This window comes from Podarcis muralis, chromosome 8 (genome assembly GCF_964188315.1).
Source record: "Podarcis muralis chromosome 8, rPodMur119.hap1.1, whole genome shotgun sequence".
In the NCBI taxonomy this organism is placed as follows: Eukaryota; Metazoa; Chordata; class Lepidosauria; order Squamata; family Lacertidae; genus Podarcis; species Podarcis muralis.
Window position 1 is genome coordinate 53,596,964 of NC_135662.1, and position 72,089 is coordinate 53,669,052.

A 72,089-nucleotide genomic window follows, 5' to 3' on the forward strand; every position below is an offset into this window, starting at 1 on the left:
CTTGCCTGGTATCAATTGACAGGAAGTTCCAAAGTGTGAATGCTGGCAATTTCTTACAAATGCAGGAATAAGTGTTATATGGCACCTCTTACAGTTCTGCAAATCAAAGCAGCTGAGCTGGCATACATGGATAAAGTGATCTCACAAGTAAACCAGTTGAGCAAATGATCTTGGTCTGTGTGAAAGTGAAAAGCAGGATGCATTATTATCCCTTGTGAGTGGCAAGCAGTATGAAGTCTCTGGACTGGTCAGCCTTCATTTAAGTATTTAAAGATCAACAGGAGGAGTGGTCAGCAGTGAAGTGCAGCACAAGGACTTAGTCTCCTGTCAGTGGTGTCACTGTCACGTAGCAGAGTGGTGAGGCGACGCGGCAGGGGACAACGAGATCGGGGCAGTTTAGGCACACCAAGAGAGCCAATCTGGCACTCCCACCGGTCAGTGCAACTGAACTTTCCTGAGTTCTCTGCAGCCCTACCCCAGCCACATGCCACAGATGCCACTGCTAGGAGGCCAAGTGTTTGGCACCACCTCTCCCTCCATGCCATTCCTGATTAACAAGACAGGGACTTCCACCTGCTGCATTTCAAGTTTCAATTTCCCCAGGTCAGGTACAGTAAATGACCTCAGAATCCTGGGATAAAGAAACCGGCTCCAGGTCTAAAATCAAGTGTCGCTGCCCAGGGGTACACTCTGTGCCTGACACTAGGAAGGTACTGAAAGTGTCCACCAAAGCTGAAAGAGAACAGCTATTTGCTACAGCCATACATGTTCACCTGTGTATTATTGTTAACAGCATCAGAAGTGTTTGTTTTGCTGCATTCTTCCTATCAAGAAAGCAACATCATGATTACTTCCCACTCGAGAGATGCAAACTTAGACCAAATTCAATTAAAGGAAGGCCTGGGGAAATCATATTGATGCTCCGTTTCTTAATTCAACTCATGTGATAGGAACAATTTTTAAAAGAAAGCCAGTCATAAAAGATAGACACACTACCACACCTTTAGCAGCTCTCCATGCAGACTTTATCTGATAAGGAGCCAATAAAGTTTCGGAAAGATCTTTGCTTACCTCCTTCACCCACTGGAGCATTTTAATTAAATTGACCTCCACTACTTAATCAGACAATTTCCATTAGGACACATAAAAGACCTTATCTATTTCATCTAGGCACTTGACTAAGTCCCTCCAATCATTTTAACTTAATTACTAATAGATGAAAAATGACTTGTCTAACATAATTCCTGTCAAAACAATTCTAGATCAGAGAACTAATGTGAACTCCCAGGGAGATATCATTACATTCTGAACAACGTTCTTTATGTAGATTAGAAGGGGGGGGGGGAATGTTCTGAAGTTTTAAACTTGGCAGACAATTCCGGCACACTTTAACATGCTCGCAGATGAACAAGGATCAAAGTTTCTTACTTGGAAGCAACAATATTTTCACTCTCTATATTGTATCTCTTCAAATGGATTTTATATTCTGTTGGTATTTCCTCTTAATTTATACATGAATTTAAACATGCATGAGCTGCAGCCCACCTAGGGATCTTAGAAAGCAGCAATTTGCCTTCTAACCCAACTTTATCACCATCTGCACTGTTTCTATTCTGCTGCAGTTTGTTTTCTGACAAATGTTATTCATCTTGTGTATGCAATTTGAGATAATTTATATAAGTTGCATATTTAATGTAATTAATAACATAATTGTTTTCACACCATTAATTTCAGTGCAAATGTCACTCATTTCAAAGCAAAGGAAACACAATTAAAATGGGTCATTTGTGAACTGAAAGCAACCAAGAGCAACAGTGAATACTGATTGGTATTGGCTGAATTGATTTCAGTTCCAGATATTAGATGAATAAGCAAACATTGACATTTTCTTCTGTTTCTGTTTTCATCAGAATTCTTCAACACCCCTAAGCCCACCAAATATTACAGCCTGCAAGGTATGGATTGCTACCTTCTGGACATTTGCCAAGTTTCTGTTTTGTTTAGACCCAAATAGGGGTACACCAATATTTGCTGAACTTGCTAGTCAGGGTTCACTTCTGAGCTTCCTATTGGAGCTAGTCTGTGGCTTTTCACTCTCAGCTTCAGGTATGTGTCAAATGCTAACAAAATCTATCAGGACCAGGCATGGATTCAGGGGTTGTTGATGCTTGGAAAGAAGTGAAATGTGCCTTTTCCAGCCAAGAACTGTATCACAAAATTCAGAGAACTGATAAATGTGAAGAATAGTTATGTTCCAATCCGATGTATTAGTATAGAAGGTGTGAATCTTTGAACCAAGTGAAATTTGTTTCCATCCCTAGGGAATGTTGAAGTGAAAATGATGTCTGTCCAGCACGTAATCCAAAACTTTATGGAGTATTGACATATGAAGTTTCCCTCTGCCCAATTTTCTTCTTTGTCTCCATGTACTGTATAAAATTGGATTACCTCTATGGAATTGTGACGTTAACATATATGAGAGAGTGCTGGAGGTGAGATAGTTAAACAGGTTGCCCAGTCAGGACCCAGGGGGGTGGAGTCAGTGGGACTAGAAAACCAATTCTGGGAGGAGTTTGTGGGAGGAGTTCGTTGGGAGTTGTGGGTGGGTAGTTGGTTGGATTTAGTGGGTTGGCTGGTTGGGAAAGGCAGTTGGTAATAGAGAGACAGTTAGGGCAGTGGGTTCTTGAGGGTGGGGAGGTAGAACAAATAGAGAGAGGAAAATAAGACTAAGAAAGTAAAGAGCAACAACGTTTGGAATGCTGTAAAAGTTTTGTTTGTGTCTGAAATAAAATACACTCTTCTTTATTAATTGAGAAGCTGACTGAGACTGAAGTGATTTTACCAGGGAGGACCTGGTTGGTGGCAGCGGATTAGTGGTGTATGGGTCAATAGTCCGTGAGATGACCGGGGGCTCTGTACGAACACCACAGGAATATTTTGCAATACTGAAGAAAATGAGAGAGTGTTTGCTGGTTTGAAGCTCTGTGGTCGCACCTGGCTCCTTATGTGAGAACAAGAGCTGTGGGATTGGGACCACCCTATTTACATTGAAGGTTTCACCCAGCTAGTTTTGACACTTAATGGTTCTGAATGCTTGCAAGAGGGCAATGGAACACATGGACATGCAATTTCTGCTCCCATCAAGTGAATGAAAAACTCAAAACTCTATAGCACAAATTGAAGGTTTATTTCATGGGGAACTTTGTATACAGTTGACGCAAGTGTTACAGAGCTTAGCATAGCATAAAGTGTTCTGTTTTGGACTCTTTCCCATGAACTCAATAATAGGTTTCTAATAATTTCTTCCTGACCTATTTTTTAACAGCAGTTTCTTCTCCACTGAGTTAAAATTAAGCCATTCCTAAATTTAAATGCCCCACTGTATTGGTTCTTTGTGCATGTCACAGCTTTGTTGCACACACAGAGTAAGCGCAAGAGCTTGTCCACCCACTTCAACATAGGGACCCAATTCCATGTACATATTCCCTTCATTTCATGCAGCCATTACAGTTAATAGGGTAGTCTATTCATGTGGGGTTTTTATAGGCTACGGATTGGGACAAGTTGTCTTTGCCTTCACACCACAAAGAAGAGTCACAACACAAAGCACTGGGATAATGGTTATATCTATTAATATAAAAAGCGGAGGAATTTCAAAAAAACCTGAACAAATGGACTGGATTCAAAAGAGTATGGGCAGCTGAGGATTTTAGCAAACCCTGGTAGGGAAGTATACCCCAAACTCCTGGGCATGTAATGCACCATGGGCAGGATGCATGTGGCTCCCCAGCTAAGGATGGTAGGAAATGACTCCATCCTTCCTAGGTAAGTTTGCTCAGTTGGTAGAGCATGAGACTCTTAATCTCAGGGTCATGGGTTCAAGACTTATATTAAGGAAAGTGATTCCTGTATTTTAGGGGGTTGGACTAGATGGTGGTCCCTCCCAACTCTACAATTCTATGTTTCTGAAATATACTCGGAGTCGAGAGTGGATTTCATGCTCTTTATTCAGCTCATAATGGTGAGGAGGAATGGAAGTTCCCCCAGAATGTCTGCTTTATATACATTATTTACAAAATGGGCCCCACATGATTGGCTAATTCTGGGATTCTCCTGTAGGCCAATCGGGTCGCAGATTCACTTCCACCTGGAGCTGGATTGGGTGGCTCCTGTGGACCAATCAGACTGCTGCATTCTGGACCCTATTGTTCTAGGACCAATCAGGCTGCTGCATTCTGAATCCTGTTGTTCTAGGACCAATCAGACTGCCGCCTTTTGGATCCTATTCAACTCAGTACATAACAGTTTCTATGAGCCCAACACACAGAGAGAGACCCCACTGTCCAGGGTGCATCCAAAATGAACATTTCAAGCTAAAAGGGTTCCTGCCTGGCATTATGCACTGAAAGATTCCTGAAGGGTGTACTGTTTTTCTCCCCAACTTCCTCACCTGTCCAAACTCAATGTTCAAACAGGCAACTGAAACATACCACTCCCAAATGCCAATCAAACTGATCCCAGCAATGTGGAGTAGGTGAAAAAGCAGTGACACTAAAGCCCGTCGAGGAATCCCTGCTCCCCAAAGAAATTCTACTCAGCTACACCAAATTGGTGACTAGCAGAAGCCCACACTGCATATGGAGGAATATATTGGCAGGAAGGTTTTAGCTTGCAAGAAGGGGGGACTTGTAAAGTTAGGCTCTGACCTCCTCCCAAATTGCCAGAGCCCTCATGTGGTCATCCCTCAACTTACTCAAGATGAGCCCTTGTACCAATACCTATTCAATGCAGCAACATGGTATATTGCCTCGTCTGACAGAGGACTCTAGCTCAGAAGACTTAGTGGAGTCCCATTATCCCCCTTCCACTCTGTCAAAGGCAATGACCACAAAAGCAGGTGGGACCCCTTCAGATGAATAGACTTCATTCATTTAACACAGGCAGCTTTTTCCCAACTCTTGGGAACTGACTGTTTTGAAAGAAATGACTAGTGCTGTGATGTTTGTTTTGTAATGATCCATTTGTTTTAATGGATCTCATATACCAGAACCAGATTTAAGGCAGTTTGGGCAGTCCCCCCCCCCACAGGGTGCCAAGACAAGTGGGTGCAAAATTGAGAAGATCCATATGGGGATGCCAAATTTTGACCTCACATGGGGCATCATATTATGAAAGATTACCAAAGTCCTCCCCTGCATATATATATTCCATTAATGTTCAGTTTTAAAAAATAATTGCCCCCCATACATACACACCTATGTTTTTAACTGTTTCTCTCTTAGCTGTAAGCCACCTCGAGTCCCTGTCAGGGAAAGATGCAGGATATAAATATATATTATAGTAATAGAAAGGATCAATCTAAGACTGAAGCTAGCTGAAATCTTATAGACAGGTTAGCCCAAGCTCTGCATAGGGCTTCATAGAGCACTTGCAAAAAAAAGCACCACATAGGATTGCATCTTCCTCTGTTCAATGGGGTGCAGGGTGCTGCTTCACAGGTGACTTTTCCTGTGAGGAAGGCGTTTGCAAAGGGGCAAGCTACAGCCAACAGGATTGACTCCTGAGCTAAGCAGCTGATAAGCAGAGCATTCAATCCTTCAGAGTGCTTTTTTGCCAGCACTTCCCCTGCACAGTTGGCTCTTGTGAAAGACCCTAGATCCTTACCTTATGTGAAGTTCTCCTTGTTGTGTGACACTGAAGCAGACCAACATCTAGGCACCATTTATACTTTAGATCAGGTGGCAAAAAAAAAAACCAAGCTCTAATTCATTCCTGTTCCAGAGATATTAGTACTTGTCAGATCAAAGTCCAGAATTAAAAGTAGAAAAGAATCAAAATTCTTGTGAAGCATTGTTTCTCGAAGGAAACGTGTTTCCCTCTCTTCTGTTACAACTTTTTCTATCCAAATATCACTTACACGTGGTTGAGATTAAAAGACAAAATCTGCTTGATCAATATTTTCCACCAGGGGTACACACATTCCAGCTGCCTTTCTGCTAAGTTGTGTTCTATAAAGAAATTTAGCTCAACCCCTTCTCCCTAATGCCCGAGAACACTATTATAATGTATTTTAATTTCTCAGCTCTTCGGAAAAATTAATCTAATCTTAACTTAATCTATTTTAATGAACCCTACCTAGATGAATTAGATTTCAATTAGATTTTGATTAGAATGAGTAAGCGAGAGACTGCCGCAATGGAGAACAAAACAAGATAGTCACTGACACTGCCCAGGAAAAGGTGGAAACAAAACACAAAGATAAGGCCAGGGTTGGTTCCCTTGAAGCCCCTGCCCATGCTCTGATGACCACAGGCTTAACTGCATACTCTGTAGAATTACAACCTTGAGCTTCATCTCAACTTCATCTGGAAATACATTGTGAAAACTAACTTTATTGTATTAGCCTATCAGAGAGACCACATCTTTTATGACCCATTCATCTGAGATATGCAACCAGTTATCCTTCAAATACTGCCTGTTTGAGAAGTTTATCTGCTGTATGGAAGGCTTCTGCAGTTGCAGCTAGGGAAGGGCAGAACCTCTGCAATGAAAGTTTGTAACTTTTATATGTAGATATATATATATTTACTTGAAATGTGGAGGGCAGGGAGAGCCAGCATCTTAACATAAAGGTAAAGGGACCCCTGACCATTAGGTCCAGTCGTGACCGACTCTGGGGTTGCGGCGCTCATCTCACTTTATTGGCCGAGGGAGCCGGCGTACAGCTTCCGGGTCGTGTGGCCAGCATGACGAAGCCGCTTCTGGCGAACCAGAGCAGCACACGGAAACGCCGTTTACCTTCCCACCAGAGCAGTACCTATTTATCTACTTGCACTTTGATGTGCTTTCGAACTGCTAGGTTGGCAGGAGCAGGGACCGAGCAACGGGAGCTCACCTCGGTGCGGGGATTCGAACCGCCAACCTTCTGATCGGCAAGTCCTAGGCTCTGTGGTTTAACCCACAGTGCCACCCGTGTCCCTGCATCTTAACATAACTGCATGTAAATATGCAGCTTCTGATTCCACACATATCATAACGGTAGCACACATATTATTACATATTGCACCATGCCTGCCAGTTTTTCTTTGCTTGCATGTTTTGGGGGGAAAGAATAATCTGTTTTGACACTCTTTGAAGTCCTTTGGAGCAGGACAATTAGCACACTTTCTTCTTCCTATACCAATCAAAATAGAAGCTGCATGAATATAACTGTACAGTTATGAACTCTGAGTACAGAGTTGCCAGGGGAAGGCAAGAAAGCCAAGAGTGGAGACATGAGATGCAGAAGTGGCTTGCTTGATGGAGTGGAGCCGCAATGCTAGCTTCCTGCCAGGAGGAAGATGGGGATGTAGGAGCTGTGTGTGCACAAAAATAGAAGCAATCTGACACACAGTCCCAAGCTCTCCACCACCTTGTCCCTCCCCTTCTTGATAAATGGCAGGTACAGTGGTACCTCGCAAGATGAATGCCTCGCAAGACAAAAAACTCACTAGACGAAAGGGTTTTTTGTTTTTTGAGCTGCTTCGCAAGACGATTTTCCCTATGGGCTTGCTTCGCAAGACGGAAATGTCTTGCAAGTTTGTTTCCTTTTTCTTAACACCGTTAATACAGTTGCGACTTGACTTCGAGGAGCAACTCATAGAACGCGGTGTGGTAGCCTTTTTTGAGGTTTTTAAAGACTTTGGTGATTTTTGAAGCTTTTCCAAAACTTTCCCGACACCGTACTTCGCAAGACGAAAAAATCGCAAGACGACAAAACTCGCGGAACGAATTAATTTCGTCTTGCGAGGCACCACTGTACATCACTTCTAGAAAGCTGGTACTGAAGCTCCATCCCACCAGATGAACCACTTCTGATGCAATGCCACCAGCTAGTTCATAATGGATTCAAATAATGTTATTAAAAAACTAAAACACAGGCTACAAATCTGTTTATTATTATTTTTTACCTAGTATGTTTACCTAATTTTGAATATATATTTTTCTTATGAGATTTATAGGTTTATTTAGAAGGGTATGTTCAGTGTCAAATCAGCTCTAGTTAAGATATAAATGTTCCTGTATCTTTGCAGTCCTAGATGTCATGGACCAATCATTACTGGAGCCCATATGAGACATGATCAGGCCACCCTTCTCTATATTCAATAAGACAACAGAGCAGAATGTTCTAAATGTTATATTCGTAACTGGAGAGTTGCTTTAGGGTGGATTGCTTGCAGTAGAATAGTAACAAAACTTAATATCTTGAAAAATAATATGCACTGGGAAATTTCCAACTACATTCATCACACAACTGACATTTGAATAGGTCTGGTTTAATCAAACACCTAGACTTTTAGCTACCTTCCCACAACCACTACTGAACTATTTTCTTTCAGTTATATTTAAATGTATATTTTAAATTCCATATATCTGTGTTTCAACTCCTTCACTTTGAATTTACCTTTTCCAAGTCCCTTTTTAAGAATATGGCTGACCTGGCAGTTTCTGGCTGCTTGATCTTACTAAGCTGTAATTCTGGAAAAAAAAATCCACTTAAATTTTACTTGCTGCACAGACAAAATAAGGAGGGCTTCACTGGAGAATAAATAGGAAAGGGATCTCTTCTGACAATGGAATAGTTACAATAGATTTTGGGAAGGTGGAGGGATAGGTTCTGATTCAACAAATTCAAGAAAAAACAGGACATCTTTTCTGGTACCCAAAAGAAAAAGTTAAGAACCACAACTATATTTCACATTCCTTTCAAAAACTATCAAGGCTTCTAGGCTCTGATGCACAGTTGTGTCATTGACATATGCCAGCTCCTAAAGGCTTTTATAGAGACCTAAAGCATAATGTTAGAGCAGTTAACAAGAGCATAATGTAATGTAGTCCTAGAGCAAAATATAATGCAAGATAACCTGCACTGATTACTGATTTTTGTTGGATGATGTTCTGTATGTTATGTTGTGACTCACTTTGTTATTTCTTTCCTTTTGTTTTACTTTTTGTAAATGTAAAATGGCATGTAACACCTTTAAAGAAAGAAATAAAGCAATATAAACCTCTTGATGAGAACTGGTGATTTTTTATTTTTTTATTTTTTAAAAAAACGGAATTTAGAACTATAATGCACCAGAATCAAGGAAACCATGAACTTCAAAGGCAGATTTTGGCATGTGCTCTTCTTCATCCATTGCAGACTGGACTAGAATTTATCAGAAACCACTGAGGTTCAATGTAGATATAGGCTGACCCTACACCTACTTAGGGGTGCAAGGCCTTGATGTATGATGTTGGGACCATGAGAACAAGGGAACTAGAAATTACTGAACAGTCTACAATCTGATGGAAACTGAGCTTTCTTTGCAGAATAATTTGGGAGTCAAGATATAATGGGAACCTTCTTAACATCCACTATTCAGTGGACAAAATTACTTGAAATATTTCTTGGGAACTAATGATATCAATGAATTGTAATGCTGACCTTCTTTCTGAGATGAACCCCTGAATTCTTCTCATATTTTAATCTGAATTCAAGAAGAATTTTATTGCTCCCAGCCACTGATTTCTGCTCTGGCAATGTTCCCACTCCATATGTTCCTTGTGCATGGTTTCTAACCATGTTAAAAGATTTCTAATGTACAGTAGAAAGTATAGAGAAATTTAGACATGGGAGCAAGATCAGCTGAATTCAATGGGACTTTCTTCTGAGCAGCCATGCTTGTGAGAGGCTTTCATCCATAAAGATAAGGATTGTGCTGATGTGGAGATGAGAGTTTCAGTATTTCTGATGTCCTCCTTCAAGGGTCTTCTGCTGGTTCCCTCACTGCGAGAAGCGAAGTTACAGGGGACCAGGCAGAGGGCCTTCTCGGTAGTGGCGCCCTCTCTGTGGAACACTCTCCTGTCAGATGTCAAGGAAATATACAACTATCTGACTTTTAGAAGACATCTGAAGGCAGCAATGTTTAGGGAGGTTGTTATGTACTGATGTTTTTATTATGTTTTTAGATATGTTGTAAGCTGCCCAGAGTGGCTGGGCAAACCTAGTCGGATAGGAGTATAATAAATAAATAAATAAATAAATAAATAAATAAATAAATAAATAATAAAAAACAAAAACAAAAACTTGACAATCTTTTTTGATTAAACAAAAACTGGTTAAGGCAAAGGAAACATAAATATCAGTCCAGGCAAATTAAGGAAACAGATTTTTCCTCGACACATTTTGGGAAAATGTGTTTGCGTGTCGAGACCCCAAAGCCACCCCCTTGTTGATGAATAAGACACAAGGACATGGATATTAATTTAATGGTTATTGGACAAATTTAGACCACAACTTTATTTGTTACAGAATGTGAGCAGTATTGGCTTAGGCATTGGAACTGACCCCACTATATCTGACTCCTGCCCGTCATGCAGAGGGTCTAGTAAGGGTCAACCACCGGTAGGGGGAGCCCCGTCGATGCAAACCAACTCGAACTCCCCCTGGGTTCCAGGCGGGGTCATGGCATGGCCCTAGTCCCACCCCAGGTTTCAGACAAGATCCACACACACCCCGGAATCCTTTAACGGAATACCCTTAAGCTTGGAGGGGCAGGTGATGGCCACATCTCCCCTCCCCCATCGTCCATGGCAAGGCCAATGTCGAAACTTGAAAATAGGGAGGGAGGTCGAGGAAGCAAGCCAAAAGGAAGCTCTCCGGCTTGCGCCTCAGTTTAAATGGGGCCCGGCCATGCCCCCCCCCCCAGCCAGTGGCTTGGCTGTCTGGACAATGATGTGGACAGGAACCTCTGGGTGATGCAGGATTTCGTCCCCCACCCCCGGAGGGGAGTGGGTGGCCAGGCAGTCCACCGCAACGCCTCCCCACTGGGAAGTGGAGCGGATTTTAAGACAATCACTATAAGCAGTGTCCTTTCCTGAAAGCAGTTCCACATTTCTGTTTTTGTGATTGACTCTTGTCAGAAAACAACTATGCATCGAAGGGATTTTCAGCACAACTGTGTATTTACTTACTCGATACAGTAATTCAAACATAAGCAGAAGAACAAAAAGTATGCTTATTGATGTAGTATAATAAAGAACAAATTGCGCATGGGCAATGGCAAGTTCTCATAGGTGATTGCTCATCAGGCATAAGTCTGATTTATATAATACAGCGCAGCATGGGACTCACTTCCACATAGGAATTCCCTCTCCAAATACAGTACATGTCATTTCCTATTCAAAAAGGAAAAGGTATGCCAATAAGGTGTCTTTCATGATTTGGACCACAACATGCTCTCTTGACCCTCGTTCAGCATGGTTTATTCAAGCTGGGCAGGGGGTTTGGCTGGGTTGGCTCATATTTACATGAGGGGGTGGTGGCTGATGCCTCAGTTGGCAGTACTGCAAGCATGCCTTAAACTCTCCCCCCCCCCAAAGAAAACAGCAATTCCTCCCTGGAACCTGGAATATGACAGTTGCCATTCAGTGACAAATACCCACCTTTTTGTCAAGCTGTTTGAGAGGGTAGTGGTGGTCCAGCTGCAGACACTATTGGAAGAAACTGACTATCTTGATAAATTTCAGTCTGAGTGCACATATATGGGGTGCCCTTGGACCAGACACACACTCTCAGCCTCCCCTTCCCCAGAGGGTTGTTGTCAAGATAAAATGGGCAGTGAGAGAAACACGGAAACACAGAAACACCAACCCTGCTCTGAGCTCCCATGAGAAAGGGCAACACAGAAATGTAATTAGTAAATATCTGCAGGCCTCTAGCTGCTGGACCTTGAATGACAAGCAGAGCACAAAAGCACCAAGTCTGATACAGCTTTTATCTCCTTTTTGTCATTCAAACCCAGAGTTGAATTTTATGTTTCCGCCAAGTATGTCAGTCATTGCCGGTATGGCCTACTTTTAATGGTCTACGAGGCAGACAAGATGTCATTGATTGTTAAGGAAATACAAGCCGTATCATAACAGCCAACCGACAATGTGCAAACACACCTAACCCTTCAGGCAAGTGTTCAAGCTAGACATTACATAATGACTCACATTTATTACTTGAAAAATAGCAGAGATGCAAAATGATTTCTTTTCATCGGCCCTCAGAACAGAGGAAGCCGTGGGAAGGAGCTTGCAATGGCTCATCCTCCTTAATTGCTTCCTTTCTTCCCTGGTTCATGTACCTATTCCTTTATATGGTTCAACCTTCTCATATCCCCAAAGGCTTCCTTTTCAAATATTGTGTGGCTTTGCTCTCGTTGACGCCATGTGTTTTATCCACTGTGCTTAGGCAGTGCAGATTTGCAGATTTTGAACAATCTTAGCATAAAGCAAAACTGGGAACCCAGTATTTTAGACAGTGTGACACCTACGATTTCTGTGTAACTTGCTCTATAATTTAAATGTATAAGGGACAGATTTCCTTTTTCTCACTTTTACCTGCCACATTTTATGTCCTTAATAAAGATATTTCTTCATGCTTGGCATAATGCTAATTTGTCCCTGGGTGAGAATGATGAAAGATGAACTGCTGGATTTTTTTTTTTAACAAAGAATAAAGTAAAGTAAAAAAATAATAATCAAATTTCAAATGTTTCTGATAAATACCTTGAAGAATTTTAGCTTTCTATATAAAATATAATAAAGCCCGGGGCCAGATCAGGCCCAATCGCCTTATAAATCCAGCCTGTGAACGGTCCGGGAATCAGCATGTTTTTCCATGAGTAGAATGTGTCCTTTTATTTAAAATGCATCTCTGAGTTATTTATGGGGCCTGCCTGGTGTTTTTACATGAGTAGAATGTGTGTTTTTATTTAAAATGCATCTCTGGGTTATTTGTGGAGCATAGGAATTCATTCATTTACTTATTTTTCAAAATATAGTCTTGTCCCCCACAAAGTCTGAGGGACAGTGGACTGGCCTATGGCTGAAAAAGTTTGCTGATCCCTGATATAGTGTTTAGTCATCTTTTGCTAAGTTATAGGGCTATCAACACTGTTGAAGTACTTCCACAACAGAAATAAAGCTCAAAATTGAAGCATGTGTATTCTGAGGTAAAATCTTAACATGGACATTTCTTTCTTTCTTGCCAAATGCTCAGGGCTTGATGCATACCTTATAATAGTGACAGAAATTTCACCAGAAAAGTATACAACATTTTGTACTAAAGTTTAAGTATAGTTTTCTACCACTAACCCCCTCCCGCAATATAGTTTCCACAAGCCACCCATTATGTGACTGACATAAGTCAGAGAGCACTTTACTTTGCTTTGCCTACTGTGACAGTTTACAGGGAGTATATACATGGATTCCAACTACACTTCAATTCAGTTGCTCTAGGATGGCTGTTTTGGCTTTCATATTGTTTTCCAAAGTGTGACTCTGCTAGATTCAGCTTTAAATGCAAAGTGAATCTCATTTCACTCCATCTCTAATTCAAATATTCATTGCCCAGGTAGGCGCATTATGTGACCCATGAGAGCAGCAAAATAACCAGACTGTACAAAAGTGATGGGATAAAATCAGGCCAAAACTTTATTGACAGCAGCAGGCAGGGCAAGGATTGGCATGGCATTGGGTCCCAGGATCAGTTCATCATTCCACAAGTTGATGGAATGGATCTGGTGGGTGTGGATCACTCCAAACCTGTACGATGGGAGTTGGCCATTGTTGAATCGTGCCATTGCGCAAGCTAAGCAAACAAGGTTTCACTCAGGTTTCATCAGGGGGCAGATTCCAAGCAGGAAGATACAGAACCTCCCCTCAGGCCCCTTATAGGAGCCCCACTCCTATATTATGTAGATACCGACCAATTCCATTTCTGCTCTCATACAAACAATGTTCTTCCGCCTAACAAAGGAAAGCCATAAGTTCACCGAGGGAAAGGTGATAATAAAACCCAACCAAGTGCCAATCAGGTTGAAAGAGAAAAATTCCTTTCCATCCCTCTCAACCAATGACCCAAAATTGCTCAGTGAAGGGTGGGCAGGTGGGAAGCTCTCAAAGCAAAATGGCTGTGAGCTCCAGGGGAAGCAGCCTTATATAGGCTTCCCCTCCCCTCTTCAGCAAGGGCTCATGGGACTGCTTTTCCCCATGAGCCCATCACACAGAGAAGATACTGGGCAAAACCTTGCCCAGTATTTTCCTGCAATCTATGGGCCACAGCAGCACCGGGCAAAGGCATCCCGTGCTTATTGGGCAGGGAATGGGATTTCCCACAATAAATGGTTGAATATATATTTATTTATGTGCTCACTTTTTAAAATACTACACAGATACTAAATGATATGGTTGGCAGACGTTTACAGATAAATGGCATAATGAGGTGAAGAGTTGCATTTATTTATTTAAATTTCTATATATCACTATTCATAAAATATATCAGAGTGGTTGTAAAAGTTATACATAAAACAGTACAATAAAAGCTATCTATTTAATCCAAAATTAGCTAACTATATTGGAGATGTGCATTCTTAATTGCCTGCATAAGCCTGATGGAATAGAAAAGTTTTCAGCAGGTGTTTAAAAGTTGAAAGAAAAGGTGCCTGTTGAATTTCTGTTGGCAAAGTATTCCAAAAGACTAGGTTGATAACTCTAAGGACTCAGTTTCTTGTTACTCCCAAATGAGCCTTGCCAACTTGGTGCATGACCAACAGTGTTCCTACAAGTGATTTCAGTGGTTTAGCTGTGATATAAGGCTTCAGGTACCCTGGACCTAAGATGAGGCAGATATGTAAGAATGTTAAAGAAAGTTTCAACAATCAGGTCTGCAATGGGAATATAAGAACATATATATTTCTTCCCCTGCAATGTATTCCACCTCAAACTCTTCTATGTCAAAACAAAGTGCATTAAAACTCGCAATGAAAAGAGCAAGGAATTCAACAGAAACAAAGCAGATATATGGGTACTGTTTCAAGCAACTTCATTTCTTTTTTCCTTTTTGTTCCATCCTCCTTTCTTGGTTGAGATTTATCACTTTGGAGTTTTTCCTTATGAAACAACATACAGAACATCAAGCTTCGCTTTCCTTTCCCCATTATATGCCATATATTTCTTGACCTGGCATGTTCACTGCTCTGCTTGGTATCAAGCTAGATCAGTCATGCCAGGACGCATCTTATCAAATATCAGAAGATGCAATAGAGGATGACTGGTTTAAGCTGATGCAATGTGATGGGGCATATCAAGTGAAAACTGAACACAACTCTCTTAAACTTGTATTTTTGAACCAAGCTTCTTTAATAATGAAAGGGATGTTTGATTGTTTTGATGAAGTTTGAACAAAATGTATGCTTGCTGCTGCTTGTGGTCTCTACCAGCCCTAGAAGGCTGTTGCCACTAAGCCACAGACAAGACCTACCGTATTTTGGGTTGTTGGTTATTGAATAACTTGCATCATTTTATGGATGGGCAAAATCAGACAGGTGTCCAGAAGTGGATGCAGGTGCAGGATGTGTACTAGATATGCAAGTATAATTTAGCATTCAGCTGGACAACTTGAAGCATGTGCAATACTAATTTAAAAGCAGAACTACCTGACTATTTTATGATTGGAGCTTCGTAAGACGACTGCTCTAAGAAACAAAATGTCCTTGGCATTTCACCACTCAGTAGCTATGGAAGCAGTGATATTAGGAATGTTCTAGTTTGTATGAGAGAGGCTGGTGGTTATAGCAATGGATGGCATGGGCATTTTTCAGTTTTACTCTGAGATTTTTCTGAGAAATTAACAGAGCACAAAGGTCTCACCCACCTGCAGTTTATCCTGCACTTAGGCATTCTCTGTATATGTGCCGATTAAGATGTGAAGTTCTATGAAGATATAGGAGCCTATTAAAAATATTTTTAATAAGCTCATGTGATGCTAGTAAAAACAAAGTGAAATAAAAAGTCATTTTCAAAGGACAAATTAATTGTTTAAAAGACCCGAAATCACCCTGTGACTAATGTTACTGAAGATGCCTATTCAAAAATTCCTAAATGCTCCACGACTCAATGATGTTCATTCCAATTAAAACTGAAATTATGAGATTTAAATTGATTTCAAACATCCCACTCTTCTAACAAAGCAATGAATCATTGACAATGGCAAGCTGTTTCTACAGCTAAATGCAACTCAATGTGGATGTGAAGTAGATTTGTTCAAATATTTAATGAACAAAGCTGATACTTAGGGTTGTATTGTTAACTATTGTTGGTCTTTTGAAATAAATCTACACAAAGCAGGAGGTTTTTCAGCTATATTGGACTGGACCCACAAGCTGGAGGGTTGGTTTCAACACTGGAACAGCTCCTCCTATTGCCATATAGGTGAGAGGAAAAGTGTAAAATTCTTCAGCTATTATCTAGCCACTTTCTCAGAAACTTCCAATAAAAACTGCATTTTCCAGGCATTTTTCCACTCCATTTTTAAAAAACTTTAAGCTCTTTAAGTAACCAGGAGGGCAGAAGGAAGGAGATATACACTGACTACTTCCTCTTCTTCAGCCACTCTTCTTGACACCAGCCCCAGATCACTCTGGGTGGACCTGATCCAACTTGGAATGATCTGGGGTTACTTCCAGCTAATCAGTCCGAACCTCAGGTAACTCAAATCAGTCCAGGATCCAGGATTTGGCCAGATCTGGGGCATAGACCTAATGATCAGCTATGGCTACATGTACCGGTACTTTCCCCCCACCTGCAGTACTGCTGCCTAAGAATGGCTAAAGTCCAGTCCCTGCATAAAGACAGGATCATATAATGATTTGTCCTCCTACATGCACACATCTCCACATCATTCTACAGAATATGTGCAATGCACGTTGATCAGGTGCTGTACAGAATGATGGTTCATGACTCATAATTAGTTATGTATCTAAAACATTCTGACACTATATCTAGAGGAACTTTCAGGAGTGCTCCTGTGCCTTATAACATAGGCAGCTGTCCTGTGCAGCAATACTCAAATTATTGGGGGTACAGAGAGAAGTCAGTGGAATTGATTCCGAAGTCAGAGGCTGCAAAAACCCTTTTAGATGTAGATGAAATTTATTAATGTTTGGGCCATAGACCATTCACCTATAAGACAAATAAGTACAGTACAAAACCCAACAGTATAAAATACTGCATAAAATCATGTTGCTACCTAGAATCATACATAAAAGCTACATCTTTAGAGTACTACATAAATCGCATGTAACATATATAGAACTTGCATATTGAAAGGATAAAATTTAATACAGATAATAATTCTTGCCCGGATTTTCATTTCTGCTAGGTCAAATAGAGAGACCCCTTTTAGATCTTGTCAGAGCTGCCCCTGGTCCCAGCTCACAGAGGACCAACGCCAGTCCGTTGTTATATTAAATAGTTTTTATTTAAGTTCAGTTTCTCATTCACAGCCACGGCGCGCAGCTCTACGTCTTAACCCTAGACTGCCGAAGCTCCGTCTGAGTCTCCTCCCCCCAGACACCAGTTTAAGACCCTAGCCTTGCTCCACCTCTTCCTCTGCTCCCTCTTCCTCTGGGTCCGCTTGTCCGCCGAGGTCTTGCCCTTCCTAGACTCTTCTGAGGCTGACTCCCCTGAGTCTTCCCCCTCCCTCCGGCGAGCTTTAGGACCTGGTTCCCAATCCGTGCTTTCTGCTGTCCCGCGCGCCTGTACATTTGAACTTGGCGCGCGTGCCCAGCCTGCCACCTTCCTCCTGACCGTTACACTGCTCCTGTCGCTGCTTCCCTCTTCGGGGATGCCAGCTGGGCTTGACTCCTCCTCCCTGCTTGCCGGAGGAGACGCTGACTCTGACCCATGGGGCTCTACCCCCCCACTACGCTCTGGTGGGGAAGCTGGCCCTGATTTCCAGCTACTGCTTTGGGAGTCTCCGCTGGCCCCCTGCTTCTGGTGTGTCCCCCCTGGGACCCCCCTTGCCCTGGCCATCGGCGCCCCCTTCTGGGAATCTTCTGATTCACTGGAGAGGCTTATGGAATCTCTTGGGTCACTGTCATTCTGCCCTCCGCTGCCCTCAGATTCTTCCCCTTCGCTCTCCATTTCCTCTCTCCCCTGTGCCTCTGCTCCTGAGCCCCTGACAGATCTCATTGCCACTTATTTTACATTCCTAATCCGTGCTTTGAAAGCATCTGAACTTCCATATTTCCAAAGTTCTAAACATTATTAATCTTCACATATGATTTATAAAAGAACATCTAGCAGACTGAGATCTAGTGCTTTGCCAAGGTAACCCACTAGCCAGGGAGAAGAAATTGGCTCAGTCAGTGAACTAGCATCTGTCAGCAAGGAAGTGTGGCTAATTCTGTCAGATTTCCTTCTCCCTCAACAAAATAATCTGGCAAGGAAAACTCAAAGAGAAATGCAATGTAAATCATCTTCTCTTGTTGTTGTTTTTCAGGTAATAAGGTCACACTGATAACACGTTTTATAACTCGGTCACTATTTTACCGTTATCATTTACAATATATTAAACATACTTCTTGCATTTCAGGTACATTTGAAACTTCTTTCTACCTTCTAGAGTAGGGGTGACCAACACAATGCCCTCTCAGTGTTGGAAACTACAACTCCTAGCATTCCTCCTGAGCACTGAAGGTGCTAGCTGGGAGAAATGTAGTCCAAAGCAGCTGGAGAATGGAGAGAAAGCCTTGAATACTCTAGGCATGCCCACAACCAGAAGCATTTTCCATGGAATACCAAGTCAACCTGAATTAAGTCCAGTTTACAAAAATAAACAGCTTGCAAAGTGGTTATTTTCATGAGTGCTCGGAAGGCTGCTGCCCATGGCCTATTTGCATGCAGCTATTTATATGTGGGTCTACTGCCTGGCACACAGAATCAGTGTTGCCACCTCAACATTTCAAACAATGGTATACAGCTGTGTGGCAAAACGAGTGGCTCCATGTGGTGAGTGCCACCTGAAGCAGCTTTCAAGCGGTCACCATATGGCTGGCTGCTTGTGTGAACAAAGGGCTCAAATATCAGCATCTCTCCTGGGCACAGAAAAAAATTGAGATGATCTGTAGTCACATAAAATTTGTTGACTAATTCAGAGGTAGTTGTTTTTAAGCAATCTGGCATTTAAGTCTTTTAAACTCGATAAAAGTGTAATGAGAATCTTGTTATTTTACTTTACTCTTTAATAAAGTGGGGTGACTAGAGATATTGGATTTGTAGCAAAGGGAACAATCTTGTATGCACACATAGGCACACACAAGATAGAGATAGATAGATAGATGATAGATAGATAGATAGATAGATAGATAGATGATAGATAGATAGATAGATAGATAGATAGATAGATAGATGATCGATGATATAGATAGATAGATAGATAGATAGATAGATAGATAGATAGATAGATAGATAGATAGATAGACAGATGATAGATGGATAGATAGATGGCAAGTTTTCATTTCTTTATCTTAAAAAAACTTTCAAAATGTCATGTTTTTTATCTCCTAGTTTTCATAACGATCACTTTACTGTCTGGAGCTGTGGCTCCTTGTTAGCCTTTAGTCCTAAGATGCCCCACTGTGCACTGTTGCTTTCTAATTATTTTAAACCTATCAATTAAAGCTTCTCTCTAGTGTTTACTTCAGAGACTTGTACATAGAAGCACTGACAAAATGTCTCCAAATTAGTTGTAAAAAACAATGGAGAAAGTCAATGAAGAGAGATGACCAAAAGAAAAGACAAAAATGTCTCTTTCTACGTGCACACCAATCCATTTCTTGCAGTTTTAATTACATGAGAAAGACACAGAGATTCAACGTGGCTTTTCCTCAACACTGATTTGAACTTAGAAAGAGCCCTGCTGAATTTGCTGAATACCAGCAAACTACTTGTTACTCAAAGGTCTGAAATGATTTACTGTGCAATACTGTGTAAATCACAAATAAATACCAAGAAACAAACAAACAAAACCATAATGGACACAGGAAGCTTGAGCAGCACAGGGATAACAAATAATATCATCTTGGTTCATCAAAAGTTTGGGCAGGAAAAATAAGTGCTTACCTGTCACCAAATAGATGGCAATTCAAGTGAAATGTGTTTGACAATCTCTAAATAGTTGCTGGGTTTGCATTTGCGCAGTTTGTGTGAGATGCCAACTTGGCTTTATGTAGGCATTGCACATAGAGCCTTTTATACAGAGCTGGGGAACCTATTGCCCTCCAAATGTTGTTGCACAACAACTCCCATCATCCCTGACTACAGCTCCCATCATCCCTGACCACTGGCCATGCTGGCAGGGCAGGGCAGAGACCTTTTGCTGCCTGTGGCGGACAAGGTGGCACCCTTACCCTCACCTACTCTAAGAGTCACATCTGTTGCTCTCAGTGTTGTTGTTTTTTCCTGGGGGGATGCAGAGGTATGCATATCCCTAAACATTTTGTGAATCTAAGTTTGGCCTCATTGAGGGGCAATATTTCAACGTGAGTAGGAAAATGAGAGCACCCTTAAACTTTCTGTTTTTTTTAGAAAAAAGCATTTTTAGAAAAACAACAACACATCAACCCATGAAGTTGTTCAAAAGAATGTGACCCTCAAGCTATGCCCATCCTGCCTTAAGGTCATCCTTTCACAAGAAGTATTCCACTCTTTCTGCTTCCTTGTCCTAATTTTTCACTTCTTACCTCAGCAATGCCTGTAGTGCAGGCACGCCAAGTGGGGGGGGGGCTGAGAGGTCTTCAGCCCCCCAAAAAAATTTCAAGGAGGGGGCTGGGCTCTCCCAAAATCCTGTGGCCCCTCTCTACCTCCTCCTCTCTGCCTATGTGATGTGGGCAAGAGGAGGCAGAGTGCGGAGCCCGGCAGCCCTGCTCCTCCTCCTCCTTCCCACCTCACGATGTCACGCAGGGAGCAGGAGGCTGAGCCCAGAGCCCAGAGCCCAGATCCATGTTCCCCATTCCCACCCAGCATGCAAGCAGCTGTGGGATGCCCATGTGTCCTGGCCTGGTGCGCGAGCGTTCACACGCTGGGAGGGGGTGGGACACGCCACGTGGTGTGCCCCTGCAATGTGAGGGCAAGTCGGTGCCCCTGCTGTAGTGTGCTATTTGTTCTGCTCCCAGGTGAAATCCTGCATCTGCATGTTCCCCAAATCACCTGCAACCATGTCACATCCCTCACCTTGGTGCTGCTAAGTTTCCCAGCACAGAGATATCTTGTGCACCTCCTAGACAAGCAAAGAAGAAAAGAACAAGAAGGTGATGTTTTTACGTCCATATGAGTGACAATCAACATCATGCATTGCTGGAGACAGCACAAGCACAGTGTCTATAGTCAAGCCTACAGTTAATGCAAGATTTTATGGCAGCAGTGAAATAATGAGTGAATTTACATATTTCGCCTGTGGGCCCTCTACTAGGTGACTATTGAGCACTATGGAACAGTAACAAAAATTATCTGCTCCCTGCTGTACCTGGAGATCAAACAGGGATTTTAAACTTTGTTGAGACTAATAGAGGCAGCTGTGGGTAGCAAATGGAAGTGTTGTAATTGTTGAGAGGTCTCTGCAGCCCAGGCAGGAGGGCAAAGTTAAAGGCAAGCTGGACACCTAAAAGAAAAGAGCCTTCTAATCCAAACCTATTTTTAGTCTGCATTTCCATTTCCTATCAGTTCAATTGAGAACCAGCATTAAAGTTGGGTGGGTGGGGGAGAAACACTGAATTTGCAGTGATCTGTCAGACATCATCTCTGACAGAAAAAAGGGCTGCCAAATTTGCTCAGAGGCTGAGAGAGCTACTTTGTGATTTCCTTCGCTACACCTAGCAATTTACCAGAAGATGGGTGGGGGGAGCCAAAACAAGCTCCAAACTCCTGCCGGTGACAAAATCACACCCATTTCACTTTTCTTAGGCACAGTGTCTCCCAAGGGGTCATATTAAATTGAACCATCTTACACTTGTTTAGTTGGCTCAGAGGGAAACATTGGTGCTGTGTCAGACAGAAGAGTGTTTTCCTTGAAAGATTAATATCCACAGGATGACTATATGTTGCTCTCTAAGGCCACTGGCAAGTATCTGAATGTAAAAATCAAAGAAACAAATAGCCCAAAGCCTGAGAGGGACAAAAGTCTAACCTGCTTCCCAATGATTACTTCATTCTCATTGGTTGGTTGTTTGGAGACAATGGAAGAGTGCACCTTTGGAGGTGAAGTCAAACCATTTTGTTGCAGCTGGGGCTTTTTGTTGCAGCTGGGGTTGTGCTGATGCAGATATACCATGGTTTTTTCTTCTCTCTGCACTCCTCCCAGCAGTCATTCCTCCTATGGTCACTGCTGTGGATACACAACCTGACTGGTTGTCTCCAGGCACTGTGGTCATCTGTAAGGGTTACACATGGTGGTGTTAATGTCACATTTGCAGACATCTTTGTAATGGAGAGTTGCAGGGATGCCAACTTGAATAAAATATTGGGGGGGGGAGAGCAGGTAAGCCCTCTGTAACAGACTGAATGGAGCAATGTGGTGACAGGTGCCTCTCCTCAGCCTTCCCTATCTCTCTGGGCTATGACATGGGCTGAGTGTCCCAGAGGGAAAGAGAAAGCAAATTAGCAGTGGCAGAGGAAATCACCCATAGGAGCAGGGTGAACCACCCATAGGGGCAGGGCAGGGCGTGTGGCATCCGTAGGGACAGGGGGCGCAACACCCATAGGGACAGGGCACCACGGGGCCTCAGCCACCCTACAGCTAGGGGGGAGGCAGCGGGCAGACAGCATGGAGCCTGTGGGCGCCCAAGATGCATGGCTCAGGCGTGCTGCAGCCCCGCGGTTCGTGCCACCTACCATTTTGTCACCCCCCTCAGTGGGGACACCCGGGGCAAGCCATGCCTAATATAATGTATGTAGGCTACACCAGTAAAGAAGAACTAATGCTAGTTTTATTTATTTTTTTCTACACCATCCATCTTGGAACTACTCCCAAGAACACAAGTCTGGAGCATGTTCGGTTCCAACTTTTTCTGAAGAAATGCCTGTGCTTTCCGGCCACTACATGGCAACTGCATAAACATATCTTACAGCCTCCTCCCTTGAAAAACAACAAAAACAGCCCTGGAAACTGCACTGACTAATAATTTAACTTATTACACTGAATAACTTGAATTAGAATAAGCAGGCTGGTAACAGGCAGATGGGCACAAATGCAAAGTTTGAAACACTGTTCCCCTGAGGAGTTCACTATGTCACAGCTCCCTTTGTGGTGCTTGGCGGTTACCACGGCTCTGTGCTGTAGCAATCTGAGCACTATAGAGCTACTTATGGTTTAGGAAAACCTGGGGGCAAGCCTTTCCCCTCTATGCACTGTCTGGAAGCAAAGGGGTGTGAGGCTGGTGGTATAAGCTTTTATCTGCAATCAGCATGCATGGTAGGTGTTAAGCGCTCGGAGCTATAAGTCACATGAAAATAAAAGGGGGGTGAAATTTCTTCAGTGTGAGTGGGAATTTAGCCTGAGGCACTCTGCTTAACTGCAAACCAGAGGATTTCCTTTATTATTGTTCTCGTAACCACCATATCAAACAACCAACAACTCCTTATTAAAGTGGCTGAAGTTGCCAAAGCTAAGCATAGCACTATTTGATCCAGGAGGAGCAATTTAGAGCTCAGCTACTTTCAGCCTACGCATGCACCTGCAGTTTTGGGGGCTTTTTTTTTTTTTAAGCTGGCAGTCTGAAAGAAAGAAATACAACTAACTGTTGCCAATCTTGTTTATTGTCAAAAAAAGGTTTATTCGTTTTCAACAGGGAGCCCAGTTTCAAAATTCAAGAGTATGCAAAGATTATTCCAAAAATATGATCACTCCAAAGACACTGCAATTGAAGGGGGGGGGACATCCCCACACTGAAGAAGGGGTTGGGAGTGAGGAAATAACAACAACTAACAACACTGATCTTCCAGCTTGGTACATCTCCCCAGTGAACCTACTGTGATGTTTCATGAATAAAGATGTGCTAAGCCTCATTGGTAGCCAGATAAGGAAGGATAGTTAGTGTCATCTATTCACCACAGTTAAAATGTGACTAGAACAATTTGATTACTTCTATCACAGTTTTCAAGTTTGAGTAAAAAAAAATTGCTCTGTAATCCAGTTAAGTACCAAAGTGTGGAGAATATAAGTCAGTTTCCTGAAATGATTGATGACTGTGCTTTTCATGATAAGACGTGTGTGTGTGTGTGTGTGTGTGTGTGTGTGTGTTTTGAGGGGGTGGGATCCTGAAGTCATAATACAGACAGTGCATCTTTGGCTGTCAAGGAAATCTTTTCAGAAACAGTTTGAATCCTTCAGCAAGTAGAAAATATAAACATTACTGAATCCCACACAACTGGGAAGGGGAGTAAAAGTAGAAAAGGGAAGCCATTCCTAATATTAGAAATGTATTTTTAAAAAACAAACAAACTCAGCTCTGATACCTGATTGGTTTAAATTCTAATTCTTGTTACCCATGCATGTGGCTTTGGGGTGGAGGGCATAAAATCTCAATAATCAGCAGTTCAGTCTGTTTTGTAGCGAAACTTCAATCTCCCCATAAAGCTAGTTCAAAAAGTTTGTGAAAGGCCATAGTTCAGTTGTAGAGTACTGTATCTCTTTTTTCATGCAGAATGTCCTAGATTTAATCCCTGGCATCTCCTGGTAGGGCTGGGAATATTCCATGCCAGAAAAGTGTGGGATAAATCTCCCTCGTGTAACCAACATCCTTAATTCTAATTAATGCATGAAGGAGTTAAGATCATAGAGTAAGCTGTCCTGCCAGGCTTAGCTAAGTAACTTCCTCTGACCTTGAGAGGAAGGGTTGCCAAACTCTTTGTTCTTTCACTTGCATCATTGAACCCTACCAGTAAGGAGGTTCAAGACGGATGTTCCAAGCTTAGAGCATGTGGCTTAAGCAAGCCATCTCTATGTTTCTAACAGACTTTCTATACAAATAATTTAGAAACATTTACCATTTTAAATTGTATTGCCTGTCTTTCTTGCTGCTGTATGGAAAAGCACACGAATCTGACCTTTGAAGGATTTGTAAGTAAACCACTTAAAATTTACAGAACGTGTAGTCTCTTTCTATGCTAAGGGATGAGAGGAACTATGGAAGCAACTTAGAAGGGGATAGTTTAAAGGTCTTACAGCCAATATTTCCATGCTTTACATGGTTGCATGTGTTGCAATTTTAAATCTCTGCTTGGACTCTCTCACCAAAGAGCACTTGCCCCCAAACTGGATTTAGGCACCTAGGGAATTCTCCTTTTTATTTTTCCATATCTATTATTTTTCCCTTTTAACCAGTTTAAACCAACAAAAAGCTGGATAGCCACTACAAGTCAGAATAGACAGTATTGTTGGTCTGACATTTTGTTCCTGTCATTCATCATTCCCAGGTTGCATTTCTTGACTTCTTATTCCTATCCCAGGAGAGCTTATCATAGGATTGCCCTCTAAAATAAAAGACTCAGAGCCGGCCACTGGGCTTTGCCAAATATGAACTTAAAGTTGAATTATATAGTTTGATTAAACTGTGGACCAGGCTAATAAATAGCTTTATATAACTGCTTTATGATTGGCTATTTGCCAATTATTTTTCAGAATATTTTAAATTATTTATCATTGCATTGCTGTTGTATTGAAAATTCCCATGAGAGACCACAGATGAGCCAGAAAGCAGGACAAAATGTAAAATACATAAGTAAATAAAAATAGAATTAAACATTCAGTAAAGGGTAAAATCAGTTTCTTCAGCCATGTCCGGAGCTTAGCATTACATTTTTTCGTTTTGCTTCCAGAAAAGACGCTTGTTTAAATATTTACCACTGCTATTATTACGGCAGCATTACCCAAGTTATTTTACAGTCTATACATCCTGAAAAACAAGACCTACATAGTGAGATAAATGTGAAAAGGTTGTGTGTTTGTTTCCCCCTGAGAATGTAACTCTCTATATTACATCCCAACATGAAGAATCACACTGTTTGTGTATGGTTATTGTTTTTTTAACACACACTTACATGCAAATATTGCGGTACTCTGTCATTTTTCTCTTATGATACAACTGTATATGGAAGAATACAAATTATACATCTTTATGAAATATTTAAAAATGCTTGGGGATTGCTCTGCTTGTGATGGATAGTTGACTTTTATGACTTTCCCCCTTCATTTTATTAAAGTTGTATAATACAAAAAAGTGGGCTTTTTATGCATTTTACTCAGTTACATTTTTAGAAATCTCTCTCCCCCTCCCTCCCTCTCTCCATCTCGCATTGTCTTACCTGCCTTCAACCATGAGGTCCCAGGACAGGCGACAACAATTTAGAAACACAATATTAAAATCTTTTAAAACAAATTAGAGTTAAGAGAAAAATGTAGGCCCTAAAATCTCTCTATCAAGTCTCAAAGGCTAGGGTAAATATGTCATAAACAGTGGGTGATATCCAATGTCATGTAAGCAGACTTTCTGCTGCATGCAGCCCTTGTTCACCCCAATCCACTGAAGGACATTTTTGGGGGAGTATAGGAAGGGGAAGGCATATCATGCTTGCTGACCTCCATTCCACAGCTGGATGTCAAAATGTATGGTTAAAGATGACTTGAAACATGTGTTATTCTATTGCAGGCTTCCTCAAACTCAGCCCTCCAGATGTTTTGAGACTACAGTTCCTATCATCCCTGACCACTGGTCCTGCTAGCTAGGGATCATAGGAGTTGTAGGCCAAAAACATCTGGAGGGGCCAAGTTTGAGGAAGCCTGTTCTATTGCTTGTCACCAGCACACAGCTGTAAACCGACACACATTAACGGTGATGAACTTTCAGAGGCGGATTCACACCACCGCTTTTCCCAAGACAAGGGGACTTATTTGTCTTCTGAATAATTCATTGCAAAATTATCCCATTGCCATTGCCTGCATGTCAAACATGAGGTCTGGGTATCGGAGAATTCGGCTACCAATTTCCCACATGTCCCTGCAAAAGTCAGTGTAGCGGAATCTTTTCTTTCCCACATTAGATTTTCCCATTCATTTTAAACACTCATTGGAGAAATGAACAGGCCTTTAAAGCTGAATTAATATTTAAAATACTCTGGAGCACAAAGGCATTCATTGCTCTCATAATTTTAAGGTATCGTTAATGCAGAAGGCAAGAAAGAGTCAATTTGCATAATATAAGGGAACATATCATGTGCTTCAGAAAGAAGCAAAAATTATAAAGGAATAGTAATGTGTTTTATTTGGGGGGTGGGGGAATCAAATCAACAGCACTTGACGTGCTTCCTCCACTATTCAGCTGACTTTTCTTTCTTTTCTAAAAAAGCAGAGTGGAAAATACTTTGAGCACGTCTCTTTTGGTAATTTGTCAGTGTGTGAAAGCTAAGCCTATCAAAGGCTGTTAATAGTGGTCAGTTGAATGGGACAAAGCCAATGAGCCGCCTTCCCAACACCGGCATCATCTTACCTGGATGATACACAAGGATAGCAGTAGAAAGGTCAGGACCCCTTGCTGTACTAGCAGATTGACTCCACCAATGCATCCACACAGCTCTCACATCACCACTGTCCTGCCCACCCCCATTGTCATCCAAATAAGCTGGATTGAGTGGCACAGGGTCCAAGAGGGTAGTTCCACAGGCTGTTACTAGTAGCTAGTAGCCAAGAGAGCTTAAGGGAACAATCCTTTGGCAAGATCTGCCAGGATGAGCAGCTTAAGATGCAGCAGATGCCCAGCCCAGCCGGTTGATTCCCAGCTCAGCTAGTGTTAAGTCCCCAACCTCTGCTCACCTGAAAATATGCCAATGAAACTTGGCTAAGCTGAAGCCAATTTAGTCCCCCTTAAAGGGGAGCGCTCTCTCTCTCTCTCTCTCTCTCTCTCTCTCTGTGTGTGTGTGTGTGTGTGTGTGTGTGGTGGCAGTGGGACCAGAGAGGCTGGATCCTAAGCTTACTTAGCTTGGTTAGGTGTCCTGGAAACTCAGCACAGAATCCTGTTTAAAAGGCTTGTTTTCCCTCTGTCAGGCTTAGGCAGAGCAGGACTTGGGTTCTGATGACACTTTATGCCAGCCTAATTTACACTTTATACCAGACTCTTGTGCAGGGGTAGGCAACCTAAGGCCCGGGGGCTGGATGCAGCCCAATTGCCTTCTCAATCCGGCCCGTGGACAGTCCGGGAATCAATGTGTTTTTACATGAGTAGAATGTGTGCTTTTATTTAAAATGCATCTCTGGGTTATTTGTGGGGCATAGGAATTCATTCATTTCCCCCCAAAAAAATATAGTCCAGCCCACCACATGGTCTGAGGAATGGTGGACCAACCCACAGCTGAAAATGGTTTCTGACCCTTGCTCTTGTGCATAGGATGGCTTCCTTAATGAAATATTTCAATTGCTAGGTAATATACCTCTGATTAATGGATGCAAGAGACAAGCACGACTGGCAGCTGATTTGGGGTGTCATGAAAGGACATGCAAATTCTTATATTTTTAATTCTTCTTCATCATCATCATCATCATCATTTTACTCCCATTGAGAAATGCTTGTGAGGTTTCTGCTTCAGGCGCCAAAATAACTTGGCCAGACTTGAATATTATTAATCACCTTGACTGGAGGGGTCTGTGTGCTAATTTGCTGTTCTGTCTCAGCAGCAAAATTATCTTTGGCCACCCCTGGACAAACAACAGGAAAATGCTTCTATCTTGCACCATTTGTGACCTTCCCATCAGCTGGCCACTGCTGGAGACATACTGCAGTATTTGATAGTGTAAGACAGTCAACATCTTATAGGTAGCTAGGCTGTAAAATGTTTTGAGAAAGACTCCGAAACTGCTTAGTCAATTCCCATTAACAAGTTGGCTTTATATTGCTATTTGATTCGCAGAAGTGGCCTTTGGTTCTTGGAATATAAACACAAATTTATTTGCATTCACCCAAAATACTCATTTGTCATATTGGGCCTGCTGAACACTGCTTAATTTCTAGAAATCGGTGCAAGAGTGAGGCATTTCCCTGTTGTTTGTCCAGGGATGGCCAAATAAATTTTGCTGCTGTTTAGCTCAATTTTTTAGTCATTTTGTTAATAGTGTTTTATGGATTGTAATTGTTTTACTGATGATTTGTTAATTATTCTACATGGTTCTATATTAGTGCTAGTCTATTATGTTCTATTATGTTATTGTTATTTATTGTTTGTAAGCCACTTTGTGATTAATTTAATGAAAAGTGGCATAGAAATATAAAAAGTCAAAGAAAAATGCATTTGAATTACTTTTATGAATTTGAGTAGTTATTAATTCTTTTGAGAATAGTCCAGGGAAATTATCTTCTTTTTTTAAACAAAAATATCTTATTGGATCCAGACTAAGGCAGCAACCCTAAACACTTTGTTTTCTGGGAGTAAGCCTCAATAAACTCAATGGGATTTACAGTGGTGCCTCGCAAGACGAAATTAATTCGTTCCGCAAGTTTTTTCTTCTTGCGAGTTTTTCGTCTTGCGATGCACGGTTTCCCATAGGAATGCATTGAAAATCAATTAATGCGTTCCTAGGGAAACCACCTTCAGACCAGGTCCGGGGACAGTCTGTTCCCCGACCTCTTCTGAAGGCTGGGGGGGGGGGGGGAACAAGGGCTTTTTTCCCACTGCCAGCCTTCAGAAGGCTGTTCTGAAGGCTGGCGGTGGGAAAAAAAGCCCTTCTTCCCACCTCCCGCCCCGCAAGCTCCGGGGACAGGAGGGCTTTGCTGCCGACCGCCAGCATTTTAAAAGCCCCTGCTGTCCCGGGGCGATTTTAAAATGCTGGCGGGCGGGAGCGAAGTCTCTGCTGTCCCGGGGAGATTTTAAAATGCTGGGGGGCGGGAGCGAACGCTTCGCTCCCGCCCGCCAACATTTTAAGATCGCCCGGGGCAGCAGAGACTTCTCGCCCAAAGCAAGGGGAGCTCTCCGAAGGGCTCCCCGTGCTTCGGGTGACAGGCTGCCGCCCCAAGCCTCGCGCACCCGGCGGGACCTCCTGCCGGGTGCGCGAGGCTTGCAGACACTCGCCCGAAGCAGGGGAAGCCCTCCGAAGGGCTCCCCGTGCTTCGGGTGACAGGCTGCCGCCCCAAGCCTCGCGCACCCGGCGGGACCTCCTGCCGGGTGCGCGAGGCTTGCAGACACTCGCCCAAAGCAAGGGGAGCTCTCCGAAGGGCTCCCCGTGCTTCGGGTGACAGGCTGCCGCCCCAAGCCTCGCGCACCCGGCGGGACCTCCTGCCGGATGCGCGAGGCTTGCAGGCACTCGCCCAAAGCAAGGGGAGCTCTCCGGAGGGCTCCCCGTGCTTCGGGTGACAGGCTGCCGCCCCAAGCCTCGCGCACCCGGCGGGACCTCCTGCCGGGTGCGCGAGGCTTGCAGACACTCGCCCGAAGCAGGGGAAGCCCTCCGAAGGGCTCCCCGTGCTTCGGGTGACAGGCTGCCGCCCCAAGCCTCGCGCACCCGGCGGGACCTCCTGCCGGGCGCGCGAGGCTTGCAGACACTCGCCCAAAGCAAGGGGAGCTCTCCGAAGGGCTCCCCGTGCTTCGGGTGACAGGCTGCCGCCCCAAGCCTCGCGCACCCGGCGGGACCTCCTGCCGGGCGCGCGAGGCTTGCAGACACTCGCCCAAAGCAAGGGGAGCTCTCCGAAGGGCTCCCCGTGCTTCGGGTGACAGGCTGCCGCCCCAAGCCTCGCGCACCCGGCGGGACCTCCTGCCGGGCGCGCGAGGCTTGCAGGCACTCGCCCAAAGCAAGGGGAGCTCTCCGAAGGGCTCCCCGTGCTTCGGGTGACAGGCTGCCGCCCCAAGCCTCGCGCACCCGGCGGGACCTCCTGCCGGGCGCGCGAGGCTTGCAGACACTCGCCCAAAGCAAGGGGAGCTCTCCGAAGGGCTCCCCGTGCTTCGGGTGACAGGCTGCCGCCCCAAGCCTCGCGCACCCGGCGGGACCTCCTGCCGGGCGCGCGAGGCTTGCAGGCACTCGCCCAAAGCAAGGGGAGCTCTCCGAAGGGCTCCCCGTGCTTCGGGTGACAGGCTGCCGCCCCAAGCCTCGCGCACCCGGCGGGACCTCCTGCCGGGCGCGCGAGGCTTGCAGACACTCGCCCAAAGATTTTAAAATGCTGGGGGTCGGGAGCGAAGCGTTCGCTCCCGCCCGCCAGCATTTTAAGATCGCCCGGGGCAGCGGAGAAGTCTCCGCTGTCCCGGGAAGGCAGGCGGGGGGAGCAAAGACTTTTGCCCCCCGCCAGCCTTCAGAAGAGGTCCAGGACCTCTTCTGAAGGCCGGCTGTGGGCGAAAGTCTTTGCTCCCGACCGCCAGCAATTTAAAACAGGTCCCCGGAGATTTCCCTATGGGCTTTCGTCTTGCGAAGCAAGCCCATAGGGAAATTCGTCTTGCGAAGCGCCTCCAAAACAGAAAACCCTTTCGTCTTGCGGGTTTTCCGTCTTGCGAGGCATTCGTCTTGCGGGGTACCACTGTATAGAGATAGATGCATACATAAAGCTTGAAGACATACTTCAGAATCCCTAATGAAATGAAGAAATGTGGCTATCTATATTGAGATACCAACATTTTTCAAGTGGCAATGGTCAAAGGGGACAGTTCTGCAGTTGCAAAAATAAAATAAATGAGTACAATATTTTATTTACTCTTTTTTCCTTGGATAGAATTGCAGTCTGTGCTTAAATGTGTGAATTGATGCAGCATTTTGGGAGTTAAATTGTAAAATGTCGTTAAATAGGGAAAATACTAATGACAGCTTAGGTCCTAATCCTGCAAATCTAAGTTACTTCTCTCAAAAGTGACTCCATTGTTTGTTTGTTTTAAATGCAGAGTGCCAAAGTAATTGATTCCAATGGGACTGCTCATTGAGCAAAGGACAGCTCTGTCTGACTAATAGTGACAGTTTCTGTTGCTGTACTAAGTTTCCAGGATACAATTAGGGTTGCTAGATGACCCTTATTTAAGGGATATCCCTTTCTTTCAAATCACCCTCAACCAAGAGAATAAAATGGATGTCCTCCTTATTTCACCTTCGTCAAATAAAGCACTATAGCTCTGCTATCCCCTTTACTTGAAAAAAAGGAAGGAAATATATAGATAACCTTAGATCTAAACTGATTAGAAGGTTTGATTCCACTTGGAATCTTATCTTTGCAACTGAGAACGAGGAGGCAATTTAGTACAGTATATGTTTGTAAGAAAGCACGTCAAAGTGCAAGTAGATAAATAGGTGCCTCTCCGGCGGGAAGGTAAACGGCGTTTCCGTGCGCTGCTCTGGTTCGCCAGAAGTGGCTTAGTCATGCTGGCCACATGACCCGCAAGCTGTACGCCAGCTCCCTTGGCCAATAAAGTGAGATGAGCGCCGCAACCCCAGAGTCGGTCACGACTGGACCTAATGGTCAGGGGTCCCTTTACCTTTACCTTTATGTTTGTAAGAGCCAAAGTAGATATGATACCATTCATGCAATAAGCAAATGTACAAATGTTGCTGTTGGTATTTTTGAAATTACTATTTAAAATGCCATATTTTTCCGTCTATAAGACGCCCCCATGTATAAGACGAGCCCAGATTTTGAACATTATTTCAAAATAATAAAATAAAATAATAACGAGCCTCCAGGGCAAGGAACCTATGTTGTTGTAGCACAGGTAAAGTTAAATCCTAATATATGCAAATGAACCCTAGAAGCTGAGGTTTAGAGGGAGTTTGAATCATCGCAAGATGCAGTGCTGGATTATCCACCCACCTGGGGCTCTGGGGGAGTGGTGCTGATCACACAGTGTGACCATGGGTAGTCCTGGAGGACCACCATCTTCCTGTGTGTCTGAGGGAGATAATGCTCACTTGCCACCACCCTCCACAGGTGCCCCAGACTTTCCATCTGATGCAGGCCTCACCTGCACAACCAATTGGGGCAGGGGCATGGTGGCTGGGATCTGTCTGCTCCTGCCGAATTTAAGAGAGTAGCCAGGTGCAGGTTCATCTCTTTGCTGACTGTTGTGAGATTTTTCCACTCACCCACTCAGTCTGTTGGGGGATCACTCAGTGGGGGAGTGGGCAAATTGGCCCAAGGACCTCAGACTGTCCAAGTGTCCCTATTTTCCTGGGACAGTCCATGATTTACAGAAGCTGTCCTGGTTTCTGATTTGATCCCAGAATGTTCCAATTTTCCTTAAGAGGGCCCTACTGTATTTTCATTGGAGAAATGTTGGATGGTATGGACCCCAGAGCCGTCTGAAGGCAACCCTGTATAGGGAGCGGTTTTTTATGTTTAACGTTTTACTATGTTTTTATATATGTTGGAAGCCACCCAGAGTGGCTTAGGCAACCCAGTCAGATAGGTGAATATAAAAAATTTAAATTATTTTTATGGAATGGGACATCCCTATTTTCATCAAAGAAATGTTGGAGAGTATGGGACCTTGCTATAGCTTACATGGTCATTGTATTTGGGGTCAGGGAGGAATTTACTCCAGCAAGCAAATTGTCCTACTTCATCTCAACTGTCACAACTTTAGAGGATGCGGCATTGGCCTAGATTTGCTTAATGTACTGGTGCTTGAAGTATTGACTTGGTAGATTCATATTAATATAATTTCACCAAGATAATTTCTCCCCCATCCCTACATTCTTTATTATTTATTTCAAAATTTATATACCACTAGATTGCAAATCAAACCTCTGACTTCCAAAAACAAAATAAACATTAAAACACTTTAGTACTTGTATAGTGCTTTAAACGCTTGCAGGTGTCCAAAGTGCTTCACACTCTTTAGCTACTGGCAATCCTTACAGCTAAGGTGAGTCATTCCCAGCTGAAGCAGCTTTTGCCTTTTCCTGTTCTGGAAATGGCTATTGACTAATACTTATCCATAATAGTCTACGGCAATCCGTGTTATTCAGTGGAATTTGCTGCCGTCAATGTGCACAAAATTATAGTGGAGGTCTCAAGTTTTAATGGTTTGATAAATGGCCCAAACACGAATTGTCATGGGCAGATTGGCAGCAGAATAAAAGTACTCTAAACAAGCTTTGAAACTAATATTTCCCCCCTAACATCAAGAGTTCTATTAAGAAAATGCAGCTTTAAATCAAAAAGCATAACATCAATTTAGTTTTTCTTCTGTTTTTATGATATTCATTCATTTTGATCTTTCATGCTGCAGAATTATAAAATACTTGTGAAGTGTAACACTTTTGTTCTTCATTTGATCTGATCACATCAGTGCATTGCTTTCATATCCCTAATACTAGAAAAATAATATCCTGCCAGTTAACTTGGGAGGGCTACTTTGTATACGGAAAGGAAGGAAGGAAGGAAGAGGGAGACCCTTATCTGGAAGAATGACTTCTTTCGAAAATAAATGGGATACATTTCATATGGCAGATTTTAATCATATGAATTTAATAACTTACAAATTGGAACACAAAAAGTAAAGTAATAAGATATACCACTTTTGTTTTTCATTCCTTCAGTCTATACAATTAGCAGCATGAGAAAGAAAGAAAGCCTTTATTTTATTTTTAAGGTAAACTTTATTAGGGAAAAGGAAAATCACAACTTTCTCACTCCATTGAAGTATATGATGTTCCTATTCCTAAATTTAACAATTAGCAATTCATATTAGCAGCAAATATTAATTTAAATTTCATTTTGAAGAGTACCAGCACAACCCTGAGTGTGTTTACTCAGAAGTAAATCCCATTCTATTGAGACCAGATAAGTGTGCAAAGGATTGCAGTCTGTATGCTGGATTGGGTTTGTCCTGTTGGCTTTGCTCATAGGTGTGTAATGAGAGACAGGTAGAACATAATGGGGATCAATATGCCGATGACACCCAGCTCTATTCTGCTTTGTCACCTGAGGCAGGTAAGCTGAGCCACTCCTTGAATTCATTAATTGGCCCTTTGAGCTTCTCCGCCCACATTGTTCAGCCCGGACACTGAGATCCAGCTCTGAGGGCCTTCTAGGGGTTCCCTCATTGTGAGGTTACAAGGAAACAGGCAGAGGGCCTTCCCAGTACTTACGCCCACTCTGTGAAATGCCTTCCTGTCAGATGTCAAGGAAATAAACAACTATCTGACTTTTGGAAGACATCTGAAGGCAGTCCAGTATAGGGAAGTTTAAATGTTAGTGTGTTTGATGTTTTAATTTGTTGGAAGCTGCCCAGACTGGTTGGGGCAACCCAGTCAGATGGGAGGCATATGAACAGCTGCCGCTGCAGCAGCAGCAAATAAACTGAGGTGGAATGCTGACAAAATGGAGGTATGGACCTGTGCCAAGAAATTAGGTGTGCAGTCTGTTCTGCATGCAGTTCTTATTTCCTTGAAGGAAAAGATAAGAAATCTGGAAGTACTTCCAGATCCAACATTGTCCCTCAAAGCTCAGGTGAGCTTAGTGGTGAGGAGTACCTTTTTCCAGTTAGTTCATAGGTTTTTACTGTTCCTGGCTTTTTCTCCAGCAGGAACGCAACAGAACTCAGTTCTGGCACCTCTCAGGTGGGCCCCATTGCCATGCTAAGAGAATGAAGGAGGTGTTCAGTGGTGAGTTCCAGCACCTCTTGTACATGAAGCTGGCCTTGGAAAATGACTTGGAAGCTTCCATTACCTGCCACCAGAATTTTGACTGGTCTGCCTATTTGCTTCTGTGCTCTAACATCAGTAGGCATTACCTACTGTAAAAAGCTACCAAACATCAAGTTCCAGAAAAGTCTTGCGTTGTTACATAAATGCGTTGCTTGCAAAGTGGCTCTGGATTTTAAAAAAATAAAAATAAAATACTTTGTGATGTTAAAAATAGAAATGGAGAGCTATCGCAAATGATTTGAGCCATTCAAGATTTGATATTCCTACTGATCCTGACAGATCCACTCCAAGGCAATCAGTTAGCAAGCTCTATGCCTGACTCTGTAATTGCCCAAGGGTTGTTCATATAAATAGCTAACCCAAAAGTTGCAGAAAGCGTTATAAAAACAACAAAAAAGCCATGGTTTGTTGTGAATTTGTACTTGATAATTGTATTTTCCCACAGGTTTTAGCCATTGCTGCAGCACTATACACACTGCTTCATCCACATGCCCATGAAACAAATAGAGGGCAACTGGGACCACACTCACTAGTCCTGCCCCTGATGTCACCTGCTATTACCTATGTGCCATAAAGGGCTTTTCAAGCTGTTTTGTGTCAGTGAGTCCAATTCCTACTCCTGCTTTGCAGTCTTCACCCCTCCCCTCAGCAATGGGCTTGTTAATCATAAATATATTCTCTGCTGTATTCTCTCATCTCACATTTGAAATACCAGAACTGCACTGATGAACGGAGAATTGCTCTAATCGTTTGGTATCCGATATTTCATTATTGAGAATAAATGCAGTAGAATGCTCAAATGAAAATACCAATATAATATAAGAGATAATCTAATTATAGAGCAAGGAAATTTATTTCGAGATAACGGTTGTGACTTACTAAGAATCAAATTAAAAGCATCTATAGAGGCTTAATATATCCTGCTGTGAAGTTGCTCTTATTTATTAACAATAGTAATAAAATCAACCTTAGCTGGTTGGTTCATACAAACACAGTCTTTCCTAACAAAATAATTCTTTATTATGGAGAAAAACATAAGATTCTGCTTCCAGAAAACCTAAAAATGAGATTTAAAAAACAAAAAACAAAAAAAACCTGGGAATATTTTATTTTATTATTTTATACGATCTGTGCTATCTATATGGGTTTAATTTGGAAGGTGTGGTTTTGGAAAATGCTGGAAGACTAGAAGGGAATATGATTACATATTTTGAATACTGGGTATACACACTGATTGGATCTTAAGATACACAGCTTTGAATGTAAGTTTCTTTGATCAAGCAGGGGGTCTCATAAATGAAAGAGAGTTGGTTTTTGCCAAGTTCCTCTTCTTGTTGGAGTCCACTTCCTGTAAGGAGAACCTTGTTCACAGGACCTTAGGATCCAACCACATAATGAATATTGAAATACAGTGGTACCTTGGGTTACAGACGCTTCAGGTTACAGACTCTGCTAACCCAGAAATAGCACCTCAAGTTAAGAACTTTGCTTCAGGATGAGAACAGAAATCGTGCTCCGGCAGCGCGGCGGCAGCGGGAGGCCCCATTAGCTAAAGTGGTACCTCAGGTTAAGAACAGTTTCAGGTTAAGAACGGACCTCCAGAATGAATTAAGTTCTTAACCTGAGGTACCACTGTAATGAAATTATTTTCTTCAGAAGCAAAGTATATGTGGTACTGTTGAGTTTACAGGCCAAATGGGAGACTCTCTGAGACTCATAATGTAAGTCACAATGAGCTCCTAGCAGAAGAGCAGGATATAAGAGTGGTGGTGGTGATGATGATGAAATAATGGCAAGGAAATACTGAATTGTCTTCACTGCTAATCAGCTGAAATGCGATTAAGTCTGCTTCTGTTTCATGAATCCTTTTGCTAAACTGCTCAAATGTTTCCCATATGTCACCTTGCATCCAAGGCAATTCAGTTAGCCTCATCAGATTCTGGACTTGAGGTTCCATTTTTGTGAGTGAAGAATCACAGCCATGCCATTCCATCACCCTCTAACCCACCCTCCAAATATTATGAAGAATATAAACGAACGGAATAATTTGGAAATCTACTTCTTATTCTGCTTGTGAACGGCTTCAGGCACAAGTTTTGCTTTCCTCAACACAACGTTCATGCCGGTTGACGTTAACTGTACTATATTTTGACAGGGAACTCATCCACCTTTAATTAATTCCCAGGAAAGCCCTTATGTGTTACCAGAGTGCTGGCTACATAAAGTAGTAAGTCTCTTTCGATTTATTTGTTGTTGTGGGCTGCTCTTGCTGGTTGGACATTTATCTTAAGGCCTGGACCTAGAAGGTAAAATCATTCTAATGAGCAGAGGACTATATAACAAGATTCATTCCTATCCATTCACAAATGTACTTAGGTAAGTAGCCTTACTGGCTATGTGACTCAAAGGAAACAGATATATTACTACTCAGTTGTGTGTTTTTTTAATGGAGTTCTTCTGTAAGGGACTGAAATGTTTCTTTTAACTTCCTGGGCAATTGAGGGTTGCAACTTGATACAGAATCTGAAAACTGGAAGATAATTTATTTATTATTTTATTTACATTTTGCCTTTGCTTTCAAATGCAGGATGTAACACCACTAACCATACCACAGGGACTGAAATGACATGGTATTAAAAGGCTGGAGAAAAGAGAAAATAAATAGCAGTCTTAGCCTGGCAAGAGTCAGTGGTGGTGTAGTGCTTAGAGTGTTGGACTAGGACCTGAGATACCAAATCTCCACTCAGCCATGAAGCTCGCTGGGTGATCTTAGGCCAGTCACAGTCCCTCAGCCTAACCTACCTCAAAGGAGATGTGGGTGGCACTGTGGTCTAAACCACTGAGCTTCTTGGGCTTGCTGATTGGAAGATCGGCAGTTCGAATCCACACTATGGGGTGAGCTCCCATTGCTCTGTCCCAACTTCTGCCAACCTAGCAGTTCAAAAGCACACCAGTGCAAGTAGGTAAATAGTTACTGTTGTGACGGGAAGGTAAACAGCATTTCCGTGCACTCTGGCTTCCGTCATGGTGTTCAGTTGTGCCAGAAGTGGCTTAGTCATGCTGGCCACATGACCCAGAAAGCTGTCTGTGGACAAACGCCGGCTTCCTCAGCCTGAAGTAAGATGAGTATCACAACCCCACAGTTACCTTTGACTGGACCTAACTGTCCTGGGTTCATTTACTGTACCTTTACCTTTTACTTTACCTCAAAGCATTGTTATGAGGAGAAAATGGGGAGAAAAAGAACCATGTGTGCCACCTCAAGCTCATTGGAGAAAAGGTGGGATATAAATTTTAATAAATAATATGGCAACCAAGCTGCTTTCTCTAGAGTAGCATTGCAGAGTCAGGCGTCACAACTCAGTGTTGTCACAGGAGCCTCACATAGTCTCCATGGCTAGGAGTACCTATTTCCAGCTGCTGCTGGTCACCAATTATGCCCCTTTTTGGATAGAGATGACATGGCCAATGTACTCCATGCTCTGGTAACCTCCAGATTAGGCTATTGCAATTTCGCTTAGAAGGGTTGTTGGAAAAGATAGCTGCAAGAATGCATATAACACCTATTGTGAAGGTGCTGCAGTTGTTTCCTATTAGTTTCTGAACCTAATTCAAAGTGCCCACAATTATTTTTAAAGCCATAAACAACTTGGGGCCCAAATCTCTGAAAGAGTACCTCCTGGCCAGGAACGAAAGAGGCCCTTCTAGTGGTTCCACCACACAGGGGCAGGAATCAGGTGAGGGCTTTTTCAGTGATGATTCCAATAAAGTGGAACTCCCTTCGCACAAACGTATGTCTGGCACCATCTCTTTACAGCTTCTGTATGTTGCTGCTGATTCACCTTTTTATCCTGGTCTTCATATAATGAAGACGTGATTTTGGAGACTTCCCTGTCATGTGCTGTATTGATTGTTGATTGTAGGTTAGGTTTGTTTACTATTTTAGTTATATGTTTATATGCCAATGCGTGCCCTAGGATCATTTTGTGAAAGGTCGACACGAAATAGAATAAATAATAATAACTCTCTCTCTCTCTCTTTCGGCCATCCTGCAAACTTCAGATTAAGGGGTCTCAAGTTCAAGACTTGTAGAAATAACAAGAAACTTGGAACATGGAACATTAAGAATGACACTATTCAAAGGAATCTGTTAAGTCTAGCCCCACTGAAATAAATAAAAGTAGCATAAGAGAGGCAGACACTAAGCACCTTTCAGTGCTACCAAGCATCATAGCATTGTAATTTGCAGTCTGCATTTTCAAACAGTAAATACAGAGTTTTATTCTTAAAGTAAAATAAATTTAAGTGTGGAGAAAGGAGAGAGAAAAAGTTGAAAGGATGAACAGAGAGAGAACTCTGAGGAAATGGGGGAGCCTGTAATATTATATTGTCCCTTGGATCTAGCACTTTACCATCCAGCAATGAAGATGACAAAGAGATAATTAAAAAGTTATTGCAATCTAAATGATTCAAAAATTGCAATTTGTCTCACCATCTAGAGAATTTTTATGCTGAAGCTCCTAAAAAGTTAACATTCAGCTGAATAGTTAGAGGTCCAATAGGCTTAGTGTAAGGCGTCTTGAGCCTTTTCCCCAAACATTAAGTAAATAATCTGTCATAAATAAATTGCTGCTTCTATTTTACTCACCAGAAAAACAGCTATACCAGAATGCAAAGGCATTCTCATTGTAATAAGCTGGGGATGGGACAGAAAATTCTAATAGATTGTCACAACCAGAGTTTTACTGGTGTGCTTATTATGAGTTTTCAGAAGTCAGTTCACTAATAGTAAGCAGAACCCAGCCAAGTTAAACAAGCATAAGCCACAATAATACTAATGGTAGAGTCAAGAACATTCCTAATTCTCTCCGCAGGGAGGAGCCTGGAAGGTATAATCTGAGTCTGGCCCAAGAGAGATCTGCTTAAACTTGATCTATGCTTCGGCAAGAGTAGCCCAACCCTACTGTGTCCCATAGGGACGCGGGTGGCGCTGTGGGTTAAAGCCTCAGCGCCTAGGGCTTGCCGATCGAAAGGTTGGCAGTTCAAATCCCCGCAGCGGGGTGCGCTCCCGTTGCTCGGTCCCAGCGCCTGCCAACCTAGCAGTTCGAAAGCACCCCCGGGTGCAAGTAGATAGATAGGGACCGCTTACTAGCGGGAAGGTAAACGGCGTTCCGTGTGCTGCGCTGGCTCGCCAGATGCAGCGATGTCACACTGGCCACGTGACCCGGAAGTGTCTGCGGACAGCGCTGGCTCCCGGCCTATAGAGTGAGATGGGCGCACAACCCTAGAGTCTGGCAAGACTGGCCCGTACAGGCAGGGGTACCTTTACCTTTACCTTTTTTACTGTGTCCCATGCTTCAGGCTACATTCCTACTTATTTGGGAGTCAGCCCCTATTGATTAAATGGGATTTACTTCTCAGTGTATCAATAAATATAGTGTTGTGCTATGATCCACCTTTAGGCATCCATCACCATTTACCATGGGCTCTCTTCTGGACAATACAGGATACCATCAATCCTACTGAAATATGAACTAAAACTCATCATGTGCTTGATTTCCTTAACCCTAACTAAATTGTTAAGTATAACACAGACTATTTGAAAACAGCTAAGTTCACAACCTCATTAACTTCTTGGATTTTAAGATAGCTCAGCCCTAATGAACTTATCAAAGGAAAAAGCTGCATAATTTATCACTTCAGATTGAATATTATTGGCAGTGGTTTTTTTCTAAAAAAAAAATATGTTTAGGGCATACTCTCATTTTCCTACTCATATTGAAATACTGCCCCTCAATGAGGCCAAAGGTAGATTCACAAAATGTTTAGGGGTACGTGTACCCCTGTGTCTCCCCAGAAAAAACCCCACTTATTATTAGTGTACTGGAAATATGCAAAAGATCATTGGGATATTGAGGAGTTTGTGTGGTGTGATGCACTTCAACTTTCCATAACCCATCTTCCAGACTACTACTTCTTAGTAGTCTGAAGGTGTGACTATGTCTGCAAATCACATCTGATTCTGTCAGAAAACCAAAGTTAAAGGCTGTTACGTTTTTAAATAACCCCCCCCCCCAAATCCCTTAGATATATCTGTCTGCAATTTAGTAGACTCAATCCACTCTGATGTACCTGTAAAATTCATCCACTTTAGTCAAAACAGGAAAATGTTTTAGCCATTTATATATTCCCCGTTATAGTGAATAGTGGACAAAGAGCTTTGTTTTATAAAGAGTGGCTTAGAACCTAGACCACAGATTAGAGGGAGCACAGAGAAACTCAGATTTCAATATTTAGGGCATGCAACATACAGGTACAAGGCAATTCTTAGAGTGTGCACACCCTTAATATTTTCCCTTCAGACCTATTTTGATATTATTTTTTCCCTGGGATGTGCAGAGAGGGCACGAGGCTCTAGACCTGTCCCAAAAGGCACTTATGCTGCCGTCTTGCTGTGCTGCTGACTAAAATGCAGTCTGTTGAAAAATAGTCACAAACACAAAACAGAGGAGCCCAGGAAATGTATTTAACTGCTTCATTCTTTATTGTGTTTATTCTGGAGGCTTGCATGAATAATTCAGAACATTTCAGGATTGCTGAGGGAAAAATATATTCTTTTAAGAGGTTTAGTTCTCAAAGGATGTTTTTACCAAGTTAAGATGATGGCAGCAAACTTTTAGGAAATATGGGGTGATTTTGAAATACTAACCTGCTCAAGAATAAGCAGTGCAACATTAATACAAAGAGACTGTCAGAACTCTTGCCTCAAATCTCTCATTTTTATTTTTTTAATTGTCTCTGCAGAGCTCAGTCAACTCAAAATATTGTTTTCCTGAAACCTACTTTCGAGAATTGTCTCTGATGGCAATTACAGTACATGCCAAATTACCCTATAGAGTCGATAATTTTAAAGAGTTAAGAAAAATCTGTACCATTTGAGCAGTCCTTTGCAAAAACCTCATTGTAAATCATCCTAGCCGGCTGGTGATATTTTATCTCTTCTGACAGAGAAAAGGAGATATCAGATAATCTTGTACTGTTGCTTGACAACAACAGTGATCATTTTCATTCTTTTCCTGCTGAATGTATTAAACTAGAGAGGTCAAGTAGACTTTGGTGGGACCACACAGCTGGTCATTTGTTAATGTAACAGAACTCTCATTATCCTGTTAACTGACCCTTAAATATTTCAGACTCATTAAGTCTGTAAGAAAAGCTCAGCTGGATCAGACCAAAGGACTCTTTGCTACCTCATTCTGTTCTCACAGTGGTCAAGCAGGAGCCTATGGAAAAACCACCAGCAGGGCATCATGTATCCCCATGTAGTTATTGTGGAAATGAATGGCTTGTGTGAATAGCAGAAGTTGTTGCCTTTTGATCAACTCCAGCATTTTCTTTTTCTTTTTTAGTAGTATAGCTTGTTAGCTAATCAGGTAAAGGATGTCCTGAAGCAAGGGATGGGGAGGCACCGGTCTTCAAGACGTTGTCAGGCTACAATTCCAATCATTACTCAAGCACTGGCTATATTGCCGAAACTGGTTTCAGGCATTAAGTAGAATAAATTGAACTGTGTCTGGGGATGGGGATGGAACAGATGTGTAAGTTTAGGGTGCTACAGTCAGAGTGTGTAAAGCAGGTTGAGAATGCATTCACATGGCAGTTGATTCTGTTTTCACGTCTCCCTAAATGCTAATTTCCCACATTATATTAAAGCTTTTGCATGATTTAAAAGCTACTTCTGCAACAACAGTGGAATACAGTGGAACTAAAGTGGAATACAGTGCAGGTTTAACAGTCATTTCCATATTATTTGCAAATGGAACTTTTCTGGAAGCAAATAACATGTAAATTAGCACTAAACTTGCACTATATTGTTCCAGAAGTGGCTTTTATGGGAAAGCTCAAGTATAATGTGGAACTTAACAGTTAGGGGAAAGCCATGAATAAACTGCTATGTGGATGCACCCTATGATCTGCCATTTACGCCTTCACTTTCCCCACTTTACTGTCCAAAGCAGTACTAAGGCAATCTATAAAAAGAAGAAGGAATCAGCACAGGAAACTGATCAGGATGGAAATCTCCCCTTCTGTTTATCAGATTGATCTGCATGGATCAGCACAGAAAGGGGTCTAGGTCTGTCCTGTGAGTGAGCTGGCCACACCCAGAGCTAGCATGCAGCCCTCAGAGTGTTAGCCTAGGTTGAATGTGGCCCTCAGACAAAAAAAAAAAAAAAAAAGGTTAGCCATCTCTACTCATAATCCTCAATAACAATAACAGATGGATGTCGCATCTGGGTTACTGTTTATATACAAACTCACTGCAAGCTTAGTGAATGGTTGTGCAAACTTTATTCTTGATGAGGCCTGTGAGTCTGCACAAAATAGTAAATAATTTTGCCAGTCCACACCCTTGAGTCAGCTGTTCAAGAACTGGCTTCCTAGGTGTTAAAGGAGCTAGTTGATAATGCATATATTATAGGGTCATTGCTTACACATGTGTAATAGTTATTAACCATACATTTAGCATTTGAGGCTTTCTGGCTACTTTAAGTAGCATGTTGCAATGTTTGGCAATGCACAGGTTCAACCACTTGCAAGTCTTTTGCCACGTCCCATGGTATATATTATGCACATTGAAATACCCCCTTGGGAAGAGGCTTAGCTATGCACTGCAATGGAATAGCACACATTTTGTGTGCATGAAGAGGTCTCTTTTAGTGGATGGGAAAGCCCATGACAATGAAGGAAGCCCATATAATATATGAGAGCTATGTTTTCAAAGAGTCAGTGGGCCAAGGGAAAAGTGCATTCACTGAACCTTTTGCCATGAAACTATTGGTCACAAATCCATATATGATAAGGGGGTGACTGTTGTCTTCAGAAACAAAAATTCATATCACAGAAAAGTCTTCACACATTTAAGGTCACCATCCTTAAATTGGATTTACAAGTTTCAAGTGTCTAGTTATGAATTCATGAGCTGGAAATGTGCAATCATAAAATTTATTAGCCTCCCCCAGCTCAACCTTTTAGAACACGACACTATGGAAAGATTTATGAAGTTGCACCAGAGTTGCAAGCTTATGATGTCACCAGACAATTTCACATTATCCCAAATTTTTTTAGAGGCACAACAGTCTATATCTTATGAATTACTACAAAAAAGAGCCATACATTTTGGGAACTGAGCAGGCATATTAACTGCCAAATAGACGTTCAGGAGCGCCTTTTCATTATCTTGACAAAAACATGGCTGGGTTTTGGGAAACTGAGCAGTATATGACTCTAATATCTACTGCCATCTCTATAAATTTTAAGGCTAGTAACATCCCTAGCCTTATTATATTGTGGATCTAATGTATCACATGGCTGATTAGTGGATCCATAAATTCACTCAACTAGAATCAAGAGGAAGTTGTGCATTTTTCATCTTGCTATTTGTTCAACGCACTGGGTCTACTAGACCCTTAGAGTTTAATGTACTCTATGTAGTAATCAGCAACAGTGCTTTCTCTATTTCCCCTCTGTTATAAGATACTAAATCCCTATTGCTGAGCCTCAATGGATCATTTTAAACACTAATCTCTGATAAAATGGTATTCATTTGATACTGTAAAAATCACTAGAACCAGATTTCCCAAGATAATATTGCAACTAACAACTTATTTACTGTTCTGAAATAAGTATAGGCTCCATAGTTCACTGGTAAAGCTCGTGTTCAGACATCTCCAATAGAGTTAATCAGCTGGATGGAGCTGATGGGACTTACAGTCCAAAGCATTTGAAGTGCACCAGGCTGGGCTTGGCCAGAGAAGACCCAATGTAAGGGATCAACAGTTGGCAGAATTATTCTTTCTTTGCGGATATGCAATAGACCGAGCCTATATCATAAACAAGATATAGCTTAGCCAAAACTTCATGCCTGTCAGGAGCTGGAGTCAGGGGCAGGTCAGCAATAAAACACCTGGTGATGGTGAAGTTACCTCTTTATTCAAAGAAACCAAAACAGTGCAGGCCTATTGATCACAGCAACTCTTTCCAGCAGGCCTTGCCCCAATAAGGCAGTTGCAAGAACTGGAGGTTCCTGCCTCTCTCTAAGGCTCTTCCAAAGGTTCCTTCCCCAGCAGCCTAAGGCTACTTCATCTTGTCTCTTTTTGCTCCAACCTCTTCAATTCTCTGCATGTTCTGGGAGGCCAGAGGAGAGCTGGTCACAGCAGGAGAGGGAGATTCCCTGGCTTCTTCAGCAACCTGCTTCCACTCTGCCTCTCCCCCACCCCTGTTTCTGAACTGCTCTCTGCCCCAGCTTCTTCTTGCTCACTAAACCCTGTTACATCTTCAGCTTCCAACACCTCCTCCTCCTCCCAGTCTGCTCCCAAAAACTGGTCTTCAGAGGCATACATTTGGTAGTGGAAGCAGCAGATAGTTACCGTGGCTAGCAGCCATTGATATCCCTAGACACTATAAATTTGTCTCGGCCTCTTTTAAGGCCATCCAAGTTGGTGGCCATCCCTACATTTTGTGGAAGCAAATTCCATAGTTTAACTATGTGCTGTGTGAATAGATACTTTCTTTTGTCTTTAGTGTAGAATCTCAAACAGCTCACTAATCGCTTAGTGAGAGCCCCGTGATTCAGAGTCTTGGGATTTTCCCCACAATTTGATCATAACTAGAAATGTTATGTATGTGTAGAGGGGTATTTAATTCCACCTCCACCTTAGTAGCAACCTTTCCTTTTCCCTCAACTGCACTGCATTTATGTTTTCTCTGAATCAGAATAAACTTTGGGATGTGATACAGTCATGTGGTTCTCTGAACAGTATCCTGTTACAAGATTTATGCATTTATATAACCAATCAATTCTTATAAGGAAATATCACCTCAATGTGGTGAAACACAAATACAGCACAGGAAAGGCAATACTTAATTTCAGTGGTTCCATTTCCTGTAATTATCTCTATTATAATCTCTATAATTCTCTTTAAGTGAAGGAATATTTAGAAAGAGTAACCTCAAAAGAACTACAGAGCAGTATAATCTTACAGTGGCATTTCTGTGAAGAAAAAACAGTTGTATAAATTCTACCTAACTTAACTTCCTCTTCTCCTCCTCTTCTTCTTCTTCTTCTTCTTCTTCTTCTTCTTCTTCTTCGTTTTATTTTTAAATGTCTTATCGTTTTGAAGTATTTCTTTTGTGCAACAACAAACAAAGGGATAGTGGTTGTAACAATGCCTTTTCCCCTTCCCTTTTAGGAAGGAATGTGAACAGAAACATGTTAAAAATATATTACTAGAATGAAAAGAAATCTGTGTTAAAAGAAAACAATTTGGATTCCACATGCACCCACACACCCACCAAAAAAACAAAGATCCACATAATCCCAAAAGTTAATGTATTTCTGACGTTTGTTATATTATTACTATGTTTGTATTTTGGTACACTATAATGTAATTGGCATGGCCTTTGGCTAACATAATAAACTTACTGAATGAATGTATTTCTAATGTGCTGTACTTAATAATCAATGTAATATAGTGTTTAGAATGTCCAACTAGAAGGGTAGCTCAGTTGGCTGGAGTGTGGTGCTGATAACACCAAGCTTGCATGTTTGATCCCCGTAAGAGACAGCTGCATATTCCTGCACTGCATGGGGTTGAGCTAGATGATCTTCAGGGTCCCTTCCAACTCTATGATACTAAAAAACCAACCTATGAGAGTTCCAGTAGCTTCAGAGAGAATGAAGAATACATTTGCCAGGTAGGCCAGAACATAATGTGTCCTTGGCACATGGCAAACAAGCTACTTTAGAGTCATTAACTTTCACAGTGCTTGAAAAAAGATTGCCTGCTTTAGTCACAGCTGTCATCCTCTGCAGTCCTTAAATCTTTTTGCTTTTGTCACAGGCCTGTGCTGTGAAAGGGAGAGCAACACAGTTTTGGCTACTCACACGCTATCCCTTCTTTCCTATAAATCAAAACATCATTAGGTAATCTAATAGGTTATATATATTCAAAACAAGTTAGACCTTGGGCGGAAAATTTAACACAGAAAATAAATGATGGAAACTCCAAGTCTGTACAATTTGTGACCCATCAAGCTGAACGCAACCCAACAACAATGTTACCTGACTGTTGTGCACGTGGCAGTGCCTCAGTTTTCACCATCTCAGGCAAGAGCCCAAACCAGAGGTCTGGCAACTTCTTCAGAATGGTGTAGTGGTTAAGAGCAGTTGTCTCGTAATCTGGTGAACCGGGTTCACGTCCCCACTCCTCCACATGCAGCTGCTGGGTGACCTTGAGTCACACTTCTCTGAAGTCTCTCAGCCTTACTCACCTCACAGAGTGTTTGTTGTAGGGGAGGAAGGGAAAGGAGATTGTTAGCCGCTTTGAGACTCCTTAAGGTGAGTGAAAGGTGGGATAAGGTAAAAAGGTAAAGGTACCCCTGCCCGTACGGGCCAGTCTTGACAGACTCTAGGGTTGTGCGCTCATCTCACTCTATTGGCCGGGAGCCAGCGCTGTCCAGAGACACTTCCGGGTCACGTGGCCAGCGTGACAAAGATGCATCTGGCGAGCCAGCGCAGCACATGGAAACGCCGTTTACCTTCCCGCCAGTAAGCGGTCCCTATTTATCTACTTGCACCCGGGGGTGCTTTCGAACTGCTAGGTTGGCAGGCGCTGGGACCGAGCAGCGGGAGCGCACCCCGCCGCGGGGATTCGAACTGCCGACCTTTCGATCGGCAAGTCCTAGGCGCTGAGGCTTTAACCCACAGCACCACCCGCGTCCCAACGAAAGGTGGGATAGCAAGTCCAAATTCCTCCTCCTCCTCCTCCTCCTCCTCCTCCTCCTCTTCTTCTACCAGGGATATGGAATGGTTTGGGCCACCTTCTGGAGGACTGCATTCCAGCTGCAGGTATGGCCAGAGGTAGAAATGGATGGAAGACCAGCTATCAAATGTCAGAGATTTCAATATGCACTCAACCAGATATCCATCTCTCCATCCTTCAGTCAGCCAAGCAAGAGTGCAAGGACCCATTCTAGCCTCTTGAACCTTTCCTTATGTAATGTAATGAAGTTTTGCAACTCTGATATATTGAACAGGGGAGAATTAAGAGGCTGCATGGGACAAACACAAACAGAACAAGTATGGTAGCCCATTCCCCTTGGAGTATACTCAGGGAATGAACTTCCTTTACCATAATTTTTGTCACCAGACTGGCTATTTTGACTCTCCATGGAAGCTATCTGGTGCTGACATAGATGACCTCTGACAGAAAAGAGAGTTTGCTTGGCCAGCTGATCTCTAGCCAAGCAAAGCCTTTTGTCTACCAGGGAAATTGGCAATTCTTCTCCATTTTGTATTTTAGTTACCCTGGAGAAGAATTCAGGGACTTGTAATGCTTGCCTCTCCTTTGAGGCAGGCTTTAACAAACCTCAAGTCTTTTTCTAAGTGTGGTTCAAAACAATTTATTTGGTATCCCTAATCCTAATGAGAGAGAAGTGGATCGTAGATTATCTTTTTCTGGATGGGACTTTGGAGTCCAAGTTCATCATTTTTAATACCTACGATTCTTCAGCAATTTGGAAGCAAGTCCCATTGACATCAGTGGAGCAAACTTTCTAGTCTAATCAGTGGACTTTTTAAAGGTGTGAATAGTGGTGGATGGTAGAAGTGGAGGAAACCTAGGACTGCACATAAAAGCATGAAATTATCCATGTACCTGCAGATATTCTATTTATATTGATTTATTACAATGCTGCCCTGTGACTTGGAACTCTGAATCAATTTAAAGAGTTAATATATGCCTTTGATTAAAGGGAAGTAAAGCAAGTTAGACATCAAGAGAAGGGCTGTGTTTAAGTTCAATAGTGATAGCAACTGTGCTTTTGGGATCCCTGGACTATAAGAACCCAGTGAGGCTTTGTCAAAGATGACAAACTGCTTTCAACCATAGCATGCCATTCAGAAAACAAGGGAGGGGAGTAAGATTCCTTGATATAAGGTGTGCCTCTCTGCAACCTGTAATATGGATAGTGTCCAGTCTTTCCAATTTCCCCCTTTCCATTCTAAATGCATTTATTTATAGCTGAATTAGTTTTGTTCCACAGACAACTCTTGTGATGAGTAGCTCTAAAGCCTTGACTATTGTGTCCCCAACAATGCATCCAACCTTCAAAGCCACTTAAATACCATGCCCTTTCCCCCCCTTCTAAAGGAAAAGAACAACATGCAGAGCCATCTCTAAGTAGTCACCATTATATCTGATATGGCATTACGTCCATTAGCATGAACATCTCTTACAAAGAGCTGTACTCTTTCTACCATCACCATAGAGAAGAAAATTTAATAATTTGATTTAAACAAAAACCTTACACGGCAGCATAGTTATACTTTGTAATGCTTTAGAAAACCGACAAAATCAGATACACAAGATCTCTCATCAATACAATTGAATTCCTAATGTAGCTGTGTTCCTTTGAAACTTGGGTGTACCGGCTAAAGCTATGTTGCAGATATTAATATTGTGCAGTTTCACGTGACTGGAAGAATAAGAATTAACTTCTTTTGGAAATGAAGTATTGTCTAGACCCATGAAAATATTATTTAAATTTTACTAGAACAACTTTATTTAAAACAGAATTAAAACATCTAATATACATCTAATACATCCAATGCGTCCATACAATGTCTTGTGCTGTCCAGCACAGGCTCAGCATCTTAGAAATAAAAGATAAATTCAAAAATTAAAACTTTGTCTCTCTTCCAATCCAGCCTGCTTTAGTCTGTCTGTAGCCTCAGGCTATTGCAGCTCTTGGTTTGAGATTTGCAGCTCAATACCTCTGTCACCTGATAGAAGGTTACAACACTTACATGTTAGCTACCAGAGAAACAACAATCAGTTAGTTAATCATTAACTCGGCAAGAGCCCAGAATCCTCAGAAAAACAACTGTGGAAAACCCCCAATGTTAGCAATACACATTTTAAGCCTCCATTAATACACATACATTTTCATTTCTGTGTGCTTTAATCATTATACTTAACAGGCTACACTCTTATACCTACCTACCAGAGAATAAGCCACACTGAACTCAATGGCACTTACATCTGAAAAAGGAAGTATAGGATTGTGCTTTAATAGTGTGACTCAGAAAGACCCTAATTCAAATAGTGTCTCCTCTATAAGCTCACTTTGGCAAGCCAAGTTCTATTTTCACAGCATCAGTTTCCCACACTCAGAGCCAGTGTGGTGTAGTGGTTAATGTGCTGTGGTAAGACCAGAGTTCAAATCCCCAATCACCAAGTCCTGAAGCTTGGGTGGCTGACCTTGGGCTGGTCATAGTATCTCAACCCAACCTATCCCATAGATCCGTTGTGAAGATAAGATGGAAAGGGGTAGAATTATGTATGCCACCTACAGCTCCTTGGAGAAGTGAGGTATAAATATAATAATAATCATTACAATAATCAATAATCAATAAAAACTGTAATATGGGCATAGTAATACAGTTATTGTTTTACTTGCTGTAAAATATGTTGTCTATTGCTGAGGAATACTCTTATCATAACATATGTGAAAATCAAGTAACATGCAGATTTTAAAGTGTATGATGTGTAGTAAAAACTGGCCTTTTTACTGTGGCTTTTAATGGCTAACTGATGAGCCACTCAAATTTTACCAGAACTTGTTGTCTTGGGTATGTTGTTTATCTTGCACTGGTTTTATCTTCCATATGGAGTACAGGGAGGAAAGAAAATGTCCTCCCCAGGGCCAATTAAGGAAAGGGGGAGCTCCAAAATATTCTACTCAACCCTGAACTGGTAACTGACTAATCCTACAAATTAATTCTTAAGGGATAGGAAGGTTCAGGAGGCGCATGCTAGAAGAGGATGGTGAGGATGGGAGTAATCCTTGCTTTTAATGGGGAACTACCTTACCTTACCATTGACTACACTGATTATGATGCTTCATTCCATCTCCTGCATTCCATCTCCTTCATTCCTTTGCGGGTGAATCACCCCCCAGAAGATTATCATAGTGAATAGAATATGCCTCATGCCTTATTAATAGTGTCCGTGTGAGCCTTTGATACTTATCACAATGGGTAGTCTCCAACTAACTCCTACTTAGAGTAAACCTATTAAAAATAATGGATTTAGATTAGTCAAGTTCATTCATTTCAATGGGTCTAATTTGAGTATGACTTAACCCTGGATACAATCCAATTTTTCTATTGTTCCCTTAGATCTTTGTAAAATAAGATTTACAGATAAAACTAGATATATTGCAGCTTTTATCGATAGTTCCTGCTTTCATTGTAAAAGTGCATTTTCCCGGAAAACATACAGGCTTCCATAGATACGGGCTGTAAATCTGGATTTTACACGCTTTTATTTACATAGGAAACAGTCACCCAACCTTTAAGTCTCAGACACAGAGATAAATGTGTCTGTGCTTCTGGACTGTATGTGAATTGACTTAATCTTTCTGCTGTTAAATGCCATATGAACAGAACAATCCTTTTGAGGTGGAGCAACCACCACATGCTATAACTTGCTGGTTCAATGCAGGACAGAAAGTGGAGGTGGCTATTTACTTATTCCCCCCTGTGCAAACATTGGTACCAATAGGTGGGAATTAATTATACTACCTCCAGAGCTGGTGCAGTTCTTGGATCCTTAGAGGCCCTGCCCCATACCTTTCACTGGTGGCCAGGAGTGCCAACTTGGCCCTGCAACCATGGGTGTCCAGGGCTGTGGGTGCCATGCAGCGTGCATGGCCCTGGCAGTGAAATTTGTGGGTGCCCAGTACCTTCATGGGGAATTTTGTGGGTGCTTGGACACCCAGGGCCCCAAGGAGTTGGCACCTTTGTTGGTGGCACATTGTCTATGAAGTTATCCACAGGCATGCCAGAAGCTCCTCTGTGGTTGCGCATGGTATTCCCCACTGTGAAGCAACACTTCCATAGATCCCAAAGATCCCCTGGCCGGCCTTTGGGTGACTGTAGAACAGTGACCTAAAATAAATCTTATATAAACCTATTTCAGTTTGAACAACACAATCCTAGCCATGTCTACTCAGAAATAAATCCTACTGAATTCAATGGTGCTTACTCCTAGGTAAGTAGGATTAGAATTGCAGCCTTAGTTGTGTAACATTCTTAATTCCAGTAGGAATAATACATTTCTACTGATCGCATATAACCAATGGCTACAAATCTTTTCCTCATCCCCCCCCCCTTTTTATGTCTCGAATAATGTATTGTTTGGAATGATAATAAGGTGTCATATATTAAACACAACAGCCGTTTTTGTTCAGATATAATTTCCGTCAACTGATTCAAATTTTGTCAGATGACATCTAATTGGGGCATTTCTCTGAAGCAGCATTTTAAAAGTGCTTTATCTTTATGGTGTTCTTTTTTGTTTGTTTGCTTGTTAAAGCAGGTTAAATGTGGAACTTAGCTATGATATCTATATATGCCATAATATTGATTATTTGATTATTTAATTTCCATACCACTTAATATATTAAAAATGTATCTAAGCAGTGTACAGAAAACTAAAGGAACATACAACTTTAAAATATTGCAAAAATACACAGTTGCATATAAAAAATATTACATTAATATAAAATATTTTCATTAAAATGATCATCATATTAAATACAAACAGGAACTTAATAGGTCCCCATAAGGAAATCTGCATTTCCTGTGTCTAGATATGTGTCGAGGAATAAAGGCCTCCAGGTCCTTTCATTATGGGAAGTTAAATAATATTGAAATCTCACTGGCTTTATGTGGCACAGAATTATAATGCAATTAAAAAGCTCTGATATGTGATTTGTATGGAAGGCCCAGATAGCTGTAACCTGATTAACTATATGACTTATGTGAGTTACCCACAGGGAGTTAAAAGGATCTAAATAATTACAAGCATAGTGCAGGTCATCTACAAAATATATTGTCGGTGAAAAGATTTAAGTATGTGAATTAATATATTTCCATTGATTTGGCCCACAATAAGCTGTTGTTGTATAATATCGTTTCACTGGTCATCATTATTAATCTTTGGGGTCAAATTCTCAGCAGTATAGTATGGCATAAACTTAAGTATTTCTACTATCCGTGATAGTAAAATTTATTAATAGCACACATATCAAATGGATTTCACCAGCTTATTTGTTTACTTCAAATTCTGTCCTTGATCCTAAGGTCTTAGAGATATGACAATATTACAAAAGCAGAATGCATAAAACCATCATATGTTTGTCTAAACCAGCATGTTTTGAGCTGGCCTCTAAAAAAGCAACAATTGTGATGCCTCCTGAATTGCAAGGTGTGGGGGTTGCAAAGCCAGGACACTGCTGTGGAGAAGGGCAAGCCATGTATTACCACATTATATAAAGACAGTTAGGAACTCCCACACCCGTTGCAGCTAATTTCAGCTTCTAGGCAGAACTATTTCTGGGGAGATGCTCCTTCAAGTTACCAGGTCTTAAGTCATTCATTGACAACCCAAGGGCTTTATCATGGACCACTCCTTTGGACTGCAAATATATTGGCATCCTTTGTAGTCCTTTAAGAAGTGGAGTGATGTGACTGAGCTGGTATGTTGCCCATGAGGGAATATGTCCCTTCAGATCAGAGGTGGCCAGTCCCATTCTGTGACCTGAGACAGAATGGAAAGACTCTCCCCACAGAAGCCTGATTTACCAGGTTCTGCGGCAGCAGTGTCTTCCAGGGAGATCTTGCAAGATTCATTGAAATTCTCATGAGATCTCTCCAGAAGCACACCCCACAGGATTCCACTGCCTGAGTTTTCTATGTGTAACATTTTCTTTCCATTATAGAGATGACCATTCAATATGAGACTCTGACCTACAGTCTCAAATCATATAGTCCTGTCACATGTTTACTACCACAGTGAGATATATGGCAAAGATGTCATGTATTTCCATATGTAAGATACATACTGTGTGGTGCTGGTCACTGCACAGAACATTTTGTTTTGGGAGGGGGGGTCTCTCCAATATGTGTTAGAATTAGCAGATGTCTTGATCTACCAGAGAAAGGAATTAGCCAACATTAGAACAAGCCAAGAGAAGTTACCTAATGAAAGTTACACAAGATATACAGTAATTTAAACACTGAAAATGTGAGGAGGAAACTGATATTGCTACTAGTTGCAGGCAATTCTCTCTAAATATCATTCCACCTTTCTATATAGTCAGGGAAGAAAGTTTTCTAAAATTTAATGTGACATAGTAAGCTAATTATACTTTTACAACACAGAACTGTTAAAGCAGGGTACAAGAATAATTCATAAGCATCCCAAAGAGATATGAATAAATAAAACTGGCACAGTAAATCTGCATACCTTAGGAATGACAATTAAACAATCTATTGTAGTAGAAGAAACCTAGCTGAAGAAGACGGGGGCGGGGACCCATTCATAGTGTGACGAGTGAGCAAAAACCAGAAGATGTGCTTCAGAAGTTGTGGCTTTTTTAAAGAAACATGTCTTTGGGGAAAACATTTTTTAAGAAACTTTTTTTTTTAAGATTGCTTTTGAATTGTGGGCACAAAGGATTATTATTATTATTATTATTATTATTATTATTAATAATAATATGATTCAACAGTTACAAGTAGCAAAGCATAGGATGAGGTACTGGGATTCCAGTGCTGGCATAAAAACTGTATGTGCCCTGGCAGTCAGTGAGCCTACTGCAGTAACACTAAGGAAGAGCTCCTATACAAAGCAGGAAGACTATGCAGAAGACATTGTGTGTATGTGAAAAGGTGTCAAGGTTGCTGGTGGCACCTAAATAAGCCTTTTTAAGAACTGTGAAAGGAGCATTATCCAGTTAGCACCAGTGAAAATATGTACTGATGGAAAGACATAACAGGATTATTGTGAAGCAAGTGTTTAAGAGAAGCGTTACACAACAGATTTCAGGCAGCACTTGTCTAACATGAATGCTCCAGACACAGTTTTCAGCTTTGCCTTCAACAGCTGTGGCTGAGTTTCAGATCAGGTTGTCCATTTGAGAAGGTAGTCATGGAGGAATGCCTCATAATCAATACATTTTACTTGAGAAGAGGCTTAATTAAACGAAGGAACTACTGTAATATTCACACATGCCAGTTGATGACTTTAGCTTTGACTGTGAAAAGAATACCCCCAACATTCAGGTTGCTTTGTGCTCCAAACCAGGCAAGGATGATCATCTTCATGTTAAACAACAGTGTCTTGCTATGTTTGTCAGTCTCATGTTGATTGGACTTCAAAAACAATTTGCTACAGATTCCCCTTGGATACTCATTTGCCATATATTATATCCCCCACTTCCAAAAAACTTATTCCTTGCCTCCTACAACTATGATGCAATTCTGCAGCTGAACTTAAGTAATTCTTAATGAAATAAATGGGAAGGAATCCCATCAATTACTAGAAGGGACAAATGAGATTGTGTATGTTTCCAGGTATCAGATTAGAAAAGTTGGCTAAATTTCATAAAGGAAATAAACAACCACTACTGGCAACAGCAAATGCTACCTGAATAAAAGTCGAAGAAAAGAAAAAAGATGGAAAGGCGAATGAAAGGAAGAGCTTTTGAATGAATGACAGTGATTAAAAGAAGCACGCAATGATGTTGGAAAAACAAGATGAAGTCTATGCAAGTATTATGTGGTCCAGTTAAGCCAGAGATGAGTCAATTTATGGATTACTAGCTATTTTTGTTAACACTCTATGGCAGCAAGCTGGTGTAAAGCAAGCTGGTGTTAAATTATGGTTGTTCAGCAGCAGGACTGCTGCTGCTGCTCTGCCTAAGCCACACAGAGGGAAAGCAAGTCCTTAAAATAGTTTTCTACATCAGGTCACATGACAAAAATGAATGGGCTTAAGATCCACCCTAAGTCCACCCTCTCTGGTCCTGCCCACCACCCTTGGAGTTCCCATTTTGGAGGACTTCTACTGGCTTTGATTCAGCCGGTTGAACCAGAACAAGCAAGTTACAGTACACTGGCATATTTTTGGCTGAACTGGATTTGGGAACTTAATGCTGGCTGAGCCTGGAATCAGCTGGCTAAGCCAGAGTCCCACTGCATCCTAGGCTACTCATCTCAGTGGATCTTTTAATAGGATTTTCCCCTAAGGCTGCAACCCTAAATATATTTTCAAACAAGCAAGCCCTGTTGAACACAAATACTTCTACACACAGGCATAGAAGTATGCAACATGGTACACCTCATGCCTTCATAAGTAAGTGCCTCTGAATATAAAGGGGCTTACTTTTGAATAGATAGGAATGCACCAAAAGAGTAAGAATATATGATATGCTCTTAGCAGGGAGAGGATAGGTCGCTGTGAAATAGCTTGTGCAGCCTATGCAGTTCTAGTAGAAACTTTTGCCTCTTAAAGTTGTAACAGAAAATTCAGGTCCCTATATTCAAATGCAAAGCTCTTGCATGAACAAGATATTCCTGTGAATATCAAGTAAACTTCTAGATACTCCTAGATACAATGTACGAACATCTTCCCATTATGGGCTCTTCTAGTACTGATGGGTGATGCAAGCACATGACAGATATGTCCAAACAAGAGATTCTAAAATACTAAAACTGACAAGAAAGTTCATGGCCTTCAAATCATAATAAGTAAATGAATGCATCACAAAGTACGATCTCTAGCATAATTATACAAGGGAACATATGATTAGAGTGCAAATAACAGTAATTGTTTCATTTTTAATACAACAGAGCACTACAGCTCAGCAATGCTAAATGTACATGTTCACATACATTGTTAAAAAATAAAGAAGAAGTTTTGAAATTAGCTGTTTGGCTACCAAGTACTATATATTTTGGGTTGAGCATCTGCAAAACAGATGGCCCAAAGTAACACTTGTAATTTTTCCCCCAACTGGAGACATCCAGGTGGCACATTATTTGTGGATAATTTGCAATCATCATTTCCGAAAGATTATATATTCAGCAGAGGTATGTGTTTGTTTATTATTGAATCCTCTAAACTGGCATCATGAATTAATGATTTATTACATTGCATTACTTTGTTTATAATGCACTGTTACATTACAGTATGTCAAGTTGGCTAATGACTTGTCACATTATAAGATATCACCAGGCTAGTCTACATCAATTTAAAGACTAAAATGCACATTGCCCTCTCCAGACAGAGATATTCCACCCTAAATGAGGGAACGTTCAAGCAGATTGTATTTCCCCCCCCAGCAAGATGGTACAGTGGTAGCTCGCAAGACGAATGCCTCGCAAGACAAAAAACTCGCAAGACGAAAGGGTTTTTTGTTTTTTGAGCTGCTTCGCAAGATGATTTTCCCTATGGGCTTGCTTCACAAGACAGAAACGTCTTGCAAGTTTGTTTCCTTTTTCTTAACACCGTTAATACAGTTGCGACTTGACTTCGAGGAGCAACTCATAGCACGCGGTGTGGTAGCCTTTTTTGAGGTTTTTGAAGACTTTGGTGATTTTGGAAGCTTTTCCGAAACTTTCCCGACACCGTGCTTCGCAAGACGAAAAAAATCGCAAGGCGACAAAACTTGCCGAACGAATTAATTTCGTCTTGCAAGGCACCACTGTATTCTCAAAAGCATCTTTGGAAGGCTTTCTTTTTTCACAAATTATAAGACATCTTGATTATGAAGATAACATTATGCTTAAAAAGAAGACGACACACTTCCATGCACTTAAATGCTAGATGTTTGGGTTTGTTTTAACTAGGTACCAGGAAGAAGGGTCCTAACATGACTTTTTGGCTGACTCATAATAGCAAAAGGGTCAGAGACCAAGTAAAAGCAGACAGTTCCTCTCCAGCAGTCCCCATTCTTCTCTTAATCCCAATGCTCAATGGCATCGACCACACCATGTGTCATGATACATGCTGCGGTATTATGACATCATACCACAGGGCAGGACACGAGCTCCAGCAGCGTGGCAGCGACTGGGCCCCTCCCACCCGAACTCTATGCTCTCTCTTTCCCCCAAACTCTACGCTCTCTCTTCCCCTCCCTCCCAAACTTTGCACACTCTGTTCCCCCCAACTCCACGCTCTCTCTTCCACCCCCCCCACCTGAACTCTGTGCTCTTTCCATGGGGCATGGGGGCCCCGCACCTACCCTTGCATTTGTGGGTGCCCAGCCCCTATATGGGAATTTTTGTGGGTGCTCGGGCACCCAGGGCCCCGGGAGATGGTGCCTATGTCAGTGCTTGAGCCCACTCTCCCCCTTTCCAAGTTATCACTCACTCACTCTCTTCCTGTCTTCCTCCTTCATATCTGCATTATTGTGGCTTAGCCCTGCATCCAGAACTCCTAGAGTGGGACACCAAGCAGAATATAACTAGTAGAAAATATTTTGAAGTGCTTTCATTGGATCAAAGGAGGAGGAGACTTTTTAGGTACATTTTATGACAGCTACACTGGCTGCTGGTCCATTTCTAGGCACCATTCAAATTGCTGCTATTGGCCTATAAATAAAACCCTAAATGGATACCTTCAGAGATTGTCCACTCTCATATCAACCTGCTTATATATTAAGATATTTTCCAGGCACCTCAACTTTGGGAATTTCTCTCAAAAGATATTCACCTAGTACAAAGTTTGCCTTCTTTTCATTGACTAATAAAACACATTTTTATTTCCCCAGTCCTTTTATATCTTAACTCAGATTTTATCTAGTTAAGGTATGTCATTGTTTCTTTTGCTACACTTAATAATTTTAACTTACTATTGTTTCATATTTTTATCCTTGGTTTTGTGTTGAAGTGCATAGTGTGAAATATCATAAGAAATAAATAAATGTATACTTGCACATTTATGCTTCGGCTTAAAAAGCATTCCAGGATTTTAATTTGAGGGTTTGTTTATTTTTACCACTGGAATTATAATGCTTTATGGCATTATCCTCTTCCTGACAATCTGAATTCTTCACATACTCAGCATTCCTGAAAACATTGACTCCAATCATTCCTCAGGCAGGGAAAATCCCAAATTAGTGTATATAAGAAACAGTCTGCACATACCCTATTCTGTATCACTATATTCAAGATACTCTGTAGTGCTGAGCTGTAGACATTTTATGTCAACCTAGTTATCTTGAAGAAGAATATATTCCATTCCCAGTTCACTGAAAATCTGGTTGTCTCTCAGCATTGGCAAGTGCAGTTCTGACTTTGATTAAGTTCCAAGAATGATTGTGGGGTGCAGAATCAGACAAGCAGAGCTGAGGTAGCCCAGGGGATAGGTAAATGAATGCTGGACCTCTCACAACCAGGTCACTAGTTCAAAGCATATGGAGCATTTCTTAGCATGACTGAAAGTTGCTGCTGTCATAATCGTTCCATCCTATATAGGTGCTTGTGGACAGATGTGCCCATCACAAATACAAAGAAACCATCAAAATTGCCACTAATTGGCTTCCTTCTTAGCAGTTTTAGCCAAGAAGACTTGTGCTAGAATGGCTTTGAGACTCAACTACCCTCTAATCCCTTGGGGTCTTGGTAAAGTTCAGGGAATAGCATAGATAATTCAGCAGTGGGGGCAAGAAATGTACACTATAACTGAGTGTGCTCCCATATAATTAAAGCTGTCATTCTCCTTGGTTGTCAACCTAATGTCAAGCTAGTCTGTATTTACACATAATAAAGACCAAGGCAGTAGAAGAAAGAGTAGTACCTGGCCTTTTCATATAAAGTGAAAAAAGGTTGGGTTCACACAGCCTCTCTGGTCTCTTGATGCCCCCCCTGCCCCCCCCCGCCCGCCTGCAACATATACAGCCACCTTGCATTGAGAGCCATTAACAGCACACTCTGGCATGCTTACTACGTACGCAATCCCCCCAAACCCTATCCGGATTTGTAGAATGTTGAGTGTTTATTTCTGTTTTTCATATTAGCATTTATTTTAATTATTTTTAAATGTTTTAAATAGCATTTATAACTGTTTTTACTGATAAATTCATTGTTTTATTCTTTCTGAATGCCACTTAGAGGTTTTGTTTTCTACACCATGAAGCGGTATATAAATTTTATGAAATAAATGAATAAAATTAAATCCTGCCATCATCCATGCAGTCAAGCAAGAGGCATAATCACAATTTGACACATGAGAGATATGTTTTTGTGACCACCCTATTGACTGTCACTTGATACAACCTGCTAATGCTCTCCCAGCATCTGAACATTTGGCATACATGATAAGGAACATTACACACATAGCAGTGTATGCTGACAGAACTCCATCAACTGATATGTGAAAACCTACTAGTTGGTCCTGGCGTGACCCATGGTGGGTTGCAACAGGAATACCACCACCAGGCTAACATATGGTAATGGATTAAGAATTGGGTTCCCAAATGCCTGTTGAAGTTAAAAGTGGATCCTGTATCTAAAAAGGTTGAAGATGACCTGATGCAAGGGAATATATGATTGACCCAGGATCCTTGCCATTTGTGTGAAGGAGTTCTATGTTCTTACATTGCTGTGTGGCTAGAGATCAAACTCACCCACTCCAAGGGCACTGAGAGTAGGGGTCATGGCCACTGGGAGCATTGGAATTCTAGAACACGTAGACCACAACCGCCTAACATATTTTTTGAACATAGAATCATAGAATCATAGAGTTGGAATAGACCACAAGGGCCATCGAGTCCAACCCCCCGCCAAGCAGGAAACACCATCAGAGCACTCCTGAGATATGGTTGTCAAGCCTCTGCTTAAAGACCTCCAAAGAAGGAGACTCCACCACACTCCTTGGCAGCAAATTCCACTGTCAAACAGCTCTTACTGTCAGGAAGTTCTTCCTAATGTTTAGGTGGAATCTTCTTTCTTGTAGTTTGGATCCATTGCTCCGTGTCCGCTTCTCTGGAGCAGCAGAAAACAACCTTTCTCCCTCCTCTATATGACATCCTTTTATATATTTGAACATGGCTATCATATCACCCCTTAACCTCCTCTTCTCCAGGCTAAACATGCCCAGCTCCCTTAGCCGTTCCTCATAAGGCATCGTTTCCAGGCCTTTGACCATTTTGGTTGCCCTCCTCTGGACACGTTCCAGTTTGTCAGTGTCCTTCTTGAACTGTGGTGCCCAGAACTGGACACAGTACTCCAGGTGAGGTCTGACCAGAGCAGAATACAGTGGCACTATTACTTCCCTTGATCTAGATGCTATACTCCTATTGATGCAGCCCAGAATTGCATTGGCTTTTTTAGCTGCCGCATCACACTGTTGGCTCATGTCAAGTTTGTGGTCAACCAAGACTCCTAGATCCTTTTCACATGTACTGCTCTCAAGCCAGGTGTCCCCCATCTTGTATTTGTGCCTCTTTTTTTTTTCTCTTTTTTTGCCCAAGTGCAATACTTTACATACATGGGTTGCTCCTGAACCCTTTGTTGTTATGCAGTTAGAAGGCATCTCAGTTGCATAAATCAAACATTTCCCAAATCATATTGAGCTCTATACATGGGGTGCAGGTCACCTCTTATTTAAAGCTGGTGAAAAAGTTAGCTGTGGTTCATTGCAATGCCCTGAGCTTTGCCTTAAGAAAGTCTCAGCTTATTTCTTAACACAATAAGGATTTTAGCTTCAACTTTAGAGCAAAATAGGTCATTCCATGCCACTCGAAAATCACCTCAAATACATTTTCGTGTATGAATGCAGAAAAGTCAGTGCCTGCTCTCTTTTTGTCATCCTATGAAATCACACAATTAAAATAAAGCAGGATCACTTTCTGAACAAAATAATTCCCTTCACAGTAGTAATATATCTCTGTGCTACTGAAGTGGTGAAATGGGGATATAATTAATCCACTGCCCCCCTTATCAGGACCAATAAAAATTGAGCAATAAAATATAATCTGATTGTGCCATTAGCTCAAATGAATTTTTCATCATCAGTTCACAACTAGATCATACATTATTTTTCAACAGCTTTTTAATGAGATGAAAGATAATCAAGGTCTGCAGTAAAGTACTATAGTACCGAGTCTGAATAATCATTCCATTTTCATTGTAAAAGGAAGCCTCCATAGATAACTTCCTTGGTCTGGATTTCTGGTCTGGATATGCCTGGATAGTTATTAACAACTACATGTGCATACATGAACACATACAAACATGCATAATTTTATTTGTATGCTGCCTTTCCCCAGTTCAAACTATGCTCAGAACATGCTTAGAACATGATATAGTAGCTTAGAACATGAAAAAAGACATAATTACAACATAACAAAAGTAGTCATAAACAATAAATGCATAACCAAACGGAACAATTTCCACATAAATCACAAAGATATAGAATAAAGATACAAAAAAACCCAGCAATAATATCAGCAATCTCTCCCCACAACAACAAACCACCTTAACCCCCCCCCCCCAGCCTTTGTTGCAGTAGAGCAGACATTCCCAGTCTGGCAGAGTACAAATTCCTGACTGGTAGTCATGTTGGCTAAGACTGATGGGAATGGTAGCCCAAGACATCTGGAGGGTACCAGGTGGGGGAAAGCTGCATGAGGGATGGAACAAAAATTCATTTGAGATCACACATTAATGTCACACTTCCCAAAATAATTTGCAAGCTGAAATACAGCTATTCCTTGAACTGAGTACTTTTCTGAACTTTGTGGCGCCATTTTCCAACCACTTCGAACTGATCTGGAGTTGCCTTAATCCACTTTGGACAGGATAGTCCTGATTTGGTTCAGCATTCAGCATTCACCCAAAGCAGTTGCCTAGCCCCAATATTAAACAATCACTTTGTGTTGATGTTCCCATGCCTCAACATTATCGTTACAATATGTTGTTAGCAAGTCATGTGTTGCTTACCAAGTCACATTTATCGTTTGTTCCATAGCTTCCTCCTGATTTCCATTTAGATATTTATATATCTCTGGGCAGGAACTTTGACCTTTTCTCCTCTTTGAAATACCAATATATCTCTGATCAATTAGATAATCCAAGATTGCAATATTCAGACCTTTTGAATAAAGCCAAAAGAATAAATGATCTGATGACAGTGTGATCTATGAATCATTGCAGATGTATTCACACTTGCTACACCTAGTATATTGTTAGTTTCTTATTATCACATAATTGACACTAAGAAAACAGATGACCTTGATATGAATCAGCAGTGTATACATTTCAGTTCTAACACCTTATGTTCAAAGTGCAGTTGGAAGATCAGGAATAGGCCACAGTAATTCCAATGACATCAATGGAACTAATTTCAATTCATTTTTGAATGTTTTAAATCGTAGTTTTCAACTGTCTTTTTACTGATAATTTTCTGGTTTTAATCTTTTTGTAAGCCACTTTGAAGTTTTATTATAATCAGGTTTTATATTCATTTTGTATCATAAATAAATAATTTTACACTCCAGAAACACCCAGAATTTGGTGGTGCATTTGAGGGTATCTGGAGTAGCACAAAATCAACAGCTGCTGTGGTGTGTTCCATCTGGTTCAGGTCTTTCATTGGTAGGCAAGACTAGGTCTACTCAAAGGCCTAAAAGGTAAAGGGATCCCTGACTGTTAAGTCCAGTCACCGACGACTCTAGGGCTGCAGCGCTCATCTCGCTCTGTAGGCTGAGGGAGCTGGCATTTGTCCGCAGACAGCTTCCGGGTCATGTGGCCAGCATGACTAAGCCACTTCTGGAGAACCAGAGCAGCGCACAGAAACACGGTTTACCTTCCTGCTGGAAGCACACTTTGAGGTGCTTTTGAACTGCTAGGTTGGCAGGAGCTAGGACCGAGCAACGGGAGCTCACCCCGTTGTGGGGATTCAAACCGCTGACCTTCTGATCGGCAAGCCCTAGGCTCCGTGGTTTAGACCAGCAGAAGGCATAGGAATACACATCACTTCTGTGGTTTACATGGGGTTGCCTTTGAAGACTGCTCCGAAACTGTTCAGTTAGTTCAATATGCAGGAGCTAAAATATTAAGTGGGGGAGAAATCATATGTTTATGGCATTATATCATCTTAATTGGTTTCCAGATTTGTTTCTGTACACTATTTTAATGTGTTTTGATGGGATTTTATGAACAGCTTTCTGAAGTCTCATATGAACTTGTCCACTCACTGAGACATCCTTCTGAGGCCATATTGCAGCCCCTTCCCCATCTGAAATTCATTGTGTAAACATGCAACCTAGGGTCTTTTTCTTGGTAATTTTAAGAATACTGGATCCTAGATGACATGGATACCTCCCTCCCCATTGTGGCTAGTCATGGGCAACTTTCTGTCATGCTGAACGTAAGAAATGTTTTCAAAATTTTAATTAAATTTAAAGCTTCTGCAAAACAACATATATCTAGATTCAGTTATGAAAACATTTTAGTGGGGGTTCTGTAGAATTCACATGTAGCATATTCTGAGTAATTCATTTCAACGGTTGTTAACAATAGCTAAATGGCATGTCTAATCTACTTAAATGGGACATCTGGTGTAGCTTGATTGGAAGAATTTCCAGATGTGGACTGGTATTTCTAAGCATACATCTTCTTTAAAGCAGTATTCATTAGTCTTCAAGCTGCTAAATGTGAATCAGGAAATGAAAATAGATTGCAGCAGTCATAAAGTGATATCAGGAACTCTCAGAAAGCCACATTACTGAATTAGAACTAGGGTGTCTTCATTCATTCTTATACAGGGATGCAGGAGAAATTCAATTTTGTTTGCATTTTAATGAAAAACTACCTAATTTGCATTTCTCAAATCAATATGCGAACTGAAACACAATTATCCTTTGAAATTCACCCTCTTCCAAATTTTGAGGACAGTTATCCAGCTAAGCAATATGTACAAAAAGGCATCTATGAGGGCCGTGCTTCTCAAACTTTTTTCTCTGGGCCACCCTTTCAGAATAAAAATGTGGTTGCACCACAGTGAGTCTTCTCCAGCACTCTGTTTGAACAGCTATTCTGGATCACAACTCAGATTGTCCTCAGTATGACTTGATGCTCTTACTCTCATTTCAAAAAGATATTGAGCCATATTCTGCAAAAAATTAAATGATGCAATACTATATTACACTGAAATGCTTACCTGTTTCTTTGATTGTCCTTGAATCTTTCCACCACGCTTGCCAGGCTCTCCTTCCATACCAGTGTGGCATCCCATACCCTTTGAGAACCACTGTATTTGGGAAAGTGTACAAAAAATAGTGAAAATTTTCCGTACATCCCCTGTATGGAGACCTGTGACCTACATCCAATTGAACTGTATGCACACTTAGCAGAGTTCTGCAAGAAGCGAGACTGTATAGGTATGTGGCATCATGAATTTCCTTTATTTACAGCAAATCAAAACAACAAAACATGGCTAGTGTGTACAGCGTCTCACACATGCATCTTCTCTGTCCGAGAGCAGAGAACAAAGAGCAAAAACCAAAAGCACACAGAACGGAAGTTCTCCAGTCTGAGTTCCGTTCCCACACTTACAGTGTTATTGAATGGGGGGCCACCAGGTGGCGCATTGGAAGATGGCCGACAATAACATTTCTCCAACCCATACGAGGTAATTAAGAGGCTGCTATGGGAAGTATGCAGTCTTCCTGCCCCCCCCAAGGAGATGGGGGGACTGCCTTGCCAGCGGTGTCCATAACGCACCCCCGGATTCGAAAGAAGGGGGTGCCGGTCACTTGGCACAAGCCCTCGATGAGGTCGGCTCTTCCTGATGCCGTTTCCAATCAGCGTGTGCTGGTTCGCTTTAACTCGAAAATATAATTGGAAACATATAATTGGAAAGAAGCTAAAGCACATACATCAAGCAAAGTTCGGGAGATAAGACTGCTGATTAATGGATCTCTGTGACCGGAGCGATGGATGGGACAAATAAATCAAGTGATGAACCACCATTAAGAGACTGGTATGTTTGGAGTGAAAAAGAAGGCGGGTGGAGGAAAAAACTTTTCTTTTCTTTGCCTTATGTGAATATTAATAACCCTCCACCCCAGAAAGTGTTGGTTTCTGCTTTCCTTCACTGTGCAGCGAAAGGGCTTGTCACGAGACAGGTGTTTACATTCCACAGTCTGTACTGTTGGAGTTTCTCACGGGAAAGGGAGACTGGATGTGACGTACACTGGTTTCCTGTTTTTCACTGTGTGATTCTCTCCAAGCTGTCGAGGAGAGAGGATGCTTTTTCTGCTTCGGGCAGAGGCAAGATGTCTTTCTGTAATATAACTGCTTTGAACTGTAAATAAAGCAATATAGAGAATGTAGTACGTACTCCTCATCCTTCCGCTGGGCACAGAACTCTGCTTTACACCAACACGTGGTTATGGGCTCCAGAAGTCGAATCGGAGTGCCGGCAAAGGATCGGAATGCAGAGGGACGGATCGGATCGGAATCTGCTCTGCGCATAAAAGTGATTGATGAGGTATGTACTACTGCTCCGGGCAGCCTGCCAGCTTCTAGTTAATGGCTTTATGGCTGGACTTTGAACTTTTAAAGCCGTTTTGCCGGGAATAGGCAAAAGGCTCCCAGGCTCACGTTACTATGCTGGGGAAATCGAAAGTAACTTTTAAAAGCGCTTTTGGAATAAAGCAGCTGCAGCAGTGACGCAGCAGGATTTAAAGCAGCATATATGACGCTGAAGGCTAATGCCAGAGTCATGATGGCCCTTCAGGATGCTTGTGGGATTCCTAAGCTCAACAAGAAAAACTATGCGGACTGGGTTCTGTATGCAGAGGCAGTTCTGCGGAAAGAGGGTTTGTTTGAGGTGATTACAGAAACCCCCCCAGCTCCAGTTACAGATGCATGGAAAGCTAAGGATTCCAAAGCACGGGGAACACTTACATTGATAGTATCCCCAGAAGAGCTCTGTCTATTGCGTGATAAGACCTCAGCCAGAGAAATTTGGGAATCTTTGAGAGAGGCTCACTTAAGGACAGAAGCTGGATCTACTATGTTTTACTTTAACAAGCTGCATAATATGGCTCTTGCTGAAGGTGGAGATGTGCGTTTACATCTGATGGAGATGCAAAATCTGAGACATGAGCTGCAACAGAGAGGACTCAACTTTCCAGAGGCTGTGTATTCTTTCATGATACTACAATCTTTGGGTTCAGGTTGGGAGTCTGTTGCAACCCAGATTGCTGTGCAGCCAACAGCTCAGCTGACAGTGGACTTTGTTACTGCCGTGATTCAGAATGAAGCAGATCGCCGGGGTGCTAGCTGCATGGGCAAGGGGGAGTCTTCACAGACGTCGTCCCATAGTGCAGTGGAACCACCAGATGGCGCCAAAGCTTTGAAGGCAGTGAAATGCTACTCGTGTGGACGTCTAGGCCATATGAAGAGGGAATGCAGATATCCCAAGGCCAAGACAGAGCAGCGCAGCGAAAGCTCATCGCGTGGAAAAGGCCGAGGCAAAGGCAAAGGTCCGGTGTCTAGGACAACGCAGCACAAGGCTATGGTTTCACGCTTCACTCCAAAGGTTGCAGAGGTCCAGAAGACGTCTAGATCTTTCTTCGTTGTTGATTCAGCGGCAACCCACCACATGTGCAACGACAAGAGACTGTTTGTGTCTTTTACACCGCAGGAAGGTGCGATTCACCAGGCGGATGACCACACTATTCCCAGTAAAGGCTACGGAACTGTTGTTCTTCACAGTTTGGACTTATCGATACAGAATGTCCTTTACGTGCCAGACGCCAAACATAATCTTCTCAGCGTTGGACAGCTGAATGAGCGGAACATTGACGTGTCCTTCAAGAACAAGAAGTGCATCATCACAAAGAAAAATGACTATGTATTGTATGCTGAATATGTTGATCGTTTGTTTGTTTTGTATTATGATGATGTTGTGCAGGATGACACTTGTTGCATTGCAGGTTCTAACAAAAGTTTGCATGCAGAATGTATTCATGATTTTCATCGAAAATTTGGACATTTGCATTTTGAGGCAGTATCAAAAATGCCTGCCTTGGTTGAAGGTATGACTATTAAACCCTGCAGGTACCACATGAAGTGCAAAGCATGCGCAGCGAACAAGGTGAAAATGGCTGCGAAAGGTAAGGTGTCTAGTAGGCAAGCTACGGAACCATACCAAATTGTTCATGCTGATTTGGTTGGACCACTAGCGCCCTCTTTGGGTGGAAATAGGTACTTCATGGTTCTCATTGATGCATTTTCTAGATATATTTTTGTATACAATCTCAAGCAGAAATCAGAGGCTTTTCCTAGGTTCAAAGAATTCTGTGTTTGGTTGGAAAATGTGCATGGTAAGAAGATAAAGACTCTTTTCAGTGATCGCGGGGGAGAATTCACTTCTCAGCAGTTTGAAGCTTTTCTGACTGAGAAAGGAATTCAACACGATTTGTCTAGTCCTCGCTCGCCATGGCAGAATGGACTTGCAGAACGGGCAAATCAAACATTGCTTCAAGGGTTAAAAACCTTGCTGCATGATGCCAATCTTCCAGAGAGTTATTGGGCCGAATCTCTCTCGTGTTTTGTTTACAGTTACAATCGCAGGTTATCTTCAGCGATTGGTTGTACCCCCTATGAGAAGATGTTTGGCAAGAAGCCATACATCAAACACATGAAAATATTTGGTTCTGACATGTGGGTTCATTCACCACAAAACTCCAAGTTAGACAAGCGTGGATTGCATGGTATCTTTCTAGGTTATCAGAAAGGTTCTTACAGAATAATGATGACTGACTCTAAGACAATTAAGCTCACGAGAAGTGTTGAGTACAATGCAAAGTGGGGGGAGAATGTGGGAATTTTCCAATGTTATCCTGATGACGGTGATGAGACTGAGGATAGTCAAAAGCAACCACAACAACCCACACCCACTGATGAAGGTTCTGAGTCTGAATCAGAAACTGAATCGGGTGATTCAGAGGATTTCAAGAGTGCGAAAGCCTCTATGCGACCCTCTGAAAGCTCTGATCGAGAAGAATTGGAGGAACCATTGTTCACAATAGGTCGCTTTTCTCCCAAGAAGGAAGAGGAGAGTGTTGAAGACTTAAGGCTAATTCGGAGGTCACAGAGAGCCACAAAAGGCAAACCTCCAAAGAGATTTGCTGATGAGTTTGCTACGATAGCAGTAACAGCTGTTAAAAGCTCCAAGAAGGTATTTGAACCTTCAAGTTTCCAAGAAATCCAGGGTTTGGATTCAAAGGAAGCTGAGCCATGGTTAAATGCCATGAAGGCTGAGCTTGATTCCTTGGAAAGGAACAAAACATGGGAGCTAGTTCCAGTAGTTCCAGGAATGAAACTGCTTGGAAGCAAATGGGTCTTCAAAGCGAAGACAGATCAAAATGGCAAGATAGTCAGACACAAAGCCAGATTGGTAGCCAGAGGTTTTGCACAGGTACCAGGTGAAGACTATCACGAGACCTACTCACCCACAGTGAGGTATGAAAGCATTAGGCTTATGCTCAAGCTAGCTGCAGAAGAAAATCTACACATTAGTCACCATGATATTAATACAGCTTTTCTGTACGGATCTCTAGATGAATCACTTTATATGCTTCCACCTGATGGCGTACAAGTAAAACAGGGATTTGTTTGTGCTCTGAAGAAATCCCTTTATGGTCTCAAACAAAGTGCACGGTGTTGGCACACAAAACTCACTGAAGTATTGTTTTCTCTAGGTTTTCAGCAAGGGAAAGCTGATCCATGTGTATTTGTCAAAGAGGAGGGGCAAAAGAAACTGTACTGTTTGTTTTATGTTGATGATTTATTATTCTTTTGGAAAGATGTCGCAATGTACAATAACGCCCTAGCTCAACTGAAGGAGCACTTTGACATGAAAGATCTTGGTGAGGTAAACAACTATCTATCTCTGGAAATAGAGAGAGATCAAGATGGTAACATTCTAGTACACCAGTCACGGAAAATTGCTGATGTGTTAAGCAAACTAAACCTGATGGATGCTAACCCTGTAGACACACCGATGACAACAGGTTATCAGGTAGATGACACTGAAGAAGCATTTTCTGACACTACACTGTACAGAAGTGTGCTAGGCAAGCTAAACTTCATTGCCAAATGTTCAAGACCAGACATTGCTGTTAGCTGTAATTTGCTAAGCAGACAAGTCAACAATCCTAGTGTCAAGGATTGGAAAGCTCTGAAACGCATAGCGCGGTATTTGAAAGGCACTATGCATTACAGACTGAGATTTAACAATCAGAAGTCTGGTGGTCTTGAGATATTTGCAGATGCAAGTTTTGGAAGTGACACTGCAGACAGGAAAAGTACGTCTGGAGTTTGCTACATGTACAATCAGGGTCTGTTTGATTGGTCATGCAAGAAGCAAACAACAGTTAGCTTAAGTAGTTGTGAAGCTGAACTGAATGCACTGTCTTATTCACTTAAGGATTGTGAATGGTTGTTACAATTGTGCAAAGATATGAAAATTCCTGTCAAATGTCCAATCCAGGTTTACCAGGACAACAAAGCATGTTTGGCTTTGCTGAAGTCTGAAGGTTGTAAGCAAAGCACGAAGCACTTGCAATTAAAGTTGCAGCATGCTAGGGAATGTATTCAGAAGGGACTCGTAACGGTGTCCTATATGCCAGGTAATGAAATTCCTGCTGATGTATTGTCCAAGATTGTATCAAGGGATCAACACTGTACCTATGTGCAGAAGTTGGGTTTGTACTGATATTGTACGAACATGCTGCCCAGTGATGTTCACAGAAAGGGGGAGGATGTTGGTTTCTGCTTTCCTTCACTGTGCAGCGAAAGGGCTTGTCACGAGACAGGTGTTTACATTCCACAGTCTGTACTGTTGGAGTTTCTCACGGGAAAGGGAGACTGGATGTGACGTACACTGGTTTCCTGTTTTTCACTGTGTGATTCTCTCCAAGCTGTCGAGGAGAGAGGATGCTTTTTCTGCTTCGGGCAGAGGCAAGATGTCTTTCTGTAATATAACTGCTTTGAACTGTAAATAAAGCAATATAGAGAATGTAGTACGTACTCCTCATCCTTCCGCTGGGCACAGAACTCTGCTTTACACCAACAGAAAGAAGATCGCTGCGTTTTATTAATCACAAGCAGGAATTCAAGAACTGTGTGGAGTGGATTACAGTTAAAGAGATGATTGGTAAACAACAGAGAATGGAGGAAAATTTTATGACGCAGCTTTAAATGGCATCTCGCTAAGACAGGCTTGTCTAAGAAAGATGGGGGGAGGAGGATCAGGAATGTGAATGATGATTGGAATGTGATCTTAACCTGACAGAGCCCTCCTGATATACTTGGCAAGCCTGAGAAGATTAAAGGACAGAACGAAGATAATTTTTTTATGGAAGCGTGGAATGGCGGCTGTCCCTAAGTGATATGATCTTTGGAGAGTGTAAAACCCACACAGAGGATGTCTGTTTCTAATCCGCTTGTGAAGATTATCAGAGATAGCAAAGAAAGGAATATATGATGATAACAACAAGAAGATGAAGAAAGTAATAAAGATACTATCTGGATTGAACTGGATAGAACTGTTTAATTAAAGCAGCAATATAAGTGATGCTTGGACCCCCGTTCGGAGCTTGATGTATGGGTACCCCCAACAAAATTTAAAAATCTGGCTGTATAATT